Raw genomic sequence first — 72,089 nt, 5'->3', positions numbered from 1 at the left:
AACCACAGACATTTCTACGCTGGATTCTCTATCCTTTCCCCTCCCCAGTTCCCCCTCTATTTCTCTGAACTATATTCCTTTCTGAAGCTGGATTGAAATTGATGCATTCACTACAGAAACTATGCCAACACCATGAGAAAACTACCAGTAACTTCCTAGGTTTGACCCATATCCTAATTTGATATTCTGAATGCAAATGCTCTCTCTTGTTTACTAGATTGCCCTCTCACTCAAAATCCGCAATGTCAACTTCTACTCAATTTGCAAGAACAGAAACAACCAGTTTCTACCTGATGAGTAAATGTTCTTTAGATCTCCTCCAAGATTATAATTAGATCAATGATAAGATCAGGTCTGAAGGAATAAAAGTTGGTTTCAAGCTGATAGGTCCTAAGATTCATATGTTCCAGAAATAACATCCTTGTTAGCACCTCCACTAGATGATTTAAAGATCGTGAATAAACACACTATGATATCATGGAATTTTATGATTTCACACAGAAAACTACAAATTCAAATCACATTCTTAATCATCTCCATACTGCAGGTCCACTAGACTAAATCAAGCTCTCTTGGTTCATTATCTAGCTACTCCAGTAATTAAGAATGTAAACCGTACACATGAATTTCACCCATTTTTTGCAACATAAAGAAGAAGTCAGGCATAAACACATACCTGAAAACAACCTGAAAGAATTAGGCAATACCCGCTTCTGAGTAACATAAAATATCTCATCCTTTTCCAAAAGGTAATGCCCCGTATCAACAATTATCGGTTTCAATCTCTTGGACCTATAATAAGTAACACCCCACGCATAGGACTAATATTAGTCAGAATTCACCAACTTAAATCGCCCTACTTACTAACCAGGGGAAAAAAAGTTTAAAAGAACATAATGTGATGGGAAGTACATTACACATCTTCTTAAAGTAAATTTTGTCTGGTTTTGTAGTTGTTTTTGCTATAAACTTTCTGTGTAAAAGCAAAATCACAATTTGATTAATTTGAAGAAATGACAGAATTGTAACATCAATTCCTACGAAGACACTACATTACACATATTCTTAAAGTAAATTTTGTCTGGTTTTGTAGTTGTTTTTGCTATAAACTTTCTGTGTAAAAGTAAAATCACAATTTGATTAATTTGAAGGAATGACAGAATTGTAACATCAATTCCTACGGAGACACTACTTTGATTTTGTATCCATGTGTGCAGTTTGCAAAAGAAGCGTGAATTAGAGATGAAGTTAACATACTCTTTCCAGCCAATGTAACTGCTGTGATTCACAAAATTGAGATTTTTCGGAAGGTATGACAGAATATGAAGAAGATCTGCAACGTCATAAATACCCAGAAATAAAATCCAGCAAAAGGAAAACAGAACACTAAAATCCAAAAGAAATCCCAAAACAAAAGTTCAGGATTACCATCTTGAGTAACAAGCGGGTAATCACCAGCACTGAGAGAGATAAACCAATCCCATTTGGAAGACAAGCGTAGCAAAATGGAGGCACTGTGAAGCGTAGAAGTCACGGTGGAAGACCCTCTTTGATAAGCATAATTTGCTTTACCTATAACGTCCACATTTTGGGCAGCTCTAAAAATGGGGACCGAGTGGATTGTGACGGCCAATCGATCACGTTCAGTCTGCGGGGCAGAGAGGTCAAGGTGAAGAAGGTAATGGTTTCTCGGGTGATATGTAGCGAGGAGGAGGCGGATGATCCGAGCGGAGTCGCCGGCGGATCCTGAAATGAGGTAAGCAATGGAGGGAGGGGTGGGGCCATAAGGGATCTTGGTTAGGGAGACGGGGCGGTTTGGGAAGAGAGACGGGTCGCGTCGGATTGTGAGTAAGGATTGGGAGGCGGAAGTGGAAGTGGAAAGAAGAGAGAGGATAAAGAGGAGGGAAAAGAAGAAGCTTGCTAAGATTATGTACGGAGTGCATTTCGAGTTATCTTTAGATAGGGTGATTGTCGCGGTGGTGGAAGGTGTAAATGGCGGCGATTTTGGGTGGTGGTGCATTCTGGCGGCAAATGTCTGGATTTGGAAGTACTGTCACTTTGTATTTTGTTTGGGTGGGCAACCACCCCTATAATTCTTAAACAAATAACCCAAACTTAACTGTGATTAGAGAAACTCTTCCCATCTTTTCAGGAAAAAAAAAAAAGAGACAATAACAATGAGATCGATTTAGAAAATTATTATTTACGGTCTAGTGAGGAGCTTATGTAAGCTTCCCCTTTTTTCTCAACATCCAGCTTTCATATATGAATGTAAAAATCACATGTTAGTTTAATATAATAAATAAAGAAAGGTACAACTTAAAATTAATTCAAACATATAAAAAAATTATTATATTAAAATGAAAATTTACGTATTTAGAACACATATTAGCTTAAAATAGTATACAATAAATAATAAAATATATGATTTGAGACTAATAAATACTAATACATGAAATATGTACAATATTAAAATAAAAAATGAATTAAATTATGAGTAAAATAAAATTTAAACATGTAAATACATTAATAATATTAAATACACTATAATTATTTATCATAGTATGATAACAACTCAATAATTACATTATCAATATACACAATTGTTGGAAGTAATAATACAATTTAAATGTAAATATTGTTTTAAAATAAAGTTTTGGTTCAGTAGTAAAGTTAATATTTTATTTAGCTAAATAGCAAGGGGTCAAATCCAATCACATGTAAACTTTTGTTTGAGGGTTTTTTAAAAATAAAAAGACTAAAATATCATAAAGTTTATACGAGCCTTTCTGAATTTCATCGGGCAATACTGATAATATGAAATAAGATATGAAAATGATGCAAAATGTAAGTGATGTTCAAATATGGTATTAGTGAATGGTTTGAATATATGTAGCTTTGATATACAAGTATGATTACCGAAATGATATGTATTGGTATGTTATAAAGTTGATACATTATATGATTGATTATGTATTAAAGCTCACCTTATTGTTGTGATTTGTTATATTAGGCAAACTTTATCGAGTTAAATAACTTAATATGGTTAATTGTAAATTGAGTTAAGTTTTTCGTCTAAATACCTATGGACTTACTAAGCATTCGTTATGCTTACCCCTGTTGTTTTCTCTAATAATTCTGCATGGACATGTCATTTCTCGAATTCCTTGTAGAGGCGAAAGATTGACTTCTGAAAAATCTGGTTCACTTGGACAAGGGAGTCGGGAAGGATCTAGTCATGCTACATTTCACAGTATCCTTATTTTTAGATTTGGCCTGTTTCTTTTCATTTCTCATTTCCTCCATTTTCTGAGCTTGTTCTGATAACACAAAAATTTCTTTTAATTCTAAAGCTCAAACAAGAATCTAAATGTCTTCATGTAAACCCCATCCAAACCGGGTGCACATCTCGGTTTAAGTGGATATGAATTCTTGAGCATACTTACTGAGTCGAAAAAATTCACGTTCATATTTAGCAACAGTCATATCTGTAACACCCCTCACCCATATTCATTGCCAGAATAGGGTTACGAAGCATTACTGGACTTATTGAACTTATTACACAAATAAACATACAATTCACATACAATTTTTCCGTTCCAAATATAAACCATTCACAATCATTCATATCGTCCCTAATACGAGCTTACGAGACCCAAATCATGCATTAGGAGTGGTTCGAGACTAAACCGATAACTCAAGAAATTTTTAGAAAACTTAGAAAATTTTTCAAAATACAAGGGACACACGCCCGTGTAGCCCAACCGCGTGTCTAACACGGCTAAAGTCACGCCCATGTCACAGGCCGTGTAGGCATTCGAAATGGGATCACATGCCCGTGTCCCATTCCAAGTCCGACCCCATGTAACTTCTTGACTTGAGTCACACGGCTAACCACACGCCCATGTGACCAGCCCGTGTGCCCTTCATACTAGCCTCACACACCCGTGTGCTAGGCCATGTGCTAGGCGTGCCAAAACTGTAGGTATATTGACTTATGCCACATGGTCAAGTCACGCGCCCGTGTGCTGGGCCGTGTGGAGCATACTGACTTGATTTCTAATTAAACACCAAGGGACACACAGCCATGTCACCTGACCATGTGTCACAAATGGCTGAGACACATGCCCTTGTCTCTGCCCGTGTGGACAAAAATAGGCTATTTACTAAGCCATCTTTCTCACTCAAATTTGTATTCACCTATAGAATCCAAATGGCACATAACATGGCATAAATAGGCATTCCAACCAATCTTAATCAAGTCTAATTCATGCTATTTTCATACCAAGAACTATAATGCTCATAACATCATAACTCGCCTATACAAGACATGCCAATTTCACATTCACAATTTTACCTAAATGATTAACTTCATATATGCACTTTCTTACCTCAAATCACATGCATACCAAATCTCCAAATTTCAACCATATGGTAGTCAAATTACCAATTCATAATAAACATCACATAGCCATTACCTGTGACACCCTTCACCCGTACCCGACATCGGGATAAGATTCGAGGTATCACCGAAACTTTACATTTTGAATCGTACCAATTTGGGTCACTGATTTTACTTCAAATTTAAAACTTTTCACCTACAAACAACTCATCCCTTATATAGGTCTATGAGGCCCTAGACACACCCTAAGGCAGTTCGGACAAAACCAGGAATGTCAGACAAACCCTGGATATCTTAGGAATACTTCCCTAATTTGAAGTATCACATGCCCACGTGAGTGGGCTGTGTGGTCACACACGCCCGTGTGACTTGGGACATGCCCATGCCCTTCGGCCGTGTGCAACATTGACTTATCAACACAGCCATAGCATACGCCCGTGCTGTCTGCCAGTGGGCAACACTGTCTTTTAGACACGGCAGGGACACACGCCCGTGTGGCCTACTCGTGTGCACTATTGATTTAAAATTTTAAGTGTAGGGGACACACGGCCATAGCCCACGCCCATGGGAAGGAACCGTGTGTCACGCAAGCCCACGCCCATAGGAAGGAACCATGTGTCACACACGGCCTAGACACACGCCCGCGTGTCTAACCATGTAGACCCTAATAGGCTATTTTAAAAGCCTTTGGCCACCCTTTCTACCATCTATACTTAATGGTCATCAAATTTCGAAATAAAACATGACTATGCATTTGTAAATCTTTGATGAATCTTATTGTATGGAAACCTCATATCATTGGTTTCATACATGAAAGGTTATTTCCCATTTAGTGTTTATGGGTTTCCATCTCACTTTAATTCGTCCGAAATTGGCTCGTTCATGCCACTCATTGCCAATTGGTAACAACCCATCACATGTAAATAAAATCATGCATAGATTCGTAGGTCATAGCCTACTTCAACTAAGCCAATTTTCATGGCCATATACAAAGAAATAAACACATTTTTACATGCCTTCAATTGGCAAAGCAAATGACACATATAACAAAATATTCAAAAATCCTATACATGCCATAGAACAAAATAGAAATGTCTTTATACCAAAGCTTGTCTAGTTGATAGTGCGTTGACTCTCTAATTGTCTTCTAGTCCTTATGAGTCCTCGAGCTCTGTGAGACAGGGAAAAAGAGAGGGGTAAGCATTTATATGCTTAATAAGCTTGAATAACAGGAAAGTAAACTTACCAAGTGTTTAATATGCATCCATGATAGATAAGGAAACCAACAATTATTAAATGGTTCCCTATTACGAGAAACACCCTTAATGAGCTCGGATTTGAATTACCAATCTAGGCTAAATTCAAACCCTAACCGGATTACCCATCCAAGCTAAATCCACAATGCACACATATACTTCGAGAAGCTTGATCATTCAAAGGAACACCCGTCCAGGCTAGATCCTTCTTATACTTGAGATCACGGATTACCCGTCCGAGCTAAATCCTTGCTGCAACACATGTAGGACCCCATTACACATTTCAATCAAGGTTTATCCATTGAATTCTCTTTTTAACCTCAACCAAGACTTTTATCACAACTTACCAACAAATATGCATCTATATGATATTTCATGCCAATAATAAATGAAATCATCATGCATTAATAAATCATACAAATATGCATATTAGGGGTTTACTTTAAGTTATGCAAACTTACTTGGTATTTGTTTTGGAGTTGTGTTTCGGTTATTTCGAAACCTTTCGTTTACCTCGATCGACCTCCGAAATTTGTTCCTTGAGGTCTATAACAACAGAGGTCTATAACAACAAAATTATATAATTAATACCCCACATTATACATTATAAGTCTAATTCTCACCCCCGGTCCAAATGACCGTTTTGCCCCTAGCCTTTAACATTTTTACGATTTAGTCCCTAGGCTCGTATAATGAAACACATGCACTTTCTATCTTACCCAAGCCTAGCCGAACACTTTTCTCTCTTATAGTAACCTACATTTTCCATTATTTTCTCATTTCTACCACACAATTTATAACTTTTGCAAAATGGTCTCTACAATGGTTTTTCATGAAAATTACCTAGGAAAATATGTTTAGCACATATTCATCTTTCTATTCCTTCATAATCCATCAAAATACAAATAAATCATGCATGGGTAAATTTTTAAACATGAACCCTAGCATGAAATATGGGTAGAAATGGAGAGAACGAGCTACTAGGATTCTAAAAATACAAAGAACATTAAAAACGGGCCTTGGGAGCACTTACTATTGAGCTTGAAATGTTTGAAAACCCTAGCTATGGTGACAAGGGAATTTCGGCATTATGGAGAAGAAGAATGGCTGATTTTGGCTTGATTTTTCCCATTTTATTTCATTAAAAAGTCAAATGACCAAAATGCCCTCATGCCCTTTCTTTGAAATTTCATCCATGCAAGCCCATTTTTGTCCAAAAATTTAGAAGTTGGGAAAATTGCTCCCCAAGACCTTCTATTTTATAATCTAAAGCAATTTCATGCAAATTGCTTCTAGAATCCAAAATTTGCAATTTATTCAATTTAGTCCCTAATTTTCCAATTGGGCACTTACTCAGAGAATTTCTTCATGAAATTTTAACACATGTATATTCTCATATTCTAGGCCTCATAATAATCATAAAATAAATATTTTGATGTCGGATTTGTGGTCCTGAAACCACTATTCTGACTAGGCCCTATTTCGGGATGTTACATTTCTTCCCCCCTTAAGGACTTTCGTCCTCGAACGTCTTACCAGTAAACAGGTTCGGATATTGGCTTCTCATGGTTTCTTCCGGCTCCCAAGTAGCCTCTTCCACTCCATGTCGATGCCATAAAACTTTTGCTAAAGCCACGTTTTTGTTCCTCAACTGTTTAACTTCACGAGCCAAAATCTTGACCGGTTCCTCTCCATACATCATGTCTGGTCGAATCTCAATCTCAGTCGGTGAAATCACATGAGAGGGGTCTGAACAGTATCGCCTTAACATAGATACATAGAACACATCGTGAATCTTTTCCAGTTCAGGTGGTAACGCCAAACGATAAGCTAACGGTCTAATTCTTTAGGTGATCTCGTACGGTCTGATAAATCGTGGACTCAGTTTACCTTTCCGACCAAATCTTAATACCTTTTTCCATGAAGATACCTTCAAGAATACTCTATCTCCAACTTGAAACTCAATTTCCTTTCTTTTCAGATCTCCATAAGACTTTTACCGATCTGATGTCACTTTTAGACAATCTCGTATCACTTTAACTTTTTCTTCAGTTTTTTTAATCAAATCAATTCCATGAATCTGAATTTCCTTAAGTTCAATCCAGTATAATAGAGTTTGGCACTTCCTACCATACAAGGCATCATAAGATGCCATCTTCAAACTTGTTTGCAAACTATTGGTGTAGGTAAATTCTACCAAAGGCAAGTATTTTACCCAGCTACCCTAAAATTCGAGGATGCAACATCGCAACATTTCCTCGAGAACCTGAATCATTCACTCAGACTGACCATCAGTCTGAGGATGAAAAGCTACGCTAAAACTTAACTTCGTACCCAAGGCTTCTTGTAACTTCTTCTAGAATCTTGAAGTGAACCTCGGGTCTCTGCTTGAAATAATCGACAGTGGTACTCTATGTAATCTTACTATCTCAGAAATGTACAAGTCGGCCAACCTATCAAGAGAATAATCTGTCCTTACCGAAATAAAATGAGCCGACTTTGTCAATTTGTCCACAATAACCCATATGGCATCTTTCTTTTTCAGAGTCAAAGGTAATCCTGTCACGAAGTCTATGGTAACTTTGTCCCACTTCCATTCAGGGACAATTACAGGCTGTAACAAACCTAAAGGCACTTGATGTTCAACTTTAACTTACTGACATACAAGGCATTTCGATACAAATTCAGAAACATCTCTTTTCATGCCGTTCCACCAATACATTTTCTTCAAATTGTTGTACATCTTGGTACTTCCCAGGTGAATAGACAAACGATTGTTTTGAGCTTCTTGCAAAATTTTCTGAATAAGTTCATTATCTTTGGGTACACAAACCTTATTTCTGAACATCAAACATCCATCGGGACCAATTCAAAAGTCTGATTCAACACCTGACTCACAATGAGCCCTTTTAGCTTGGAAGTCATCATCATTAAGCTGAGTATCATGAATTTCCTGCAAAAATGTCAGCCTAGTCTCTAGCTCGACCAAGACTGAACCATCCTCAAGCAATATCAAACGAATATCCATGGCTTTCAAAGCAGATAGGGATTTTCTGCTCAACGCATCGGCAACCACATTCGCCTTTCCCAGGTGATAGTCGATAATCAGATCATAATCCTTAATTAATTTCTAACCATCTCCTTTGTCTTAAATTTAATTCTTTCTGAGTCATCAAGTATTTTAAACTCTTGTGGTCCATGAAAATGTGGCAAGTTTCACTATACAAATAATGTCTCCAAATCTTTAAGGCTAAAACAATGACGGTAAGCTCTTGGTCGTGTGTCAGATAGTTCTTCTCGTGCGGTTTCAACTATCGTGAAGCGTAGGCTATCACTTTACGATCTTGCATAAGTACACAACCCAGTCCGTTCAAAGATACATCACTGTAAACCACAAATTCTTTTCCCAGTTTAGGTAGTACTAAAATAGAAGCTTCGGTCAGCAATGTCTTTAACTTCTCAAAACTTTGCTGACACTTTTCCGTCCATTCAAACTTAACGTCTTTCTGTAGCAATCTCGTCATCGAAGTTGCTATCATGGAAAATCCTTTTACAAACCTTCGATACTAACTAGCTAAGCCCAAAAAGATTCTAACCTCAGTTACATTCTTAGGCAGTTTCCATTCGAAAATTGCAGAAATCTTACTTGGATCAACTTGGATACCTTCACTTGAAACAATATGACCCAAAAATCTGACTTCCTAGAGCCAAAACTCACTCTTGCTAAACTTGGCATATAGTTGCTTTTCCCGCAAGATCTATAGCACGATTCTCAGGTGTTTCAAATGTTCTGTCTCATCTTTCGAATAAATCAAGATGCCGTCAATAAACACAATGGCAAACTTATCTAAGTATGGTCGAAAGATCCTATTCATTAGGTCCATAAAAACGGCCAGTGCATTCGTCAGCTCAAACGGCAGAACAAGAAATTCATACTGATCGTACCTCATCCTGAAAGCTATCTTAGGTACATCCAAGTTTTTAACTCGCAGCTGATAATAGCCAGATCTCAAGTCTATCTTAGAGAACATAGTGGCTCCTCTCAACTGGTCAAACAAGTCATCTATTCTTGGTAAAAGATACTTATTCTTGATGGTTACCTTATTTAGTTGTCGATAATCAATACATAATCTTATTGAACCATCTTTCTTCTTTACAAACAATATGGGGGCAGCCCAAAGTGAAAAACTTGGCCTTGCAAATCCTTTATCTGTCAGCTCTTGCAACTGTGGTTTTAACTCTTTCAGCTCAGTTGGTGTCATTCTGTATGGAGCAATAGAAATAGGAGCTGTCTCTGGCACCAGCTCAATACCAAATTCTATTTCCCTTTCAGGAGGTAATCCAGGTAATTCTTCTGGAAATACATCTGGGTACTCACATACTATAGGCACAGACTCAATCTTCAACTCTATTTCCTTAGTGTTCAATACAAATGAAAGGTAAGCTTCGTATCCTTTCCTCATATATCTCCAGGCAACTATTTTCATAATTATCATCAGCAGCGAACTAATTCTCTTGATTCGACCGCAGAATTTCACCATCCTAGCATTTCAATTTAATATATTTACTACCACAATTTACAATTACATCATGCAGGGCTAACCAATCCATACCAAGTATTACATCAAATTCATCAAATGGTAACAACATAAGGTTAGCCGGGAAACAATGACCTCGAATCATTAAAGGACAATTCTTACAGATTTTATCAACTAGGACTGACTTGCCTAGTGGGTTGGACGCTCTAATAATATCTTCCATACTTTCAACAGGTATGTTCATACTAGACACCAATCTCAAGTAGATATATGAATGCGTCGACCCCAGGTCAATTAAAGCAACAACACTTGTATCAAAAAGAAAGAAAGTACCCGTAATAATATCAGAAGCAGCGGCTTCCTCTCGAGCACGTATCGCATACATTCTTGCCAGGGCTCGAACCTCTAATTTTGCAGCATCTTTAGTCACAACTCGACTGCCACTAGCACTCCCAGGGTATTTCGGAGGTCTACCTCGTGGGATAGGAGTACTCGATTTCTGGGTTACATCCACTTTTCTTTCCGCTCGCTCTGGGCAGTCTCTGAGAAAGTGATCAAAAGAACCACATCTGAAACATGCGCCCATCTTCATTCGGCACTCTCCAAAATGAAATTTATTGTAGCTCTTACACTTTAGTTTTTGGCCATCTAGACTCTCCACACTAGTCACCATCGGGGAGAAAGACTTTTGACCTTGTCATTTAGAGCTTCTCGCTCTACCTAAATATCCTACTGACGAAGTGGAGCGTTCATGCTGGCTCCTGGCTTTCTTCGTAGAGAACGAGAATGTTTTACTGCTAGACCTCTTGCTCGTAATTTGAGCCTCTATTTTAGCTTGTTTTCTTTCACTATTAAGTTTCTTAGCCTTCTTGGCTCGATCGGCTAATGCGGCAAATTCCCGTATTTCCAAGATCCAATCAACAACGTGATGTCCTCATTCAGACCTTACTCGAAGCGTTTACATATTTTTTATTCCGTTTGGACCCATTCAGTTGCACACTGACTTAGTCGTACGAACTCTCTCTCATATTCTGCTACAGTCTTATTCCCCTGTTTGAGTTCCAAGAACTCCTTTCGCTTCGAGTCCAAAAACTGTTGACTAATGTATTTTTTCCTAAACTCTGCTTAGAAGAAATCTCAAGTAATATTTTCCTTCGGCACTATCGAGGATACGGTCTTCCACCAATGGTATGCAGTGTTCTTCAAAAGGGACACAGCGCACTTCAAAAATTCCTAGGGTGTGCACGAAAAATCATCTAACACTCGCATAGTATTTTCGAGCCAAAACTCAGCTCTTTCAGCATCATCATCAACTTTCGCTCTAAATTCCTCAGCCCTATACTTTCGAAGCTTATCTACCGAGGCTTTACCAATTCTCACCGGTGCCATACCTCGTGGCACATCCTCATCAGGGTCTTGGTATATTGAGGCGATTTCTTAGATAATCCAAAAACAATCCGTCCATCATATCAAAGAAGACAGCTTGGGCCTCTTCTTGGCCTTCTGACATTAGCCTTCTACTATTACTAGATACAGCTCGTTGTACGGAAGCTGGAGCATAGCTCTCGGCTCCCTCGAACTCATCTTGCGCTTGATTGGAAGACATTTACTATATTCAAAACAATTTAAACAATTAGGAGATGTCACACTATCAACATTCAAATAATGGCATGCATAGCGAACTTTATCATCCTCTATGGTAGTCCTAGAAACAACTAAACTGTAGCTCTGATACCACTAAATGTGACACCCTTCATGCGTACTCGACACCGGGATAGGATTCGAGGCATCACAGGAACTTTACACTTTGAATCGTACCAATTTGGGTCACCGGTTTTACTTCAAATTTAAAACATTTCACCTACGAACAACTCGTCCTTTATATAGGTCTATGAGGCCTTAGACACACCCTAAGGCAGTTTGGGACAAAACAAGGAGTGTTCGACAGACCCTGGATATCTTAGGAATACTTCCCTAATTTGAAGTATCACACGCCCATGTAAATGGGCCGTGTGGTCACACACGTCAATGTGACTTGGGACACTCCCATGCCCTTCGGCCGTGTGTAACACTGACTTATCAACACGGCCATAGCACACACCCGTGCTGCCTACCTGTGGGCAACACTATCTTTTAGACACAGCAGGGACACATGCCCATGTGCCTTACTCGTGTGCACTATTGATTTAAAATTTTAAGTGTAGGGGACACACGGCCATAGCGCACACCCATGGGAATGAACCATGTGTCACACACGGTCTAGACACACGCTCGTGTGTCTAACCATGTGGACCCTAATAGGCTATTTTACAAGCCTTTGGTCACCCTTTCTACTATCTATACTTAATGGTCATCAAATTTCGAAATAAAAACATGACTATGCATTTGTAAATCTTTGATGAATCTTATTGTATGGAAACCTCATATCATTGGTTTCATACATGAAAGGTTATTTCCCATTTAGTGTTTATGGGTTTCCATGTCACTTTAATTCGTCCAAAATTGGCTCATTCATGCTACTCATTGCCAATTGGTAACAACCCATCACATGTAAATAAAATCATGCATAGATTTGTAGGTCATAGCCTACTTCAATTAAACCAATTTTCATGGCCATATACAAAGAAATAAACACATTTTTACATGCCTTCAATTGGCAAAGCAAATGACACATATAACAAAATACTCAAAAATCCTATACATGCCATAGAACAAAATAGAAATGTCTTTATACCAAAGCTTGTCTAGTTGATAGTGTGTTAACTCTCTAATCGTCTTCCAGTCCTTATGAGTCCTCGAGCTCTGTGAGACAGGGAAAAAGAGAGGGGTAAGCATTTACATGCTTAGTAAGCTTAAATAATAGGAAAGTAAACTTAACAAGTGTTTAACATGCATCCATGATAGATAAGGAAACCAACAATTATTAAATGGTTCCCTATTACGTACACTCAATCAATAAGTTAGTAACATAATCAGGCATCATATAATTTAACTAGATGAGCTCATCATTCAACATCTCATTTACACAAACATCTCATGCTAATCTTGTTGAGTTTCTAAGAAATCTTGATGGAATACCCATTATCCGTCAATTCATGCGAATGATCATTCCATATACGTACTCCCGCAAACCTCACATTTCATGGTGGGATTACCATTTCAGGCTAAATCCCCCATTTTATGAACTCATAAGGTGATGTCGGGATTTCCAGTCCAGGCTAAATCCCTTAATACGACAAACACCCTTAATGAGCTCAGATCTGAATTACCAATCCAGGCTAAATTCAAACCCTAACTAGATTACCCGTCCAAGCTAAATCCACAATGCACACATATACTTCGGGAAGCTTGATCATTCAAAGGAACACCTGTCCAGGCTAGATCCTTCTTAGACTTGAGATCACGGATTACCCGTCTGAGCTAAATCCTTGCTGCAGCACATGTAGGACCCCATTACACATGTCAATCAAGGTTTATCCATTGAATTCTCTTTTTAACCTCAACCGAGACTTTTATCACAACTTACCAACAAATATGCATCTATATGATATTTCATGCCAATAATAAATGAAATCATCATGCATTAATAAATCATACAAATATGCATATTAGGGGTTTACTTTAAGTTATGCAAACTTACTTGGTATTTGTTTCGGAGTTGTGTTTCGGTTATTTCGAAACCTTTTGTTTACCTCGATCGACCTCCGAAATTTGTTCCTCGAGGTCTATAACAACAAAATTATATCATTAATCCCCCACATTATACATTACAAGTCTAATTCTCACCCCCAGTCCAAATGACCGTTTTGCCCTTAGCCTTTAACATTTTTACGATTTAGTCCCTAGGCTCGTATAATGAAACACATGCACTTTCTATCTTATCCAAGCCTAGCCGAAAACTTTTCTCTCTTATGGTAACCCACATTTCCCATTATTTTCTCATTTCTACCACACAATTTATAACCTTTGCAAAGTGGTCCCTACAAGGGTTTTTCATGAAAATTACCTAGGAAAAGATGTTTAGCACATATTCATCTTTCATATTCCTCCATATTCCATCAAAATACAAATAAATAATGCATGATTAAATTTTTAAACATGAACCCTAGCATGAAATATGGGTAGAAATATATAGAACGAGCTATCGGGATTCCAAAAATACAAAGAACATTGAAAACGGGCCTTGGGAGCACTTACTATTGAGCTTGAAATGTTTAAAAACCCTAGCTATGGTGAGAAGAAATTTCGGCAGCATGGAGAAGAGGAATGGATGATTTTGGCTTGATATTTTCCATTTTATTTCATTAAAAAGCCAAATGACCAAAATGCCCTCATGCCCTTTCTTTGAAATTTCATCCATGCAAGCCCATTTTTGTCCAAAAATTTAGAAATTGGGAAATTTTCTCCCCAAGACCTTCTATTTGATAATCTAAAGCAATTTCATGCAAATTGCTTCTAGAATCCAAATTTTGCAATTTATTCAATTTAGTCCCTAATTTTCCAATTGGGCACTCACTTAGAGAATTTCTTCATGAAATTTTAACACATGTATATTCTCATATTCTAGGCCTCATAATAATCATAAAATAAATATTTTAATGTCGGATTTGTGGTCCCCAAACCACTATTCGGACTAGGCCCTATTTCGAGATGTTACATTACCAACCACATAACATAAGGTCATTTGCACATATATATATATCATCAAGCATGCCAAAATAAGCCAATTTACGTGGCTATAAACATAATTAACCATTCATCATTTACAAGCCAAATCAAATGGCTAAATCCATTACTAACATATATACCAAAATGACCATAACTCCTACACATTCCATATAACCAAATACATAAGTTCAAATATCAAAGTGAAAGCTTGATAGTTTGATGAGATCTCCAACGACTTCCAATCTGAGCTAGCTTCAATATTTACTATAAAATACGGAATAGTAAACAGAGTAAGCTATAACACTTAGTAAGCTCGTATAGTAATAAACTCAACTTACCATACATACACAAATTAAGCAATTAAACATATCTTAATATAACTCATAATGATCAACAAATCTATCACACATTCATTCACAAGGTTAGATATGAAATTCACAAGTTTCTTCGATTCAATGCTTGTACGGTTCATGTACATACCTATATCAACTCATATCAATCTCTTACTCATCCATATCTTTGATATACCCGTTGAACCATTTGGAATAATATCGGATACTCGGGAATCTCATACCCTAAGTGTCAATTACATAACCGAAGCTATCTCAATCTCATGTCTTATATAATGCTCACTCTCGAGCTATCAACGAGTCTGCTCACACAAGCTGACGGTCATGACGTAGCTACACGGTGCTACTCATACAAGTTGACGATAATCCGCAACACATGCTGGATAACTCAGCCATCGGTAGGACGTACAGACCAGCACCTAAATCACATAACCCCTAATGACATGTCATTCGTATCCTAATCTATTCCTAAGGTTCAACCGGGATTTCACATTGTTGAATCTTCGTCGAACATATCCGTAAGGTCGTGTTCACAATTAATTCAATAATAAAGCATTTAAAAAACAATTATATTAATGCTTATTAACATACGAACTTACCTCGATTTCAAGAAAGACAAAATGGATCGACTAGTCCAAAACTTTATTTTTCCCTCAATCTAAATTCGAACTTCATTTTTCTTGATATGCACTTCCACAAGCTAGCCGAAATTAAGAACCTTAAAAATGGATTTTCTTCATTCAAAATTTGGTTGATGTTGAAGGTGAGTGAAAAGAATTTGCTTTTGTTTTATAATTTTTAACTTTGAATTAACCTTAGCTATTAACATAAAAATCACTTAGTCATGTGTCCATCTTTCTCCACTAACATTAACAATGATCTAATTACCACATAAGCACCTCCACATTAAATTTCTATAGTTATTAGACACCTTTAACTAATAGAACTCAAGTTTTACACTTAACGCGATTTAGTCCTTTTTATTAAATTAAACATTCAAACGATAAAATTTCTTAACGAAATTTTCACACAATCATACTATCATGCTGTAGGCATTAAAATAATAATAAAATATTTATTTTGACCTTTAATTTATGGTCCCGAAACCACTGTTCCAATTTGACTAAAAACAAGCTGTTACAACTCTCCTCCCTTAGGAATTTTTGTCCCCGAAAATTTTACCAGAAAATAAGTTAGGGTACTATTTTCTCGTAGCTTCTTCGGGTTCCCACGTAGCTTCTTCGATACTGTGACGTTTCCATAGAACCTTCACTAAAGTTGTGCTTTTATTTCTCAACGCTTTAATCTCTCAAGCTAGAATCCTGATAGGTTCTTTGTTATACGTCATATCAGACTGAATTTCAATCTCTGTCAGAAAAATTACGTGTGACGGATCTGATCTATATCGGCGTAACATCGACACATGAAACACATTATGGATCTTTTCTAATTCTGACGATAAAGCTAGTCAATATGCCACTGGCCCTATTCTTTTGATAATCTCATATGGCTCGATAAATCGCAGACTCAATTTTCCTTTGCGACCAAAACAAAGAATCTTCTTCCACGGAGACACTTTCAAAAATACACTGTCTCTGATTTGAAGCTGCTTTCAAATCCGCATATGATTTCTGTCGATCTGAAGCTGCTTTCAAACTATCGTGAATTACTTTCACTTTATCTTTGGTCTCTCTAACCAAATCAACCTCGTGAATCTTTTTCTCACTAAGCTCGATTAGTACATGATAATACTCTAAAATGACGTGTTTTTATATATTAATCATGTGTTTATTTTGATCTTGAGCCTACTAATTTGAGCTATTTATGTCTTTTTATCTTTTAGGGACTAAATTAGAGGTGAAAAGTAAATTCAATGGAAAAAGCGTCAATTTGGAGATTAAATGGGCCAATATGCAACGTGGGACAAATATGGTGCCAAAAGTGCAAACATGGAAGGCACAAGGACTTAAAAGCAAATAGAAGAGATTTTATTTTGGAAGACTCTATTTTCTTTTATTCTATTAGGATAATTAATATTAAGATAATTATTAGGATTATTTAAATTTAGGATTTTATTTTAATTATCTTTGTTTATCTTTAATTAAATGTATTTATCTTTTTAGAATTTAAGTTCAATTAGACTATCTCCCTAGCACTATAAATAGGGGGTGAAGTGACTCTATTTGGAGGATCTTTTTCTGTAAACACTCTCCCCCAAAAGTCTTTTGTTCTTTCATATTTCTTTTCAATAAAATTTCTTTTTCCATATTTTTATTTATTTTCTTTCCCACAATTATCATGAGCCACTAAAACCCTTCTAGCCAAAAGTTGTCAATATTTCCCCAAAAAAGGTTCTTGAGGCCTAGAATTCGTACTTAGCCTTCTCGCCAAGTATTCATCGTTTCTCCGCACTACGGGCTGACACTTCCGTCCATGGCCCTTAAGAAGTAAGCTTTTCAGCATATGCAAAGGCGGCCGCTTTGTATGTTTTGGAAGGATTGCATAGTCGGTTCGTTAACTTACTGCGTCAGAGGTTGGCGAGCCAAAGAGACAAAATGGCGTGGGATTCGCCATTGAGAAGCGTTGATCTAGCATAGATTACTGGCTAGAGTCAGGTTCCCTAAAATTCGTAAGTCTAATCTTTGGAGCTGGTGGTCGTAGGCGTCCTCTTCCACTATAACTGGCTTACTCGAGTCGAGAAGGATCATCCGAAAGCCAAGGATTGAGCCCAAGGCGGAATGAGAATCGGAGGCTGGAACTTTCCCATAAGAATTTCTTTTCACTTAAAACTCTTTTTATTATTTTTATTATTTTCGTAATCTTAATTTCAGTAAACTTTAAAATCTGTTTTAATTTTATTTTCGCTTCCAAAATCAATTCTTAAAATCAATTTTTTTTATTTTTTCCAGGAACGCAGGTTTTCTTGGGCACAATTCTGCCCAGGATTTCGAGAAACAAGCATTCGTATAATCCGGTCCCTGAGGATTCGACCCTACTTTCCCTTTACTATTCTTTTTCTATTTTTATTATTTTACAGGGAATAGGTTATTTTTGGTGCTCTCAACGACCGCATCAGTACAATAGAGTTCGGCATTTGCGACTATACAATGTTTCATATGGTGCCATCTTTATGCTCGATTCAAAACTGTTGTTATACGCGAATTCAACCAACGGTAAATATTTTTCCCAGTTGCCTTCAAACTCTAAAACACATCAACGAAGCATATCTTTGAGAATTTGAATTACTCTCTTAGACTGACCGTCGGTTTGAGGATGGAAAGTAGTACTAAAGTGTAATTGTATACCTAAAGCTTCTTGCAATTTCTTCTAAAATCACAATGTAAACCTCGGATCTCTATTTGAAATAATAGAAACTGGCACCCGTGCAATCTAGCGATCTCAGAGATGTATAATTCAGCTAATCTCTCGAGTGAAAAATTTGTACGTACTAGAATGAAATGTACAGACTTCGTCAGTCAATCAACAACAACCCCAATAACATTTTTCTTTTTCGGAGACAGGGGTAATCCCAATACAAAATCCATCATAACTCTATTCTATTTCCACTGTGGTATCATCATTGGCTGTAGTAATCCCAAAGGCACTTGATGTTTGGCTTTAACTTGTTAACAAACTAAGCATCTCGACACAAACTCTAAAATGTCTCGTTTAATGCCTGACCACCAATACAACTGTTTCAAATCATTGTACATTTTAGTACTCCCCGGATGAATAGATAAACAACCACTATGTGCTTCGTGTAGAATTTTCTAAATAAACTCAGTACACAAATTCTACCTCGGAACATTAAACAATCATCAAATCCAATCTGATACTCTAAATCAGTATTTGATTCGCACTGTACTCTTTTAGGTTGCAATTCAAAATCACACTTCTGAGGTTTATGAATTTGCTGAAGAAATAATGGTTTAGCCTTTAACTCGGCTAAAATTGATCCATCATCAGACAAGATTAATTGCTTGTTTATCACTCGCAAAACAAATAAAGATTTTCTACTCAGAGCATTCGTGACTACATTCGCTTTCCCCGGATGATAATCAATTATTAACTCATAATCTTTTAGGAAATCGAGCCATCTTCGTTGTCATAAATTCAAATCTTTCTGAGTCATTATATACTTCAAACTCTTGTGGTCGGTAAAGATATGACACTTTTCATTGAATAAATGATGTCGTCAAATTTTCAAAGCAAAAACAGTAGTTGCCAATTCTAAATCATGTGTCAGATAATTCTTTTCATGTGACTTTAACTGTTTGGAAGTATAAGTTATCACTTTGCCTTCTTGCATCAAAACACATCCCAAACCATTTAATATTGCATCACTGAAAATCACAAACTCTTTACCCGACTCAGGCTGAACTAAAACTGGTGCTTCAGTTAACAATGCTTTCAACTGTTCAAAACTCTATCGGCATTTCAGAGACCATTCAAATTTCACATCTTTTTGTAGCAATCGAGTCATCGGTGTAGCAATCATTGAGAACCCTTTTACAAAATGACAATAGTAGCCAGCCAATCCTAGAAAACTTCTGACTTTTGATACGTTTCTTGGTGGTTTTCAATCAACAACTACTGAAATCTTACTCGGATCAACTCGTATTCCTTCCGCTGGAACAATATATCCTAAAAATCCAACCTCTCAAAGCCAAAACTCGTATTTGCTGAATTTAGCAAACAGTTGCTTTTCTCTCAAGGTTCGTAATACAATCCTCAAATGTTCAAATATTCAGATTCATTTCGAGAATACATCATAATGTCATCGATAAATAAAACAAAAAATTGGTCTAAATACGATCTAAAGATTCGATTCACTAAATCCATAAAAATTGCAAAAGCATTAGTTAATCCAAATGGCATAACAAGAAATTAATAATGCCCGTACCTTGTTCTGAACGCAGTTTTCGGCACATCCAAAACTTTAACTTACAACTGATAACAGCCAGATCTAAGATCAATCTTCAAAAATATGGTTGCTCCTTTCAACTAATCAAACAAATCATCAATTCTAGGCAAAGGATACTTATTCTTAATTGTAACCTTGTTGAGCTGACAATAGTCAATACAAAATCTTATCGATCCATCTTTCTTCTTTACGAACAGAACTGGTGCACCCTAGGGCGAAAAACTAAGTTGCGTAAAACCTCTATCTATTAACTCTTACAACTGAGATTTCAACTCTTTCAATTCTGTTAGAGCCATTCTGTACGGAGCTATCAATATCGGTGATGTTTCCGGTACTAATTCAATAGCAAATTCAACTTCTCTGATCGGTGGCAACCTAGGAAACTCTTCTAGAAACACATTCGAATATTCACAAACTACTGGCACTGATTCAATCTTCGATTCAAACACTTTTGTGTCCAGCACATACGTAAGGTAAGCATCACAACCTTTTCTCAGATATTTTTTAGCTAACATCGACGATATCACAACAAGCAACTCACTCGAGTCATCAGATTCAATTCAAAGAGTTTCATTATTCTGACATTTCAATTCAATAGTCTTTCGTCTACAACTCACAATATCATCTTACATAGTCAACCAATTCATACACAAAATCACAACGAATTCATCAAACGGTAAAAGCATCAAATCAGTCGAAAAAACAGTAACCCCGAGTCATCAAAGGACAATTCTTGTAAACTTTATCAACTAGAACATACTTTCCTAAGGGGTTCGATACTTTAATCACAAATTCAGTTGAATCAACAGACAGACTTTTACTAGACACTAGATTCATACAAACATAGAATGAGTCGATCCAGGATCAATCAAGGTAATTACATTAGTGTCATGAGAGAAAATGTATCGGTGATAACATCTGGTCATGATACATCTTTGCGAGCGCGAATAGCATAAGCTCTGGTTAGTGCTCGAACCTCAGATCTCACAGCAAAGTCCTTTGTCTCACCTTTGCTACTAGTCACATTTCCTGTATTTCTAGGTGGTCTCCCTTTAGCAGTTGTATTGCTCGGTCATGAATTCTAAAATTTATCTTTCTCGAGTAATTCAAGGTAGTTCCGAATAAAATGATTTTGCGAACCACATTTAAAAACAACCTTTATTATTCATCCAGCAGTCTCCAAAATGTCGTCTTCCATACTATTGACACTCGGGTTTTTTAGTCTAACACTACCAACACTCGATACTGAAGTGGCTTGGGCTTTAGGACTTGTGTATTGCTTACCACGATTTCTATTAGAATACCCCATTGAAACTATTGAACGATTATATGAATCTCATGATTTCTTTGACGAGGAGTGATAGGGTTTACTTATCGACCTCTTTCTCGAATCTCTAGCCTCAAAATCAACTTTTCTCTTTTCTTTACCAAGTTCATCGGCTTTGCATGCTCATCGACTAACACCACAAATTCTTTTAATTCTAGAATCTCGATTAGAAGTCTAATGTCTTTGTTCAACCTGTCTTCAAATCTCTTACACATAATTGCTTTAGTTGAGACACATTCTCAAGCATATTTACTAAGTCTCACAAATTCTCTCTCGTACTCGGTCACAGACATTTGACCATGTTTCAGTTCCAGAAATTCCTTGCACTTTTGATCAATAAATCGCTGGCTTATATATTTTTTTCTGAACTCAGTTTGAAAGAATTCTCATGTGACCCGTTCTCTCGGCACCACAAATATCAAAGAATTCCACCATTGATATGCAGTGTCTCTCAGAAGTGATATGGTGCATTTTACACATTCAGCTGGCATGCAAGATAGTTCATCAAATACTATTGTATTCTCAAGTGAAAACTCAGCTCTCTCAGGATCATCATCAACAGTAACTCTAAACTCTTCAGCCCCATACTTTCAAATTTTATCCACAGGCACCTTACTCAACCGTATAGGTCCCAAACCTTAATGAACTATGGGGACAGGCTGGGGAATAGGTGGGGGTGGAGGTTGCTGAGCAACCGGATTAGTTCGGACAGACTCAATGAACCACTCATTCATCATTAGGAAGAAAGCTTCTTTGGCTTCTCCTCTCTGACTATCAGATACAAGTCTCGACTCAGATTGCACTACTCCGTGAACGGAGGCTTACGTATTACTCTCAACATCATCAGCCACTACTCGATTAGGATCCATTACTACATAAAAACACGATTTAAAACTGTTAGGAGATATCACATTATCACAGGTTATATATGGCATGTATAGCTAGACTCACATACGCTACGTTAGTCCTAGAATCAAAAAAATCGTAGCTCTGATACCAATAAATATAACACTCCTCACCTATATTCATTGTCGAAATAGGGTTACACAGTATTACCGAACTTATTGGACTTATTACACAAATAAACATACAATTTACATCTAATTTTTCCATTCCAAATATAAATCATTCACAATCATTCATATCATCCCTAATAAGAGCCTATGAGGCCCAAATCATGCATTAGGAGTGGTTCGGAACTAAGCCGATAACTCAAGAAATTTTTGAAAAACTTAGAAATTTTTCAAAATACTAGGGACACATGCCCGTGTGTCTCACACGGCCAAAGACACGCCCATGTCATAGGTCATATGGACATTCAAAATGAGATCAAATGGCCGTGTCCCAGTCTGTGTCTGACCCCGTGTAACTCCTTGACTTGGGTCACACGGCCAACCACACGCCCCTGTGCCCAACCCATGTGCCCTTCGAACTGGCCTCACATACCCATGTGCCAGGCTGTAACACCCTTTACCTATATTCGACGTCAGAACCGAGTACGAGGCATTACCAGAGTTAAACTCAAATAAATATTCAAAACCAGGACATGAATTTCCACTCAAATTTAAAACTTTTCGAAAACATTCATATCGTCTCTTAAACGACCCTACGAGGCCCAAAACATGCATTAAGAGTGGTTCAGGACTAAACTGAGAACTTTAGAAAACTTCCCAACACCTAGAAAATTTTTCACCAAAACAGGGGTCACATGCCCATGTAGCTTTGGGACACACCCGTGTGGGTAAGCCGTATGGACACACATGCTCGTGTCCCTAACCCGTGTAACTCTCTGTTTATGATGACATCAACAAATTGAAGTCACACGGCCAAGTCACATGCCCATGTTCTTAGGTCGTGTGGATGATTTAATTTTCATAATTTTTCATAAAATAGGTGCAGACTTCACATGCCCTGGGCACACGCCTATGTCCCTAGGCCGTGACCTTCATACGGCTGAGACACATGGCCGTGTCTCTGCCCGTATGGACAAAATAAGGCTATTTACCAAGCCATTTTGCCACCCTTACTTGCACGAACCCACACAACAACAAGAAACACCAATCCAAGCATATACATACAACCAAATCAGCCACAAACAAGATATCAATACATCATTTGCATATACTAACATCTATCATGCATAAACATCACATACTTTCTTTTCCATTCATGCTAAATTCATTTTCATGATAAGCATCATCACATAAATATACCAATGACCATTAAAAATAATATTAGCCAACTTCCAATGGCCATATACAAAATGAATCATTAACCATTACAATGCCAACACATTTGGCTAAACCAATATGACACGTAACAAAATGACCAAGTCCCTATACATGCCATACTCAAAATATTGAAACCAAGTATACCCAAATCAATCGTTTGATAGTGTGAATCAAGCTCCGACATTCCTCGATTTCCAAGCTAGCTTAGCGACACTATAAGGAATGGAAGGAAAAAGGGGGAGTAAGCTTTTAAAGCTTAGTAAGTTTGCATGCAAATAATAAGCAACATAAATCATACATTAATCATATAACTACTCAACATAAGTTAACGTAATTATCATCATGTATCTTAGGCTTACCTTACTCATTAGCATTCTTACCAAGAGTTATCTCATACTAAAATCTATACTCATGAGTTTTACATACATACTTGTACCAACTCATAATATAGTTGCATAATTTGTTGACTTTGACATACTCTTCGGATTACTTGTTGAACACTTGGAATATTATTGGATACACGGAAAGTCTTGCACATTAGTGCCACATATGTAGCCAATGCTATCTCATTTCTCATAATACGTAGGGCTCGCACATGAGCTAATCACAGGCCTGCTCACACTAGCTGTCAGTCAAATTAAATTTTTCTACGTCATATTTGTGGTCCCGAAACCACTGTTCTGACTAGCCCAAAATCGAGCTGTTACACAGGCTGTGTGCTAGGCCGTGCCAAAATTGTAGGGTATACTGACTTATGCCACACGATCAAGTCACACGCTCGTGTGCTGGGTTGTGTGAAGCATACTGACATGATTTTTAATTAAACACCAGGGGACACACGGCCGTATCACCTGACCGTGTGTCACACACAGCTGAGACACACGCTCGTGTCTTTGCTCGTGTGGACAAAAATAGGCTATTTACCACATCATCTTTCTCACCCAAATTTGTATTCACCTATAGAATGCAAATGAAACATAACATGGCATAAATAGGCATTCCAACCAATCTCAATCAAGTCTAATTCATGTTATTTTCATACCAAGAACTATAATGCTCATAACATCATAACTTGCCTATACAAGACATGCCAATTTCACATTCACAATTTTACCTAAATGATTAACTTCATATATGCACTTTCTTACCTCAAATCACATACATAACAAATCTCATAATTTCAACCATATGGTAGTCAAATTACCAATTTATCATAAACATCACATAGCCATTACCAACCACATAACATAAGGTCATTTGCACCTATATATATAAATCGTCAAACATGCCAAAATAAGCCAATTTACATGGCTATAAACATAACAAACCATTCATCATTTACAAGCCAAATCAAATGGCTAAATCCATTACTAACATATATACCAAAATGACCATAACTCATATACGTGCCATATAACCAAATACATAAGTTCAAAAGTACCAAAGTGAAAGCTTGATAGTGTAATGAGATCTCCGAAAACTCTCAATCCGAGCAAGCTTCGATATTCACTATAAGACATGGAAAAGTAAACCAAGTAAGCTATAACACTTAGTAAGCTCGTACAATAATAAACTCAACTTACCATACATATATAATTTAAGCAATTAAACATATCTTAATATAACTCATAATGACCCACAAACCTATCACATATTCATTCACAAGGTTAGATATGAAATTCACAAGTTTTTTCGATTCAATGCTTGTACGATTCATGTACATACCTGTATCAACTCATATCAATCTCTTACTTATCCATATCTTTGATATACCCGTTAAACCATTTGGAATAATATCAGATACTCGGGAATCTCACACCCTAAGTTCCAATTACATAACCAAAGCTGTCTCAATCTCATATCTCATATAATGCTCACTTTCGAGCTATCAATGAGCCTGCTCACACAAGCTGACGGTCATGACGTAGCTACACGGTGCTGCTCACACAAGCTGACGATAATCCGCAACACATGCCGCATAACTTAGCCACCGATAGGACGTACGGACCAACACCCAAATCACATAACCCCTAATGACATGTCATTCGTATCATAATCTATTCCTAAGGTTCAATCAGGATTTCACATTGCCGAATCTTCTTCGAACATATCCGTAAGGTCGTGTTCACAATTAATTCAATAATAAAGCATTTAAAACACAATTATATTAATGCTTATTAACATACGAACTTACCTCGATCGCAAAAACGATGAAATGGATCGACTAGTCCAAAACTTTATTTTTCCCCCGATCTAAATCTAAACTTCGCTTTTCTTGATATGTACTTCCTCAAGCTAGCCAAAATTAAAAACCCTAAAAATGGGTTTTATTCATTCAAAATTCGGTGTATTTTGAAGATGAATGAAAAGAATTTGCTTTTGGTTTATTAATTTTAACTTTAAATTACTAAATTACAAAATTAACCTTGGCTATTAACATAAAAGTCACTTAGTCATGTGTCCATCTTTGTCCACTAACATTAACAATGGTCTAATTACCACATAAGGACCTCCACATTAAAGTTCTATAGCTATTAGACACCTTTAGCTAATAGAACTCAAGTTTTGCACTTTACGTGATTTAGTCTTTTTTATCAAATTGAATATTCAAACGATAAAATTTCTTAACAAAATTTTCACACAATCATACTATCATGCTGTAGACATTAAAATAATAATAAAATAATTATTTTGACCTCAAATTTTTGGTCCCAAAACTACTATTCCGATTTGACTAAAAAAAGGCTATTATAATATCAACCATTTTCAATGCTATGAATTATCTATTCTTCTTTTTGAGATATAGCCAACTCACATATTTCTTCTTGAACTTGGTTTGGAAAAATTCCTGATTCACTCGGTCTCTTGGAACAACAGATGTCAGTGTTATCCACCATTGGTATACCTTATCTTTCAGCAATGATACAACGCATCTCAAACTATCATCCGGTGTACAAATAATTTCATCAAACATTCTTAAAGTATTTTCTAGCCAACATTCAACTTTAGTCAGATTGTAGTTTATTTTACCTCGAAATTCCTCAACTCTATTTTTTTATTTTATTTATCGGAGGTCGGTGGACATTTACTATAGCAGGGATTTGAAGAAAAAGAGTGTCGCTTAAGGCACGATATGGGGTGGAGGTTGTATTTGAAACTATGGAGCTAAAGGGGTAGCTCTAATAAATTGGTTGAACTATCAGTTTATCATTTGGAAAAGACATCTCACACCTCACTTCCGGGCCTTGGCAGAACATGCATACTCTAAGTAACTTCCTAATTGGAAGCAAATATATTATTTTCGACCTTATTAAATTCGGTCGACATGGTTATCCATATGAAAAATAGTCAAATCAGATCAGAAGGCATCATATTACCACAAGTTATTGTGGCATGTATTTTTAGAATCGTGCTTGCTACGTGTCAATCTTAGAATTGACTAAACCGTAGTTTTGATACCACTAAATGTAACACCCCTCGCTTGATCTGATCTCCGGGTCCAAGCTACGAATGCTATAGTTCACATTAAGATATAAATCATGCAAACACAACCATTGCATATCACAAAATCATCGTACAATCTTTCTCGAGTCTTATACGAGCCTGCAAATGTCTGATGTTAACCTAGAATCATATTAGAACCAAATTGCAATATTTTCAAAATTTTAGAACGACGTCGAGAAGTGACTGTCTAACTTGCCTCATTGAGATGATAGGGTTCCTTGTCACGCCGTGGCCCAAAATCCAGATCTCGTCGCAATGACCATCACTGGACCTTACAATGTGGAGGCTACTTTTGGCATAAATTAAGCCTTTTGGTGCCTATTTCAACCAACCGAACTATTCTATACAATTAGTTCATTTAGCACACATTTACCTATATAAAAATCTACTAAACACGTGTCAAATTCATGCCAAACATTACATTTAACCATTTTCCTAATAAATTAAACCAGTATGCCATAATTTGGCACCAATTCATTTCAATTCATCTTATACCAATTCAACCGTACATCTAGCCATTCCACACTACCATTTAAACACAAATGTACCATATCAAGTGTCACACATATAGTTCAAAATGTTACCAAAACAAACATAGTCAGATAGACTTTACCTTACAAAATATTCACATTAGAAAGTGTTCAATAATGCTAACATTTATGTTACCAAAAGCATAACTCCTATATACGTGCCACGTAATTGAGATTTAAAATGATTGAAAATCTACCAAATAATAACAGGAAAGCGTGAGCTTCTCGTAGATTTGATCGACACATTCTGTAAGATGGTAATATGCAAGAAAAGGGAAAACAACGGGGTAAGCATAACGAATGCTTAGTAAGTCCATAGGTATTTAGAAGTTAACAATTAATCATATTAAGCTATTTAACTCGATAAAGTTTGCCTAGTATAGCAAATTACAACAATAAGGTGAGCTTTAATACATAATCAATCATATAATGTATCAACTTTATAACATATCAACACATATCATTCCAGTAGTTATACTTGTATATCAAAGCTACATATATTCAAATCATTTACTAATACCATATTTGAACATCACTTACATTTTCTATCATTTTCATATCTTATTTCATATTATTAGTATTGCTTGATGAAACTCAATAAATAAACTCGAAAACACTAGTACTAATCACTGTCATTGCTCATTCGAGTTGAACATATAATCATGTCAGGTTACCCGTCTAGGCTAAACCTTTGAAATGACATCAAGTTACTTGTCCGAGCTAAAACTATGTCACATGTATCTTCGGGTTCGTAACAAATGCTAGATCTCAATAATCATTGGTAATTAACCACATCTGTAATCATGTGTACAAGACATTTACAAAGTTTCATCAAGGTAATTTCAACATATAAGTTCATTTTCATTTCTTTGTAATAGTCTAGATATCACCTTTTGTACTAAATCGTAAAGAATCCAAATTTCAATTAACAAACATATATTTACAATTTAAATACACAATAATTAAAAAAATTATATCGTATGAACTTACTTGACAAAATTAGCAGACAAGTTGAATCACAATGATGGATCAATGATTTTGTCTTTTCCCTGGTTATCTTCGGTTTGGTTCAAATATTGATCTATATAATAATTTAATTCAATTTAAAATTTTAAAAAAATTATAATAGCCTACTAGATGCATAAGTCAATACAATTTTTTAGTTTTTGAATGTCCTTAAATTTTTGTATTTTATTCAATTTAGTCCCTAAAATTAAAATTGCTATAACTTTCGAATTTGAGCTTTGATTTCGAAATCAATTTCAATTACATCCTTCTAAGGCCCTTTGCTATCCATAATTATAGAAATTTCATACCAATTTTTGAATGATTTACACTTTAGTCCCTATGCTCAAAATTAACAAATTTCACTTTACAAATTAGTTCTTTTTCATATCTAAGCTTAAAATCTAACCATTTAACACCAAAAAAATTCAAAAACTCATTAATGGAATTGATACATGAGTTAGCTAAATCAAGCTCCCGGGACCTTAAAAACATAAAAATTACAAGAAAAAGACTAAATCGAACTCACCAAATTAAGAGGCGAAATTTGAAAGCTTCTAAACCATTTTCTCTTCTTTTTTCTACTACTAGGTGAAGAAGATGATAGAAAATGGCCTTCTTTTCTTTTCAATTTTTTCTTATATATTTTAATTAAATAAATTAACTTAATTAACCTAAGTTTAATTAAATTTAAGCTTAATTAACAATTTTAGTGGGTTACAACTATTCTCCACCACTATTTAACATAATTGGTAAGGTCCAATTGCTCAATTGGTCATTCAATTAATTAAAATACCATAGCAATTAAATTTTATCATTTTTATAATTTAGTCATTATACCTTGATTAATTATCCAAACGATAAAATTAATGGACCAAACTTTAGCTAAACTTTATAGTAACCTCATAAATGTTAAATATTAATATTTACAGACTCGATCATTGGAAATAGGGTTCTAAAACCATTGTTTCCTACACCACTGACTATCCGATAGTTAATGAGACGATGATGAGATTGTGAGAAACGAAGATGGTCTCTTCACTTCAATTGACATAGGAGTAAGAGTAGAGCTAGATGTATAGGAAGAGTTAAACCTACAATTAAGTGAAAGTATAGAGGAGCCGACACACTTTCTAACTATCGTTTTGAAAGAGCTGATTGACGTACTTGACGATCACATGTATTTTTCTTTCGACTTGGGAACTACATTTTGAGACAATATGAATTTATATAACATTGAATTCATATTGCCTAAAGGTATAGTACCTCGGAATGAGTTTTAGAGTTGGTTAGACTTTGAAGAGAAGTGGATCGTGACAAGGCTGTCTCGACAATCAAAGATAAGAAGGAAGCAATGTTTTTAATAGAATATAGAGGTCGTAGTCTTGAAAATAAAGAACAAACACTGATTCAAAGTTTTGAGAACCTCATTGAAGTTCTTTTACCGTGGTGATATGGGTCTCCCTGATTATGGAGGATTTCAATCATTTTTATGTGTGTTTTTTATTTCTTTTTATTGTATATTTTGATTATTTTGTGTTTTTTGTTTGGGTTACACACATTGGGGGTAATGTGTAATTTAAATATAGAAGGACATTCATAGAAAATGGGCATTCATAGAAAATTGCATCCTTAGTCAATTTTTTTATGGTTGTGTGATTATCTTATCTTTTTGTTTTAAGTACTGTATGCTGCTTGAACATGATTTGATTGACAATTGGTGAATTGTGGTATGTTTTTGTGCAATTGATTTTTTGAATGTACATAATCGATTTAAAACAACAAACAATCTATTCAAATAAGTAAAGAATCAATTTAAAACAATAAACATACCTAACTTATAGTGAAAGCCCATCTTACGTCTATTAGAGTTGATTTTTTGGTGGTAGCTAATAGTGTAATTCAGTATTGATAAGGAACAAATAAGGTGCAAGTATTAATAAGGAACCAAATGAATATTAATAGTGAATTTATGTTGGAGTCTGAATCGAGTTAAACAACAATGAATCAATTCAAACAATAATGAATCTATTAAATAAGCAAAGAATCGATTTAAAACAACAAACAATTTATAAAAAAATTGAATTGATCAATTTCAACAACCTCAATACCAGCAGTCATATAAGTTGGTTTTCCATTTCAACAACAACAATACCAGCTATCACATAAGTTAGATTTTTCATTTAGACAACAACAACAATATTACAAATAACAACACCAAACATCATGTTTTTCTCTCCCTCCTCCTTATATCCTTCAATGTGCTAACTTTTTTTCAGAAGATCGAATAACACATTTCATGAATGGGATATCAATGGTGGATCAAATCAAGTAAAAAAATGACAATGATTTCGAAACCCATCTCGTACTTCATACAGTTTAAATTGGTTGGGTTTCCACAATAGTACATCGAAATCACGATCAACATCTCAATTTCTTTTTTTATTCTTCTTCTATTGCCCAACAAGGGCTCTTAAATGGGTCTGTTTAAATGATAGCTAACCCTCCAACTGGCTAGTTAATGATAGCAAGGAGTTGGTTAAGGGTCATGTTACTTTTCAGTAATGTTTCTAATAAAAAATTATTAGGAAGACTGATTTGTTATTTTTTTAAAGGTTATGAATGAATGTTTTGTTATTAAGATTAAAGTTAGAGTTATAATATCCAATTTAGAAAATGGAAATAAGTGAGAAATCGGCTGAACTAAAGAATCAAGCGAGTCTTTTATAGATAGAAAAACAATAAATTTCTCCATCACAGAAGACAGAAATGGAAGACGGCGAACAGAGAGAGTGGGGTGCAAAGGCGTGGACCTACCTCAGCTCAGTCCGCTCTCTATCACCGTTAATCCAGTGCATCACTAACTTTGTCTCCATGGATCTAACGGCCAACACTCTCTTATCCGCAGGTGCCTCTCCTGCCATGCTCCATTCTCCCAACGAATCCCCAGATTTCACCCCTCAAGTCAACGCTCTCTACATCAACGTAGGAACTCTCTCCGACAACTGGTTACCGGCTATGGAACTCGCCGCCCAGTTGGCTTCCAAGTTGAATAAACCCTGGGTCCTCGACCCTGTCGCTGCCGGTGCCTCCCGTTTTCGGTTGAAGGCGTGTTTGGATCTTATCTCGCTTAAGCCTACCGTTATCAGAGGCAACGCCTCCGAAATCATTGCCTTGGCTAAAGCTTCCTTTGCTTCCACCAAAGGCGTAGATAGTTCTCACGATTCAACAGACGCCGTCGAAGCCGCCAAATCCTTGGCTAATTCCAGCGGTGCCGTGGTGGCGGTGTTGGGGGCAGTCGATTTTGTCACCGATGGGAATCGAATCGTCGGAGCTCGAAACGGCGTGCCGATGATGCAAAAGATCACTGCCACGGGATGCGCTTTCACCGCCTTGATCGCCGCTTTTGTCGCGATTGATCCGTCGCATGCTATGGAAACAACAGCTTCTGCGTTGGCCGTTTTTGGCGTCGCCGGAGAGCTGGGGATGGAGACGGCGAGAGGCCCGGCTTCGTTGCGGACGTACTTGATTGATTCTCTTCACGGACTTGATCAAACTGCTGTAATTTCTGGTGTTAAAATCACTGCCATATAAAGTAAGTCTACTATTGATGCCTTTTCTTTTGTAGAGCTTAGAGTGGCAAAATTCAGATTATTCTAATAGTCAAATTCAATACAATAATATTAATTAACGAAATTTATGTTACTATTTTATTTAAATAAATTAAAACTTAATTGCTTCAATCCAATGTAAAAAATTTAAAATATGTTGCATGATTTTTCATAATTACCATCGCCATATCTAAGTACGTGAATGGAAGGGGTATTATGTATGAATTTGTTAAGATTCTCCTTTTTGTTGGTAGAGTTGTCAAAAAGTTTAATTTAAATTAGTTATTCAATGTTGTACTATTATAACTAGTGGTTCTGATCGTAAATTTTCGTACGGTTGTAAATTGAAGTTTAAGGAGAAATCTTTAAAATTGTTAAATTGAAGATGCATGACCATGTTGATTTTCACACAACCAAGCACAGAAATAATTTGGAAGACAAGTTTTAGTATTTAAGATGGACAGTGATCCTGAGCAATGTCTCAGCGCCATCAGTGACATGTTGGCCAGGTGGTATAAGTGGTCGAACCTCAGCAATTCCACAAGCATTCTTAAACTTGCCGGTTCCACCAGTGACTGATACATGTGACATGGCGCTTCCGATCTTGTAAACTCCGTAGAAGTTGAGGTTGTCGTTGTATTCTCCGCCTTCGATCATAGCTGTGAATGCCATCATTTGGGTTGTTCCATCTGCTGAACTGGCTACATAAACTCCTTGAGCTTTCCCTATTGGCTGTGACCCTAAGTCGGGGCTGGCAGTGAGTATGTCATCGATGACGGTGATTGTTCCAAAGCCAAGTCCCAAGCCATCTGGTCCTAGAGGGATCTGAGGGTTGCCATTTTGGTTTGGATTGCCGGAAAAAGCTGTACCAGCTAAGCCAGTTCCTAAAGGGAGGCCAGTGATGCCATTGACAGTAGGAATAGCACCGTTGGCATTGGGGATTGCAAGTCCACCATCTGGGGGCAGGAATCCCACTGGTTTAGCAAAAGGTACCTGACCACTGTAGATGTTTCCAAGTAAGCCAGTTATTGGTCGAGCTGTGGGGCTACTTCCTCCTAGGATATCATGCATGTAGAACTCAAGGATGAGCTCTTCTGCGGGGTTAACTGCTGCAAAACATGTTACCACGTAGACAGCAGCAATCAGCATTGTAATGCAACCTGAGGCTAGTCGCTTGGACATTTCGTGATGTTTTCTGAATGTCTTTGGTTTTCTAATGAATAGCTGATCTGTAGCCTTTTGAGATTAGCATGCTAGACATCATGAAGCTTCCTCTTTAAATAGAGACTCAGAGTCAAGAGAGGATAGCATCAGCTATGGAGTCGTTGGAAGGATTTTGAGGTGGTGAAGTTGGTGGTGTTACATTAGTCATGGGGAGAGTGTTTTCTTTTATTTATTATTATGGATGAAGGAGATAGATGAATTACGATTCGAATCTCAAAACTCATTCAACATAGAGAATACTATAGTATTTCCAGTTAAGAATGGGTAACTATAAGAAGGAAGTTGTAGCCTTGTAGCTTCTATTGGTAGGCAAGTTTTGATTTTTAACTTCAGGTTAAAATTGACATCCCAAACTTCAAATTTTGGAAAGAGTCAAGTGCATATAAATTAGTAGTGGAATGCATCGTCTATCATCTCATGGATTTGGTGGAAAATAGGAGGTCGTACAGGGTGGAGTGGTTGGATGGTACTTGACTTGCTTGTTGCAGCCAATGCTTAGACTAATCATTGGCTGTTAATGAGATTTGAAGTTTTCCGTTGTAGATACACATGTGCCCGCGGCAAGGCCTGAGCGGTGCCACTGGTGGTCGGCTTAAAACCCCATTATCACGACAACTAACCTTCTTATTAACATAAAACATTCTGATTTCTGCAGTAAAATCATTGTTTGATAAATCAAACCAAAAGCAATCTTTGTACTTTTGGCTTTTAAAATGTGGCCTTTCTGAACGAAATAATTTTAGTATTATCCCCTCAAAACTCTTTATTATTCTCACATGTTTAATATTTTATTATTTTAAACATATATTGTTGATAAAATAAACAATTATTTTTAATATTCAAATTTTTACCCCACTTATTTATAGTAACGCAAAACACTTATTAACCTTTAGTACGTTACATGTGAAGGAAAATACAATTTTTTTTTGATAATCAACTTAGTAAATATTGAAAAATAATGTATTTAATATTAGAAATATTTAATAGCATAAAATATTTTATAAAATTTTGAACCATTTCTTATTTAAAGAAATTATCTTTAATTAAAAAATAAAAAATTATCATTTCAATGATTAAAAAAAATTCATAAAAAAGATATCATATATTCAAATAATTAATTAATCATAATTTTAATAAAAAAATTGAGATGATAATAATATATAAATATATAAGATTCATCCGGGTGAGCTGCTACAGTGATGATAGCTGTTGACCTGAATTAAGTAATGGTATGATGTTGCTAAAAGAAATGAGGTTTAAGAGTTTTGATTAATTAGTTAGTCAAACAAAGCGCTTAAGAAACAAAGTGCCAAAATACTTGACATTTTGATGTGGATTTTAGGTGAAAATGAGTCCAATTCCATATCTTGATTGGGCTTTGAAGGCTACGAAATATTATCAATTTAATTTTTGACCGAATTCCATCCACAAAGTTTAAGGGTTTTAAATTGAATTAAATTAAAATTTTATTTTTTTCATTTAATTTTAAATTATTTCTAAATTTCTTTGATTTAATTCTTTGAGAATTTGGCATGAGGGGTGGATATTTGGATATCCAAAAAAAATCAAATTTATTTTATTTAAATAAAATCGCTATTTTGGTTTTTTTTAAATTTTATAAAAATAAAATTATTTTCTTTTAAAAATGTTTTATTTTCCATAGAGCAGGCCTATTTATTCTCCAAATCATACATGGTTTAAGATATTTGGGTTAAAGCCCAAATTAATTTTAAATTCAGTTTTAGGCCCAAATTGTTTTAAGTCCAATTCAAGTCTAAATTATTCTTAAATTCATTTGAAAGCTCAAATCATGTTTAGGCCCATTTTATTTTTGAGGCCCAAAAGGTCCATTTTATTAATGAGTTTTCAGATTAGGGTTCTGATCTTCACTTCTGCCGCTAGAGTGAACAGAAGGGAAAACAATGGTTTTTGCAACCAATTATATTCCAGCCAAAAAAAAAAAAAACAGTGTAATAGATTGCACAAACAAAGTTTTAAAACGATTTTTGAGAAAAAAACAAATCAATCAACATGATTAAGTAATATTTTAAAAGATATATATCTCATAAATTAAATACAATGGAGAATGATTAAATTAAAAATTATCAAAATTAATTTATTTTATCAATGTAAATATAATAAATTAATAAAAAAATATTATTCAATATTTAATTTCATAAAAATAACTAATTAAGAAATTTTAGACTTTAATTTTAATGTTAAGAAAAATAATTACTATTTCTTTCACTAAAAACAATGACTAAATAACTGGTTAAAAAAGTTTATAGGAAAAATATGTGGTTAACTCTATTAATATTTTATTTTAATAAATAATTTAATTTAATTTAAATATAAAAAAGGGAAAAATTAGTCAAAAGATTAATTCAATAAAAACAATCACTTAAGAAATTCCACATTAATAAGGACTCTGATTTTAATTATAATAAAAATAATTAATATTTTACTTTAAAAAATAATTGAATAATTAATTTTAAAAATATTAAAGCACAAATATGTTGTCCATTATTTATTAATAATTTGTTAGGATCAATAACCACCAAGAAGGGAGGCAAATTGGTTAATCATTATTAAGATTAATCTTTCATATATGAATAAAAATACCATTTAAATTCTATACAATATCAAGTTTAAAAAGATTACGTTTCAAATATCTTTTTTGACCCATTTCTAAATACTTGAATCTTAATTCACGATTTCCACTCTTTAGAAAATCCCCACTAAACTATCCCTAAATCAAACAGTCTATGGATAGTAGAGAGAAAATTTATCATTGGTTTCCGTAGGCATTATTTGGCAAATGGCTCGCCAAAGATGAAACTCAGTTTCTAAGACAACCAGCTAAGCCGAGGGATGAGGCTAGTTTGTGTCATTAATCACAATTCAAAGCCACCCATTCTCGATATACTAATGGTATAGATTTCTGGATATTTGCTTGTATTTTACGTAGTTTAAAGGCACAAGTTGGACAACTAAAACCAGCCAAAAAAAGAAGTGGGGGAAAGAATAAAGAAATAAACAATAAAGATGTGATAAAATTTCATCAGCAAAACAAAATCATGGCGAGTTTGAGTTATTTATCTGCTGCACCGACTCCTCATTGTTCATCACTTTAGGTTGTTGCTTCACAACTGGGGCAATCAACTTCCACACTGCATATTAAAAGAAAAGAAGATATTAAAGCAAATTCCAAAAGAATTGCATAACAGGGATTCACTTACTGTAGATGCTGGCTGCAAACCACTCGTTGATGATTTTCACCCAAGTGCTTGTCCACCCAACATCCATGCTCCATCTGATTGTTGCAAAGTGAGTAGAAGCATATATACACTAGAAAAATACTCTTACAAAAACTGTGAAAATTAATATATATTACTCACTCGCTTGCAGAGTTTTCCAGGTTCCAACTGATGAATAACATGGCAAAGTACGTGGCTCCCAAGGAGAATATGATGTGGAAAAACCCGTAGTTATAACGGATATCATCCTCGGCTTTCACCTCATCTTTGCGAAACTGGAAAACCGTAAGAGTTGTTAAGTATTTCTTATCAGAACACGACTACCAAAATTATATGGAAATTGGAAACACCAATCTTCAGAAAGTTAATGGAGTAATTATTTACCTGAAATGATTTTGAATCAATCCCCGTTGAAAAGGTTGCCATGACAATAGCACCTATAGCAATCAGGAACCCCTGAAAATGATGCACCTATTCCATCAATTTGGAGAGACAAAAGTTGCTTGCAAGTTCGACTAGAAGATTAAAATTGCAGAAACCATGAATTGGCAACTCTTACAAGTATGGTGGTCCAATCACCATGTCCATTTTTTGGCTTTTGTACATTGCATTTCTCATCAGCTGGTTCACTGAAAACACATGAGGTGAAACATTATGATACAAGTAATTGACCCTCAAGCTCAAACAATGAAACTGAGTGATTTGCTCCTTTAATATTCAGCAATAACATAAATTGGATACTAAATGGGAAAAGAAAAAAAAAACAAAGCATCATAATGTAGTAAAACATATAGAGAACACTTCAGAAGATGCATTAAATTTGCAGGATACTACTACATTTAAACCAAATTCAAAAATTGCAGGTAAAGTTTAGCCTTCACATGACATTTTAATCAAGCATATACTATGCAATTACTCTTCTTCTTGTTACCTTTTGAGTGCTTGATCTTAAATGTCAACACAAATCTAACAATTAAAAGTTAAAACAAAAGTAGGGCCCACAATCAATATATGGATTTCATCGGAGTTATATTAATGCACCATGTAAAACTTTGAAGTGAGAAATGCATGGAATTGCCGCTGGTGAGAAATTCCTAACCTTCTAATAGCAGACCAGCAGAGGAAAACAACATAAGCAGCCATAATTCCTGAAGATAAAAGACCTCGATTAACCTGCATTACGCACATGCAATGGCGGTACTCATTTTAGATGAATTGAATCTTTAGCACAGGAAAATAATGCAAAAGTCCATAGCAATCATATTTAGTAGGTTTGAATGTTTCATGTCAGTATAGGTAGTGGATGATGATTCATGCTATAATGAAGGTGAATAAAAGCCAAAACATCATGGTAATGATGTTTCAGAGTCATATTTGTTTCATGATAAAGATCATCATCTTGATGACTGCAAATATGTGATGCTAGTCATTTCTTCCCCTGTCTCAACAGAGGTTATATTGCCTGTATCATCAGAAAGAAGTGCAGAAAAAATACTCATGTAGCAATGAATGGTATTTCAAAGAAACTCATTTCTTGAGAATCATACCTTTGAATGCAAGGACATAGCCATCATCACTATGAGCAGAATAGCAGTCCATGTAATGAAGAATATGTTGAGAGAACATGATGGTCTTGGGGCATAAAAATAGTACATGGACACAATTCCACAGGTGGAAGCAACGTAAAAAACTGTTGAGGTAAATAATGCAATGGTGCAGCTGCGAATGAAAAGAAGACAGTGATTCGTCAGAAAATACTTACTCAACTTTATGGAAATCAGAAAGGCCAAAAAGGCTTTCAAATCCACAAATTATGTAATATAATTCTAATAACTTGATAGGATAAAGCTTTTAATGTCTCTTGACCTCCATCCATAGCTCACTTCAGATCTAAGGGTACCATCTCCAAAATACACATACACTTTTGCAGCAAGTCATGAAGGTTCATGTAGGATGTTTTATCCGGATAGGCATTCAGAAAAAGCAATATCATTCTGTAAAAACTCTTTTCTACTTTGATATTCAGCGGACCATCTGAAAAGAGGATAAATGGTATAATCATTGTATCGACTGCGCACTTCCATCCCTCATCACCAAACTAACAGATGCGCAATTAAATGACTTTTTGAACAACTCCATGGGAAGTGTTTGAAATCATCATGAAAATTTGTCTTTCCTCTTTCATTCCTTCTCTTATTCTCTAGAAAAAGTATACTATAGACAGACATTTCCCTGTTTCTTTTGGAGGCAGAAATACTTACCATTCTTCGAAGGACACAACTGATGTGTATAATATAACACACCTATATACTTCTGTTTTACCTATCATACACTAGTCTTGGGAAACAGATGATATTAAGGATATGAAGAATTTGTGATAAGAGAGAAACTTCCTAATCTGAATGATATATAACCTCAAGAATGGGGAAAATACCTTTGTTTACTTTGCTCATCAGATGCCCAATATTTATTCCACCATCTGATAAACTCGATCACGCTTACAAGTTGCAGAAGGAGAAAAATCCTGAATCATATGAGCGGAAAACAACATATTTAATCTGATTGGCATATTATTTTGCAGCAAAAAATGAATGATACACTACATGATATGTGGCATTCTTTAATTGATTAAGAGAAGCAAGCATGAAACTATAACAAGTATATTGAAACTTAAACTGTAATATAGGATGCAAAGAAGAATAAAGTTGGGGGTAATTTCAGAAAATTATAAGCACTTAAACTAAAGTTGAAAGTACAAAGAGAATACCCTGCACCAATACGAGCAACTTCTCCTGCAAGAAGAGAAAATAAGCTCCTTAATTCATGGTATCATGGTAGTCATATTAGCATGCTTACAGTTTCAAGTTCTTAGATTTGGCATACAAAGCAAACATACCATATATCTGAATAAAACCTGGAGGAAGGAAGAATGGAACCACCATTGACACAACCAATAGGAAAAACTTTAGTGCCCACCATCCTGAGTGCCATTTACTGCAAGCTTCATACAGTTTTCTTGTGCTAAATGTAGTAAGAAACATGAGAAGGAAAAATATCTGACTTCTTTGTCAAGGAACTCAGGTTTCAAAGATTGTAAAGTAAAGAATCGAAGGAATGAATAATAATAAAAGGATAAAGAAGTGTTTATAAAAAGATACAAAACACCCTAAACTCACACGGAGAACTCCTAATGTTTGAAAACAATCACTTCCACGGACTCCACAAGCTTTTTTATCTGTATAAAAGTAATGTTTGCCACATAAAATTATGGAGAAGTAACATTGAACATGTAATTATATTAATATTTTCCAACCGTACTCATAACAAGTTTCTTCTTCAGCAATAGCACATACAAATACAGAGACAATAATTTGAGACCAAAAAGTTGAATCTAAGTGAGATGATGAGCTGCTATAATCAAGATCTAGCTAATAGAGCAATGAATCAACAGAGGGTAGAGTTAGAAACAAAAAGTTAAAGTTGTGAACAAAATCCTAGAAAGTTTTTGGAGGACAGAAAGGACTATTTGACTCACAGTACAGTGGAGGGAAAATAGTGTGGCCATAATCACGAATGAACCAGGCGGTAAGATTAGTAATCAAGAAGATGATGCCATAAAGGTATCTGGCTCGGAGTGATTTCTTCTTTTCTTCAGAACAATCTACATTGTTCATTGCGTCAAATGATGCCTCCACTCGCTGAACAAGCTCAGAGTTGCTTAAACTTACTTGTATCACAGTAGCTTCAACTGCTGCACCAGACCCACTCATTCTGCCAATTCCAGCATTACATTGCTGTTAATAACTTCATTATATATGGTCTTCAATAATTCACATACAGAACTAGAATACCAGTATTTTCAGAGAAAGAAAAAACAAATTTCGAACACAAAAAAAACACCATGAAATGCAGGAAAAATAAGAAGGAAATATACGGTAAAAGTACACAAAAAAGAGGGTTCAACTTGAAACCTTTTGCTTCTGGTCCAGATAGCTGGAATGCAATTCGAGGCTTCACATTGAATCTTGATAAATATATAGGTACAATGAATTTCCTTGGTTTGAAAAGAAAAAAGAAAATCCGACCAAAAAAAATCTCCTTGGTCACACGTTAAAGTAAACTATTAAGAACATTCTTTTGAAGAAAAAAAAAAAACTATTAAGAAGACCACCAAGCACCCAAGAAAATTGTCTTCTTTTTTAAAGGAAAAATAATATTATCATTTTTAGAAAAAGGAAAACCCTACTGCTACAAACTATATAGCCGTTGCTTCTTTTCAGCCTAAATTTCATGTTCACTTTATAGTGTAATGATTATATATTATCCTAAACAGAAATATTTTAAGCTATATTTAATGGTTTTTGAAACTTTTAAATATTTAAAGAATTATTGCTTACATTTTATTTAGATTAATGCATTATTTGGAATAAATTTAGTGTTTTAAACTTTTTTTTTCTAAATTAATCTCAAATTTTTATAGTTTTTTTATATTATGGGCTGAATTTATTTTAGTTTAAATTAGTCTCTGAATTTAACAATTATTCTCATATTGAGGTTTGGATTTTTTTAGTTCAAGTTAGTCCTTAATATTTCATTAAAAAAATTAGATAAAAAATTTTTACCCCAATGTAAGAATAATTACAAAATTTAGGGACTAATTTGAAAAAAATTAACCTCGATGTAAAAATAATTGCCTAATTCAAACCTTAATATAAGAACAGTTGTTAAATTGGACAAAAAAAATTCAAGCTCCAATATGAGAACTATTGCTAATAGAATTCATGTGATTTAATGTTGAGCTTGAATAACTGATAAGAAGTTTGGTGTGTCTTAAGAAAGATTTTGAATTTAAATTATTTTAGATAGAAAAATAATTTGGAAGAGTTTTACTCCCTATTCAACTCAACTCAATTTAATTTCAAATTTAATTGAGATTCAGTATAATTACTAGATACTAAAAAATACGAAACAAATAAAAATAAATAAAAACTTCAAAATTATTAAATATAAAATATTTCATTGTACAAATTACCTCAACTAAACCTTGCAAAATCTTCCTTTCTACGTTTTTCCTTAACATGCGATGCTTTAGTTTTTCTTTTCGTTAAAGTATTTGGGATTTCTTTATATTATAGGGACTAGATTAAACTAGTCCTATTATTAAATGGATCAATTTAGTCTTTGTACTATTAAAAGAATAAATTAAGTTCAAATTGTAACACAGTTAACATTTACTAGAAAAAATATCTTGAAATTTATTTGTTTCAATCGTAATTTAGTTTCAAACAAAGGATTTAATTTAAAGAACTACAAAAACTTTAAAAATATTAACTCCATTGAACAACAAATGATATTTTTTAAATAGCAAGTGTTAACTCTATTCAAAATTAGTCTTAATTGATTCTTTTTTAATAATACAAACACTAAATTGATCAATTTAATTGTAGAGGGACTAATTTAATCAGGTCCTTAAAATAAAGTGACCTTTCAAGTATATTTACCTTTTTCTTTCTTTGTCCAATTCCTCTGCACCGATTTTGACTTCAAGCCCCTTTGGATGGGCATTTACCTCTAGTGTGGTGCATTTAACTTTCTTTTTATCTCATGCTGTAGTATCTAATCTTACCACCACCGTTATTCTTACATTAACTGCAGGTAAATACACCGCCCATCCAAAGGGGCCCTTCAACTATACGAGGGAGTATCACTTATTATTATTAATCATAATTCATATTGGATTATTCTATTAATAAAAAATTGTGTAACATTTAATTTTACGTTGAGAAAACATGAATATTTTCTATGATGCGTAAAATTTTAAATTTATACTTATCGAATGCTTTTTTTAGGATAAAACTATAATTCTCTTTTAAAAAAATAAAAATAAGTAATATCTCGTATGAATTCTCATGAGAGGCTAAATTAGCCAAAAAGATTGATTTTTTTTTAAAAAGTTAATGGATAGGCCGATTTATGGTGTATTTATTGGAATAGGTTGATTTTAAAGAGAGAAGGTGAAAACGATTAACGCATTTTCACCCCTCTCTTTAATCAAGTTTAGGGTTTTAAAGGTTTCATTAGGGTTTATTAGAGTTTTTAGGGTTTAGAGTTTTAAGGTAGCAAATGGATTTTAGGGTTTTGTTAGGGTTTAAGGGTTTATTTGGGTTGTAGGTTTTAGGGTGGAAATAATGGGAGGCCGATTTATTTGTGTTTGTGTTTGAGGTAGAAATTGTGAAAGCTCAAAGGTATATTTCAGTTGACGGTGATGCGATAGTGATGGAAGATTTATACATTACTTTTCTTGTGTCGGGATGGAACCATTGCCTTAAAAGACCATTACATTGCAAATTAAGCTCTGAGTTCACAGATATTAATATGGGGTCATGGTTTGGAGTATAACTTGGGAGCCCACCTGGTAATGATTATGAGGTCATGAGTTTAAGTTCCACCTCACTAGAAGAGGATGATTTGCAAACCTGATACAAAAGTTTGAAATGATAATCGTATGGAAAAATTTAGGGATTTTCCAGTATAACCAAGTTACAATTTTTCTCCGTCACCACCAAAAGCAAGCTCCATAACCTCCCTATTGTCTAAAATAGTAACAAAGTTGGATACAAGAGCACTGCCAAGGGGGGAGCGATGGTGGTTGTGGAGAGAAGTTGGAGGTCGAGTTAGGACAACAGTAGTTGAGTTATTAATGACTGATTTAATCATAGCAATCGTTCTCGACCCGAAATAACCTCTAGCTTTTTTCTAATGTAACAGTCGCTTACCCCTCACAGTGCACTTGCCCCCTCTAGCTTTTTTCTAATGTAACAGTCGCTTACCCCTCACAGTGCACTTGCCCCCAACTTTGTCACTAGTTTCGGGCAAGAGGGAGGTTGACGATACCAACTTTAATGATGACGGAGAAAAAATAATTAGCGGATTATACAGGAAAGCCCCTGAATTTATCCTTACAATTATGATCTCAAACTTATTTATCAGTCTTACAAAGCATCCACTTCTGATGAGGCAGAACTTGAACCCATGACTGCTCAACCACCTTCAAGTGGGCTCCTGAGTCGTACTCCAAGCCATGATCACACACTAATGTCCGTCAACTATCACTTGTAGTTAGACTACAACCCGTGACTGTATAAGCACCCCGAACTTGGAGCCTGAGTTGCAATGTTATAAGCTTCTAATGTAATGGTTCCCCCTGACACAGTAGATGAAATCGTGAACTCAAACACATCTTAAAACTAGCATATTGTCTCCTTTAAACAAAAATAAATTTGTTCGTCGAAAAAGTTAAACACTTGAAAGTAAAATATAAACAATAGAGTAGAAAAGATTTTAAGGGGGAGGGGAGGTGGTCGAGGGAGTTGATGGAGTAGGGTAAGCAAAAACCCCCATTTATATAGGCAACCGGGTGGGCAACGAGTGAGAAAGAAAATAACATTGTACCTCTGTTAATTTGAAAATATCTTGAGATTCTCAGGATTTCTGAAAAATGAGGACCGAGATTCTCGAGTTCTAGAAACTTTTCAAAGGGGGTTGAAAATGGGAGAGGGAAAATAATTTTTCTAAGACGTGTCTTTAGTGATGTGGCAAAAAGATACATTGAAAGCACACACCTAGCAAGGTGTTTTCCCCTCCTAATTTCACCACCTAAAAATTTTCCAGAACCTGAAAATCTCGGTCCTTATTTTTTAGATATTTCGAGAATTTCGGGGTATTATTTTCAAACTAACCTGGCCTACATCTATAGTTTTTATTTTTAAAACTTTTCTAACAACATGCATTTAAAAAAAATCTCTTAGAATTGTAATGTCCAAATTGTTCTACCCATGTCAAGTTATGTTCTATATTTAGGATAATATTTGCTATAAAGCGAGTGGCTATTCTGCTAAAGATGTTACAACCTAAAATTTTCAGTAGGCTGTCACTAGAAGGAGAGTTATGTAAGGATAAGGTTGTTTACGTGAAAGAATTGAATTTCACAAATCGACGCAAAACACGTAATTATATCAAGTAAGTTTCGTTGTTGTTGTTAATGGATGATTAGTACTCAACAATTTTGCATAATGTTTTGGTTTTCAACATGTGAAACAAGTTATTTGGTTGAAAATGAGTGGACCAGTTAATGATGTTTATTATGACGATGAAATTCATGACACGAATATAGGGGTCTTGTTTTCATCTACCTACACAATGTAATTGAATTTCAACCCAAACATTCAAATTTTTAAGCTCCAGGGAAGAATTAGATGGAAAGTGGGCAATCCAAGCAATAGAAAATCATCATTGAAGTATAGATATTTAACATCAGTAGACTCCATCAAATATGAAATCTTTAATGTTAGAGGCCCAATGGCGATCGAGGCGATGGTCTAGACGCATAATGCTACTAGATCACTTATACTTGAGTTATATGACGAGTTTATCGACATTGATGAATGTGGTCAGAGGTCAAAAACTATTCTAATTAATGCTTGAACGAATAGGAAAATGAAAGTCCAACTACAATGTTGTGTAGTGGGTTCACTGCTTTGTTACAAAGCTCTCATTATGAAATTCTGAAATTATCAATGGGGAAGAGGTTCATCGATTTCAGTTTAATATTTTAACTTTGACACACAACACATCCACCAGTCGAGGTTCGTTAGTAACCGAAACTACCCTGATATGATATTCTATTAGTGTTTTTTATTTCAACTTCTAGACATTGATGTTCTATGTCGGAAACATTTATATGGGTATGCCATCAAGTTCTAGGGCTGGGCAATCCACAAGTGATTTTTATTGTAATGATAGGTATACAAGAGGGGATGATGTACTCCCTACAATCTGCACTGACGAAGGGACATCAACCCTAGACAGGTAATTAGGGTTAAGATCGAATAGGGCATTAAATCTGATAATGATCTAATTCGGGGGTTCAAGTCTGATCGTTCAAAAATTGTATTATTTTCTAAACCAAAGCCAGTTTTAACTGAACCAAAAGATGGTGGTTCCAATGGTGAAGGTCCGAACAATGATGGAGAAACCAGTACATGTTTTAGGGCATATTCACCTCTGACCCATATGCATAACGTGGACCTCTTAGTTGAAGGTGGGTTAGAGTTCCTAGAACCCCCTCACAGAAGACCGAGCCATGTGAGTTCATTATTAGATGTAGGCGATTTACAAGTGGGGATGAAGTTTTCCTCAAAAGATGTTTTTCTCGTTGTAGTAAAGTGATACAACATAAAACACGGGGTAAAGTTCTACATTATTAAATCCCTATTAGAGAAATTCAAGGCCAAGTGTGCAATGCGTGATAGTATATGTCCATAGAAAATCTTGGAATATGTGAGAAAGAAGACGGGGTTCTTGATAATCAAGAAATATAATGTTGCGCATACTTGTGTTGTCACAAATACGTGACAAGATTGTCCAATTTGAATGTATAGTGGCCTAATATATGATATTGAATTACTGATTTTGAAATACTCATGTTTTTGTAGGTATGACACATGATGATTTGAAGTTGGATTTGGACATAATCTCGAACATTATATTACCTATGGTAAAAGCGAGTCTTAGGATTTCTTTGTTGGTTATAATTATCAATATTTATAGTCAATTCGATTACACACTATCGTACCACAAGGCGTGGATCTCAAATTGAGCTGGCGTACTTTTACGGTCATTTGGTCCATGAGAAAAATATTTTACATCATTTCTTCTGGACTTTCGAGTAATGCATAGAAGCATTTCAATACTGTAAGCCATTAGTACCAATCCACAACACCTTCCTGTATGGGAGGTATGAGCATTGATTGTTGTTGGCTATTACACAGAATGGTAATAAAAAAAAACTTGCCAATAACCTTTACAGTAGCTCTTGGAGAGAAGGTAAATGATTAAGATTACTTCCTATCTAACTTGAGAAGACATGTTGTCTTGCAACCCGATATATATGCCATCTTTGACAAGAAACCCAAAATATTGACTGCAATTGAATGACATAGAAGCCTTTGGGACAACACAAACCATAAGTATTATACAAGAAATATAGTTGCTAACTACCACAGACAACACTATACAGATAATCAATGGACACAAGTCATTAACATGGGTATGTATTTGATCTGCAGTAATTTGATATGTTAAATTAGGCTTCCTCGTTATACTCAAGGAGCTTGTTTTTGGGTAAATTAACGTCTTTTTCATAGTTTAGTGTAGGTTATATATTTCAAATTTAATAAGTGTAAATGCATCTTTTTACTTGTTTTGATACCCAAATTGGCCAATTATGCCATTGAGGGCCCTGACGTTTGATTGAGTGTTGTAAGTACTTAACGGTGGCCCAAAATTGTGCAAAAACATTACCGAAGAAAAGGGTATCATAATATCAGAGCATGGGAATTGCGATAGCTCCAACAAACTTGGGATGAAGACCACTTACTTTGGTATCGCGATATCCACTTTGGGTATCGTGATATCTACCTTCCAAGGAGTACCTCATTTCAATATTGATTATGGTATCGCGATATCCTACCTTGGGTATCACGACATCCACATTCTAAATGGGACAAAAACTGACGTTAAGGATAGTCTTTGTCCAATTGAAGCACCAATCAGATAAAGGTCATTCAATGGCATTTTGGTCACAAAATGGGTCAAATCTTGCTACTAAAAACAACCAATTTTGGCTGAAGAGAGAAGATACACACTTGTAGGTTTAGTTTAGCTTAGTTTCTCTTAGATTTTTTTTCTTCATTTCTAGGGTTTCTTATTTTTAATCTTCCTTAGCTGTAGAGTTTATTTTTCTGCAATTTTTCTTCTTATTGTTGCTTCTCTTTAAGTTAGTTAAGATAGTTATCATTGTAGCTAATGTTTATTTCCACATTTAGTCAATTTCATTTGCTTGTAATGACATTTCAACTTTTAATTTAATGTATTTCAATTTCCTTTAGTTTCAGTTGTTAAAAACTTTACCTTTTTATGTTTCTTGTTCTTGATTTTACTGTTAAATACTCATCTTTATTTTGCTTTTAAGTTTTCTGGATTAAAAACCTAAACTTTCACAATTTTCTTGAGCTTCATGTTAATGACTACTATTTCCTTTTCTTATATTCATTAGCATAGTTTTTAGTAAAGGTAACTAAACTCTAAGGGGGTTCGTTAATGGAGATGTAGGTAAGTTGATTTTTAGATGAAGGACTAAGTTGTAATAAATTGGATTAAATTGAATAAACCTAAAAAATTTGGATTTATGCTCCTAAGGGAATATCTAGGCAAGTGAGGCCAAGAGGTAATCTTGTTGAACATCAATTCGTTAGTCTTGGGTTAGCCAATGAGATTGAGAGATCAACCGAATGAGTTTGTCTAATTTGGTAAAGTTGAGACCAAGAGGTAAAACATAACCACTTTAAGAGTTTTAAGCAATTTATATCCTAATTCAAATATTAATGAACCACATCAAAATCAATCAACTATCACTTGTCATTAATTGGTTAATTTAATAACTTTGCATATTTTACAATTTAGTCATTACGTTAATTAGTTGGTAAATTAGCATAATTAATCTTGATTTTATGACCTACCGTACTATAGTGTTTAGCAATTAGTTAGTTAAAATCTTTATTTTGCATGCTTATAGCTAGAATTTGCTCAGTTGTTGACTATCTTAGGTTCGTTCCTAGGAGTACTCCGTACCCCGTTGTACAATTATATTACAATTGACCTTTCACACTTATAGACACCACACGTTAGTGTATATATTTGTTGTTTTATTGTTGATTCCTCTCCCCCGTTCACGAGAGGGTAAGGGAGAAGACAATCAGTATTCCCCAATATTTCAACTATCATATTTTAATCGCTTGGCAATGTTAGTTTATTCATGGATAAACTTTTTATTTTCTTTGACAGGGTACAAGTTCTTGCAACATTGTTTTCATGAAATGTTAGAGAACTTGTGAGCCATTAACGACTGAGGTGCGACGTACCTCGCTAACATACCCTTGACTAGTGGACTCAATCATACTATGGGGTTTATGATATGAGCACATGACAATGAACCTAACGGATTACATCAATTTCGTATTGAAGAGGAAATGTCATTTTTCAGTAATCTCGATCGTGAAAGAAACATATTTCCGCTTGGTGGTATTATTTTCAAAGTGAATGGAAAAATATGATGGATAGATAAAGGGCGATCACGTTTGGTACAAGGATTGATGAAAGAAATTAGAGACAATGCAGAACAAGAAAACTTTATGTCTGTAGTATGTCACTCGCATCCAAACCTATCATTTCAGGTTGCGGAGTTTGATAGACTCGATCAAGGTATTTCTGGGTAAGCGAACCATGTAAACCAAATACGATGAACCTGCGACTGTGGGAGATTCGACATACTTCGTTATCCATGCGCACACGCAATTGCTATATATACCTCAGTTTAGACGGAGTTACAAACTAGAACACATGTATAATGTGTAAAAATCTGAATTCTTACTGGTCCCAGATGAACGTATGTGATCGTCTGTATCGAGTGCACTATTCTAGTTATTACCAAATATTTTGTTGCATTGCAACTGAAAAGGCCTATCGAATTCTACTCGGATACGCAATAATATGGATATCTGGGAGAGATAGACCAACCGAAGTTATGTAGTTATTGTAGGAACCTAGACATGCTAGGCCAACATGTCCACACTTGGAGGATACATTGGGGACAATACCTCGTTAACAAATTTATTCATTTTTTATAGACAATTTATTAATTTTTATAGACAATTTATTCATTTTGTATAGACAATTTATTCATTTATTCATTTTTATAGACAATTTTCTAAGTGCTTGGAAGATAGATTTAAAAGCTTATCTCTTACAACTATTTCAAACAAATTGTCACTTAAAATTTATCAATTTTGATTCAAAAACAATATTTATTTAAGAACATTACATTTTTAATATCAGTTAAAATTTATCAAATAAAACTTAGCTTAACAATTATGATTTACATGAAAAGGCTGGAAAAAAATCATCGGCATTGTCGGGCCGAATGTGTGCCACAACCCGATGGATGTTGGTTGCAAGACATATTTCTTCTTCGTACAAGTTGGGGTTACGAATCCTCTTCTTATTCTTCGTTTTCACCTCAACCATCATGTTCATGTTGATCCCCTTCATCTGTGGTTGAGTGTGGTGTCGTCTTAGGTTTCTATAGTGTGTCCTCCATTCTACGAACATGTGGTTGCAAAGATGAGTCACCTTGGTAGAACAATGATGTTGGGGGTGTTTCCGACACTATTGGTATATAAATGTATGGTGTCGCATACATCAGTTGAGGATAATATGGTGGATTTGTCGGAGGTGGTGGATATATTGGTGTTGCCATCGACATTAGGTGTAATATACTAGAGACGGTGGTGGTGCAAAAAACATACTTGTAGAAGGTGTTGAAGCAAGGTATGGTGGTGTATAGTGTGGTGTTTGTGTAAAAAAAATGAGGTTAGTCAAAACACTAGAATAAGTCGAGCCATACTGATCGAGGGGTGGTGCAACCATTGGTGCCTCTTGTTGGGTTGGAGTCGATGATAAACCCGTCTCGACACTTGCTTTAGAACTTAGATTCCGATGTGGTTGTCGTGGCCTCCTCTTGTGACTTTGCCTACCCTTTTCCTCCTTCAGTAGTAGATATGGCTTGTCGTGGTGTTTAGAGCATGACATGTACTTCAAAGTGGTGGCCAATTCTCGAGCAATAATTGGCTCGTGAATAGGTATGAAATTATACCTATGCTCCCAAATGTTGATACATTCATTGTGAAATTTAGGCCAATCTTTGTTGGTTCTCCACCGCAAGTTGACCATTGTACAGTGTTCTGATGTTTTGGGGTGGCGGCGAAATAGTTTGCATAAACCTGAACTGTCGCATCACTCAATTGGATTCGTGCATCTCCACTGTGGCGTAAACTATCAATGGCACCTTTACATGCCAAATATTAGGATTGACCAAGAATTCAGACGAGATGCATTTTTGAATTCTTGGATCAGAATATAACGTTCATTCAAACTATAGTACAAAATATAAATTTTATTATCTACTGAATATTAATTTTGAAATCCTTACATAAATATTATATAATTAATAATTTTAAAAAACTAACCTTGGCTTCCTATCGTTGATCAAACAATAGCTGGATATCTTTGAGCTCCTCGGGTAGTCCCATATAACTTGCTCTATGGTTCCACCTATTCAAATAATATTTTTTTTCAAAAATATAATAAAAAATAATGTTATGATAACTATATTATCGAATTAATTTTACCTTATTATGAGTGAGAAAGTATAAGGGTAGTTGACTCGATGATATAAAAATGGTAGTTGGAACCATGCCTATGACTACAGAAGGAGTACGCAACCACGAATTTTAATTTTTGTGGTTGTATCATCCGACACATCTTTCGCTACATATCTCCGACACAATTGATCCCCAACTAAGTCAACATGCTTCTTTCAAGTCGATGACTTGTAGCAGCCACCTTAAATGTACAAGAGTTCGAGATTTATTGGGAATTAGAACACCTTCAATTAATCTCAGGATGTATGCTCGGGAATGTTGTTCTCTTTCAATGGGAGTCGAAATTTCTTAGAGATATTGAAAATTTTCTTGCAACCATTTCATTTTTATCTGGCTACCGAAAAACTTGTCTGACACCTTGCCTAATAGTTGCTCGCAAATGCTTCTCCAATCGCCAATGACCACTGATCCTGTAACGGTTGACCCATCCACTGGTAAATCGAGTTGCAAATGAATGTCCTTGAGTGTGATTGTACACTCACAACATGAAAGATGAAATGTGTGTGCCTCGGGTCTCCATCTTTTGACCAACGTGCTGATAAGTTTGGGGTCCAATTTACACCCCCAATCATACGAGACACGTGTAATAATCCTGCATATTTCAAATAGGGTTTAATCATAAGTGATGACCTGAAAGATAGATTGTTTATACATGTCTCCAAAATTCGATCTTAGGCCTGATTATAAAAAAAACAAAAAAAATTAATCTTTTTAACAACTTAATAATAAACCTAAATAAAATTATAAAAATTAGAAATATGTTCTTACCATTTGCAATTGAATCTTGAAAATGTGATTGTCATCCAAACAAAGAAGAGTATTTTCCATTACAAAATTCAATTAAAACGAATAAAAATCGAAATATAGAATTAAATCAAGGCGGACTTAAGAGAATTTTAATTAAAATTTTAAAACTAAAATTTTGAAAGAATTGATCGAAATGGACATGAATTAAAAAAAAAGAAAATATTTGGGTTTATATAGAAATAAAACTAGCTATTTTTATGGTTGTTAGAAAATTCGACCGTTGGAAAAAAAAGACGCATTTTTACATTTTTTTAAATCGGTCTATTCTAATAAATATACCAAGAATCGGCCTATTTAGTTATTTTTAAAACAAAATTAGCATTTTTAGCTAATTTAGCCCCATAAAATCTTTTAAATCATGAATAATAATTGAATTTTCACTAAAACATCATAAACATTTGATTAGACGTAAACGTAGATGGAATTTACTGCTCATCATCGAGAAGCTTGTAAATTTGTTTGTTTCATTTTTAAAGTTATCCTACACAACAAATATTAGTAAAATAGTGAAGACTAACAGAAGAAAAGGAAACAATACTAAACGTGTTTTTCATACTTTCAAGAAAAGGAAACAATACTAAACGTGTCTTTCATACTTTCAAGCAATAACGTCTTAAACGGGAAGAGGACAGGAAGAGTCTTCCATCCACAAATCTGAGAAGTACATGCTTTTAGTTTTCGCTGTATAAACAGGAGATGTCTATGGCTTAGATCCACTAAAATTTAAACTGGATTAATATAATTTAGGGCTAAAATTTAAAACTAAACATGTAATGTGGGGTGTTATATAAAAATTTTAATTTTGTGTAATTTTATATATAAGATTTTAATTTAATTTAAATTTTTAAAGAATTAATAACAATTTTTGATATAAAAATCATTTTATATTCACATATTACATACACAAATAATATACTTATCCAACATAAAAATAAATCAATGTATTCATTTTCTTAAATGTGTAGAATTAATACAAAATTAAAGTTTTATGTACACATTTGAACCAAAATAAAAGTTTACTGTGTATAATTATACAAAATCAAAGTTCATGTATTAAATTATATGTTGAATCAAAATTAATGTATATTTTTTAAATTTATCCCTATAATTTATGATGGATTAAATATGAGTCACATTATTATTTAAATTTGTTCATATCAATAAATAACTAAACCAAGGTTGCTTTTCTAATAAATCACTGGTTTTAGAATAATTTTAAAATTTAAAATTTAAAATTTAAAATTTAAAATATTAATAACTTAATTTTTTTAAAAATTTTTATGGTAGTATTATTTATTATTACAAATTTAAGAATTTTTATAATTTTTAAATAATTTTATTCATTAAAATAATTTTTATCATTTTCTCCATATGTCACAACCGCAATGTGACACATGTCAAAAAAACTTTTTGATTTATTTTAACGGTTTAAAAATACTTAATTAAATACAAAAAAAATAAAAACTTAATTTAAAATATTTAAAGATTTTTTACGCCCTTAAACTTGAAAATAATTCAAATTTCAAAATAAATTATCATTTAAAAAAATCTAATCAATTAACATGTTTTCAAGTTAAATATATATATATAAAAAAACCTTATTGATTTCAAATTATATTCAACAGGTTTTTATCTTAAACTTAAATTTAATATTAAAAAATTCATTAAAAATTTATCTTAAAATAAAAATATAAAAAATCAATAAAAATATAACAAAAAACTCATAAAATCCTAAATATTGCTATGCATCAAGAAATGGTACAAAAACAAATGGATAAATCGGTTTTCTTTCTCCAAATAATTAAGCTATTAAGAAATTAGGAGAACAATTTTCAACATATTAATAACAATTTTGTAAGATTTAAAAGTTTAGTCATCGAAGCATAATTTAAAATAAAGTTTAAGAATCATTGTTGTAATTTACTTATTTATTGACTGAAACAATTTTAAATGGAAAAATAATTAAAGTAAGATTGAAAACATAAATATTTCAAAAGCGACAACTCATGTGCATGACGCATGTGACGAACAACAAATTAGGTATTTATAATGGCATGAATGTTACTTGTTTAAGTGATGTGAGCCCATTCATTTGTGATTTTATATTTACATTAGTTTTTTAAATTTATTAATAAATAGTTCTTTGCAATACTTAATTTTGCTCCGTTACAAAAGCTAGCCAATGAGTTTGTCTTGCTTTTCCTTTCAACTTCTTTTTGGAGAGCAAGTTTTTGTCTCGCCTTGATGCATGTGTCAATATTGCCTGTAACAGTTCGATTTTGGGACTAGTCAGAAAATTAGTTTCGGGACCACGAATCTAACATAGAAAAATCTATTTTTATTATATTTTTATGGTCTACAGTTTTATGGAACTATTCTGTGAAAATCTCGTTCGAAAATTTTGATGTTTGGGCACTCAATTTAGTCAAAGGACTAAATCGTGAAAAGTGAAAAAGTTGAGTTCTACTTGTTAAAGGTGTCCAATTGCTATGAGATTTTAAATTAGAGGTATTTAGTTGGTAATTAGACCATTAGATAAGTTAGTGGACAAAAATGGATATGAATAGGTATAATTTCAAAGTTATGCATTAAGGACATTTTAGTCATTTGATAAATAAAAGAATAAAAAGGAAAAATAAAGTCAAAATTTGTGGCCATCTTCTTCTCCTTGGCCGAAATTCTCATGCTCACCATAGCTAGGGTTTCTTCAACTTTCAAGCTTGATTGTAAGTACATCTTAGCCCCGTTTTTAATGCTCTTTACATTTTCCAAGTCATCGTAACTCGATTTACCTATTTCTACCATTATTTTGAAGTAGAGTTCATGTTTAAAAATTTAACCATGTGTTACATGCATGTATTTTGATGTTTGATGGAAGATATTGCAAGTTTAAGGTGTGATAAACAACTTTTACTAAGTGATTTTTAGTGAAAATGTATAAAAAGGACTTATTTGTAAAAGTTGTGAAAACGGGTAGTAGAAATATGATTTGATGAAAAATGTGGGCTGTTATGAGCATGATTTAGGTTCAGCTAGGCTTGGGTAACAAAGAAAATGGATACATTTCATTTTATGAGCCTAAGGACAAAAATGTAAATATGTCAAAGTCTAGGGGAAAAAATATAATTTTTTCCATAAGTTGATTTTTGGACAACATTGAGTAATGTGATAATTAAATAAGTTAAATTTGCTATTATAGATCAAGAAAAATAAAGTTTGGACCTTGATCGGGGAAAGAACAAGGTTATTCACGATTAGGTCCATTTTCTACTATTTTGTACCGAGGTAACTTTGTGTGTAAATAATGCAATGTTATATTATGTATTTAATGTTGAATATTGCGTAAAATGTACGATTGCTTCTATGGAAATATTCAACGAAGTTTCGACAATGAGAAAATCCTAGTTGAACCTTAGGAATAGTTTAGGATACAAGTGACATGTCACTAGGATACCATGAGTTATGTGATTTATGTGAATCCGAGTGCTGGTCATGTATGTCCTACTAGTGGTTGGATAGTCCGGCATGTGTTACGGATACCTGACAGCTTGTGTGAACAGCCCGTATAGCTATGTCTTGACTGACAGCTTGTGTGAGTGGGCCCGTGATTAGCTCGTGTGCAAGCCCTATGTATTATGAGATATGAGGTAGCATTAGCTACATATGTGGCACTAATGTGCAAGACTTTCCGTGTATCCGAGAATATTCAAAGTGTTCAAAGGGTAATCTGAAGAGTATGTCAAAGATGACAAAGTGTGCAACTATGTTATGAGTTGGTACAGGTATGTATGTAAAACTCAAGAGTATGGACTTTAGTATTAGATGAACTCTTGGTAAGAATGCTAACGAGTAAGCTAAGCCTAAGATACTTGATGATAATTATGCTAACTTATATTGAGTAGTTATATGATTTATGTATGATTTATGTTGCTTATTATTTGCATGCAAACTTATTAAGCTCTAAAAGCTTACTCCCCTTTTCTTTCCATTCCTTATAGTGTCTCCAAGCAAGCTTGAAGATCGAGGAACATCGGAGCTCGATTCACACTATCAAACAATTGTTTTGGATATACTTGATTTCAATATTTTGAGTATGGCATGTATAGGGACTTGGTCATTTTGTTACGTGTCATATTGGTTTAGCCAAATGTGTTGGCATTGTAATGGTTAATGATTCATTTTGTATATGGCCATTAGAAGTTGGCTAATATTATTCTTATTGGTCATTGGTATATTTATGTGATGATGCTTATCATGAAGATGAAATTGGCATGAATGGAAAAGAAAGTATGTGATGTTTATGCATGATAGATGTTAGTATGTGTAAATGATGTATTGATATCTTGTTTATGGTTGATTTGGTTGTATGTATATGCTTGGATTGGTGCTACTTGTTGTGTTGTAGGTTGGTGCAAGTAAGAATGGCAAAATGGCTTCGTAAATAGCTTTATTTTGTCCACACGGGTAGAGACACAACCATTTGTCTTAGTCGTGTGAAGGACATGGCCCAGGGACATGGGCGTTTACCTAGGGCGTGTGAAGTCTGCACCTATTTTATGAAAAATTATGAAAATTAAATCATCCACATGGCTAAGTACACGGGTGTGTGCTTGGCCGTGTGACTTCATTTTATTGATGACATCATAAAAAGAGAGTTGCATGGGTTAAGGGCATGGACGTTTGTGACCATACAGCCTAACCACACAGGCGTGTCCTAAAGCCACGCGGGCGTGTCCCAAAGCCACATGGGCGTGTGACCCCTATTTTGGGGAAAAATTTTCTAAGTGTTGGGAAGTTTTCTAAAGTTCTTGGTTTAGTCCCGAACTACTCTTAATGCATGTTTTGCACCTCGTAGGCTCGTTTAAGGGACGATATGAATGTTTTCAAAAAGTTTTAAATTTGAGTGGAAATTTATGTGTCGATTTTGAATGTTTATTTGAGTTTAAGTTCGATAATGCCTCGTACCCTGTTTTGCCGTCGAATACGGGCAAAGAGTGTTACATTTAGTGGCATCAGAGCTACAGTTTAGTTGATTCTCAGACTAACGTAGCTTGTGTATGAGTCTAGCTATACATGCCATATATAAATTATGATAGTGTGACGACTCTTGACAATTTTAAACTGTGTTTTCATATAGTAATGGATCCCGATCGAGCTGTGGCAGATGATGTAGAAAGTAATATGCCAGCTTTTGCCCAAGGACGGTGCCAGATGAGAGTAGACCCGTAATTGTGAGTTAGGGAGGAGAGGCTCGTGAAGCGTTCTTCCAAATGATGAATGACTGGTTCTTAGGGTTCATTCGAACAAACCCAACCACTCAACAACAACCTGCTCCACCCCCTCCTAATCCTCAACCTATCCCCATAGATGATGATCCCGAAAAAGTAGAATTTTGGCTTGAGAATTCTATTAGAGTATTCGATGAGTTATCTTGTACACTTGATGAATGCTTGAAATGTGATATATCTTTATTAAGGGACACAACATATCATTGGTGGAAAACATTAGTATTTGTGGTTCCGGAAGAGAGGGTTACATGGGAATTCTTTCAAGAGGAGTTTCAAAAGAAGTATATCAGTGAGCGATTGATCAATCAGAAGCGTAAAGAATTTCTTGAACTGAAACAGGGTGTAATATCCTGAATTAGGGCTTAATCGGAATAGTGGTTTCGTGACCACAAATCCGAGATAGAAATAATTATTTTACAATGATTTTGATGTTTATGATATGATTGCATGATTGTGTGAAAATTTCGTGATGAAATTCTATGCCTAAAGTGCTTAAATTGAAAGTAGGGACTAAATCGAATAAGTTGCAAAACTTGCATTCTAGAAGTTTTTAGTATGAAATTATTTTGGAATATTAATGAGGAGGTCTTAAATAGCAATTTGACCAGTTTTAAGTTCATGGACAAAATTAGGACATGGAAGGAATTTTTGGAAAGTTTAGTAGTAAGGGTATTTTGGTCATTTAGTTATTAAAATGAATTAAAAACAAAATTAAAAGCCAATTTTTGTCCATCTTCTTCATTAGGCCGAAATTTCAAGGGTTCTCCATAGCTAGGGTTTGTTTCAAGCTTCCAAGCTCCATAGTAAGTGATTCCAAGCCCCGTTTTTAATGTTCTTTACGTTTTTGGAATCCCGGAAGCTCGATTAAGCTTATGCTAGCAATAATTCAACCTAGGGTTTATATTTGGAAAAATACCCATAGGTGAAATTTGTGTATTTTGATGTTTTATGATAGAATATGGGGTTTAAATTATGTTAGAAACTTGTGCTACTCGGTTTTTAGTGAAAACGAGTAAAAGGGCTTAATCGGCAAAAATACCTAATAGTCACAAGTATATGTTAGAGAGAGAATTTGATGTTGCCATAGAAGGGAAAAGTGATCAGCATGTTATAAAACATAAGAATAAGGAATAAAGTTTAATTCCCGAGCCTAGGGGCAAAAGTGTAATTATGCAAAAGTTTAGGGGCAAAAGTGTAATTTTTTAAAGTTCGTATTAAATGCTGTTTTGATAAATGTATATATTAAATAAGATTAATTTGGTATTATAGATCAAGAAAAACGAGATTCAAGTCGTAATCGAGGAAAAGAAAAGATTGTGGACTAAATTGCAAAATCTTTATATTTTGGTACCAAGTTTTGAACAAGCTGGCTCAGGAATCGGGACAGGTTGAAAGTTTGATTACACTATCCAAAGGACTTTTATCTTGGTAAATGGCTTGTACAACTACTTAAGTATGGCATGTATAGCAATATACCTATTTTGTATAAATAATTTTATGATATGGCCATGTTTGGTTGAGAAAATGTTTGATATTGATAAGTCATGGTGATGGCTAATTTAGATCATGTTTGATATCATGGAAGTTTAACAGGTTATCTAGTTCATAAAAATTCATGGAAAGATGAAACTTGCCTTAAAACAGAATATGGCTGCAGCAATGACATGAATTTGAAAAATCACTAAAAATAGTATAAACAGAACTAAATGATGAGTAAGTTATGAAATTGAAGCTTAATGAGTCTATTTTCATATGGATTGAACAAAATAGGAACATAAATTATATTTTATGAGATATTTAAACTTTTGCAAAACAGGGCCAGAGTGATTTCTGGATCCCCTGTTCTGACTTTAAAAATTCATAATAAATTTTACTAAAATAGTTATAAGTTTGTATTTATATGTACAGATTACTTATTGAGTCTAGTTTTAATGAAAACAAACCTCATAGTCATTGAAATTTTGTATAGAGATATATCTGATTCGTAATACACAGAGGTCAGAGCAGTCGAACCCTGAAACAGGGGATACTTTAATTAATAAACTGTACTAATTGGCCCAATAAAAAATTCTAGAAAAAAATTAGTAAATATATATATGAGTCTAGATTCATGGAAAATTTACGGATCTTGATTTTGAGTTTCGTAACTCGAGATATGATTTTTCTTGTAACTGTGACGCGAGTAGCTAGAAAGCTGTGAATGTAGAAACAAATGATTTGAAGTTCTTAAATTGATAAATTATGTTCGGTAACCCCTCAAGCTCGACTCCGGTGATGGTCTCGGGCGTGGGGGCATTACATTTAATGGTATCAGAGCAGGTTTAGTCAGTTCTCGGACTACGTGTTGTATGTACAAATTTTGCTATACATGCCATATGTATGAATTGTGATAGTGTGACGACTTCTGACCTTTTTAAATGATTTTTATCTTGTAAATGGATCCCGATCCAGCTGTGGCAGATGAAGTAGAGAGTAATGTGCCAGCTTCGGCTGAAGGGGCAGCGCCGACTGAAAACCCACCTCCTACTGTTGGTCAGGGAGGAGGAGAAAGGGATTAGGAAACCTTTCTCCAAATGATGAGTGCATGGTACACTGAGTTCGTTCGTACGAACCCAAATGTACGACCTCCCCCACCTCCCCCAATTCCTCAACCTATGCCTCCAATGCCTCAATGAGTGGATATGATAAAATTTCACAGAACCCCCGTTGATAGAATTCGTAAACAAGGGGTTGAAGAATTTAGAGCAAATATTGATGATTATGCAGAGAAAGCAGAGTTCTGGCTTGAAAATTCTATCCGGGTATTTGATGAATTATCTTGTACACCTGAAGAATGTTTGAAATGTGCTACATCTTTGTTGAGAGATTCAGCCTATAATTGGTGGAAGACTTTGATTTTGGTGGTACCGAAAGAGAGGGTAACCTGGGAATTCTTTCAAGAAGAGTTTCGGAAGAAATATATTAGTGAAAGATTTATTGATCAGAAATGTAAAGAGTTTCTTGAGCTGAAGCAAGGTAATATGACAGTCTCAGAATATGAAAGAGAGTTTGTTCGATTGAGTAAGTATGCCAGGGAATATGTTCCTACAGAAGCCAAGATGTGCAGACGATTTGAAGACGGGCTCAACGAAGACATTAAAGTATTTGTCGGGATCCTTGAACTGAAAGAAATGGTAGTCCTAGTTGATCGAGCTTGTAAGGCTGAAGAACTACTTAAAGAGAAGAGGAAGGTAGAGGCTGAGACACGAAATTGGAAGAAAAGGCCAATGAGTAAGGCACCTTCACAGCAACCCGGAAAGTCAAGAAATATGAATCCTCATTCCCAAGTTTCAGCTGGGCAATCATATGGAAATTTTAAGAAGCAGAATGTGGGCCCTAAATCTCAGAATACTTCTGCAGCCAGTGTAGGGAACTCGAGATTTGTTAAACCCGAGTGCCAGCGGTGTGGTAGAAATCATTTTGGTCCGTGCAGAGCAAATGAATGTTTTCGATGTGGTTCTCCGGATCATTTTATTAGAGACTGCCCAGAGAGAGCTGAGAAAGAAAAATTTCAGAGTGTAAAAGCTAGTGGTGCAAACTCGAGGGGAAGGTATCTGAGAAAAGCTGGAAGTGAAACAAGCAGTAAGAATGTAGCCAGAGATGCAGCAGTTAGATCTGAGGGAAGAGCTCTGGCTAGAACTTATGCTATTAAAGCGCGTGAAGATGCTTCCTCACCCGATGTGATTACCGGTACATTTTCTCTTTATGATATTAATGTTATTGCTTTGATTGATCCTGGTTCTACTCATTCATACGTATGCATTAAACTGGTGTCTAGTATGAATATACCTGTTGAGAACACAGAATTTATGATTAGAGTGTCGAACCCGTTAGGCAAATGCGTGATAGTTGATAAAGTAAGCAAGAAATGCCCTTTAATGATTCGGGGTCATTACTTTCCAGCCGACTTGATGTTGTTTTTGTTTGATGAATTTGATGTTATTTTGGGTATGGATTGGTTGGCATTGCATGATGCTATAATAAATTGCAAAGAAAAGGCTATAGAATTAAAGTGTGAAAGTGGTGAAATTCTGCGGGTTGAGCCAGACAAATCAGAGGCATTATATAGTATGATTTCTTCGATGTCGGCTCAGAGATATTTGAGAAAGGGTTATGAAGCTTATTTGGCGTATGTAATTAATACAAAAGAAGTTGAAAAGAAAGTTGAATCAGTGCCGGTTGTGTGTGAATTTGCGGACGTATTTCCAGAAGAATTGCCGAGTTTGCCTCCAATCAGGGAAGTAGAATTTGGTATTGATTTAATACCGGGAACAACTCCGATCTCGATTGCTCCATATAGAATGGCACCAACAGAGTTGAAAGAATTAAAGTCGCAGTTGCAAGAGTTGATTGATAAAGGCTTTGTGAGACTAAGTTTTTCACCTTGGGGTGCTCCCGTGTTATTTGTGAAAAAGAAGGATGGTTCTATGAGATTATGTGTTGATTATTGGTAGTTAAACAAGGTGAAAATAAAAAACAAGTATCCGTTGCCGAGAATTGATGATTTGTTTGATCAGCTAAAAGGAGCGACATGGTTTTCAAAGATTGACTTGAGATCTAGGTATTATCAGCTGCGAGTAAAAGAGTCAGATGTGCCTAAAACTGCTTTTAGAACAAGGTACGGTCATTATGAATTTTTAGTTATGCCATTCGGGTTGACAAATGCTCCTGCTGTGTTTATGGATTTAATGAATCGCATATTTCGGCCATCTTGGACAGATTTGTTGTGGTGTTTATAGATGATATTTTAATTTATTCAAAAGATGAGACAGAGCATGCTGAGCATTTGAGGATAGTTTTGCAAACTTTGAGAGATAAGCAGCTGTATGCTAAGTTTAGTAAAAGTGAATTTTGGCTCCGTGAAGTTGGATTTTTGGGTCATATTGTTTCAGGTGATGGTATACGGGTTGATCCTAGTAAAATTTCAGCCATTGTTGATTGGAAACCACCGAAAAATGTAACTGAAGTTAGAAGTTTCTTCGGGCTAGCTGGGTATTATCGGCGGTTTGTAAATGGATTTTCTCTAATTGCTGCTCCTATGACTAGACTACTCCGAAAGGATGTTAAATTTGAATGGACGGAAGAATGTCAACAGAGTTTCGAAGAATTGAAAAGTTATTAACTGAAGCACCAGTGTTGATACAACCCGAATCAGGTAAAAAATTTGTGGTGTATAGTGATGCTTCTCTAAATGGTTTGGGGTGTGTACTCATGCAAGAAGGAAAAGTGGTGGCTTATGCTTCGAGACAGTTAAAACCTCATGAGAAGAATTATCCTACTCACGATTTGGAATTGGCTGTGGTGGTATTTGCTTTGAAGATTTGGCGACATTATTTGTATGGTGAAAAGTGCCGAGTATATACTGATCACAAAAGTCTTAAATACTTGATGTCACAAAAAGACTTGAATTTGAGACAGCGAAGATGGTTGGAGTTATTGAAAGATTACGAGCTTGTTATCGATTATCATCCAGGAAAAGCGAATGTGGTTGCCGATGCTTTAAGCAGAAAGTTGTTGTTTGCTTTGAGAGTTATGAACACTCAGTTGAAAATTTCAGATAACGGTTCGTTTCTAGCAGAGTTAAGAGCAAGACCGATGTTTTTACAAGAGATTTCTGAAGCTCAAAAAAATGATCAAGATTTGCTAGCCAAAAGAAAACAGTGTGAAGCTGATACGGGATCAGATTTCAGAATCGGTTCTGATGGTTGTTTGATGTTTAAAAATCAGATTTGTGTACCAAAAAATGATGAGTTGATTCAAAAGATTTTGCATGAAGCACATAATGGTTGTTTAGCGGTTCATCCGGGCAGTACGAAGATGTATAATGACTTGAAGAAAATGTACTGGTGGAGTGGAATGAAAAGAGATATTTCCAAGTTTGTATCAAAGTGCTTAGTTTGCCAACAAGTGAAAGCTGAACACCAAGTACCTTCGGGATTACTCCAGCCTATTATGGTTCCTGAATGGAAATGGGATCGAATTACTATGGATTTTATATCAGGGTTGCCGTTAACTCCAGGGAAAAAAAATTCCATCTGGGCAATAGTTGACAGACTGACTAAATCGGCTCATTTTATTCCAGTACGTACAGATTATTCTCTTAATAAGTTGGCTGAATTGTATATCCGATAGATTGTTAGACTTCATGGGATACCTTTGTCAATCATTTCGGATAGAGATCCGAGGTTTACCTCACGGTTTTGGCAAAATTTGCAAGAAGTATTAGGTACAAAGTTAAATTTCAGCACTGCCTTTCATCCACAAACTGATGGACAACCAGAGAGAGTAATTCAGATTCTTGAAGACATGCTCAGATGTTGTGTATTGGAATTTCAAGGTAGTTGGGAAAAGTATTTACCGTTGGTAAAATTTGCTTATAATAATAGTTATCAGACAAGTTTGAAGATGGCACCTTATGAAGCATTATATGGTCGTAAATGTCAGACGCCATTGTATTGGACTGAACTCAAGGAAAATCAGATTTATGGAGTTGATTTAATAAAAGAAACCGAAGAAAAGGTGAAAGTGATTCGAGATTGTTTGAAAGCTGATTCAGAGAGACAGAAATCTTATGCGGATTTGAAACGAAAGGAAATGAAGTTTCAAGTTGGTGATAAGGTATTTTTGAAAGTGTCTCCATGGAAGAAAGTCCATAGATTTGGACGAAAGGGAAAGTTAAGTCCGCGTTTTATTGGACCGTATGAAATAATTGAAAAAGTTGGACCGGTAGCATATCGGCTAGCGTTACCACCCGAATTAGAGAAGATTCATGATGTGTTTCACGTATCTATGTTACGTCGGTATCGTTCGGATCCTTCACATATAATTTCACCGACAGAAATTGAACTGCGACCAGATATGACTTATGAAGAAGAACTGATTAAGATTTTAGCTCGAGAAGTCAAACAACTAAGAAATAAAAGTGTTGCACTTGTAAAAGTGCTGTGGAAAAAGCATGGGGTAGAAGAGACTACATGGGAACCTGAAGAAACTATGAGAAACCAATACCCACACATGTTTACCAGTAAGATTTTCGAGGACGAAAATCCTTAAAAGGGGGGAGAGTTGTAATATCCTGAATTAGGGCTTAATCAGAATAGTGGTTTTGTGACCACAAATTCGAGATAGAAATAATTATTTTACAATGATTTTGATGTTTATGATATGATTGCATGATTGTGTGAAAATTTCGTGATGAAATTCTATGCCTAGAGTGCTTAAATTGAAAGTAGGGACTAAATCGAATAAGTTGCAAAACTTGCATTCGAGAATTTTTTAGTATGAAATTGTTTTGGAATATTAATGAGGAGGTCTTAAATAGCAATTTTACCAATTTTAAGTTCATGGACAAAATTAGGACATGGAAGGAATTTTTGGAAAGTTTAGTAGTAAGGGTATTTTGGTCATTTAGTTATTAAAATGAATTAAAAACAAAATTAAAAGCCAATTTTTGTCCATCTTCTTCATTAGGCCGAAATTTCAAGGGTTCTCCATATCTAGGGTTTGTTTCAAGCTTCCAAGCTCCATAGTAAGTGATTCCAAGCCCCGTTTTTAATGTTCTTTACGTTTTTGGAATCCCGGAAGCTCGATTAAGCTTATGCTAGCAATAATTCAACCTAGGGTTTATATTTGGAAAAATACCCATAGGTGAAATTTGTGTATTTTGATGTTTTATGATAGAATATGGGGTTTTAAATTATGTTAGACAACTTGTGCTACTCGGTTTTTAGTGAAAACGAGTAAAAGGACTTAATCGGCAAAAATACCTAATAGTCACAAGTATATGTTAGAGAGAGAATTTGATGTTGCCATAGAAGGGAAAAGTGATCAGCATGTTATAAAACATAAGAATAAGGAATAAAGTTTAATTCCCGAGCCTAGGGGCAAAAGTGTAATTATGTAAAAGTTTAGGGGCAAAAGTGTAATTTTTTTAAAGTTCGTATTAAATGCTGTTTTGATAAATGTATGTATTAAATAAGATTAATTTGGTATTATAGATCAAGAAAAACGAGATTCAAGTTGTGATCGAGGAAAAGAAAAGATTGTGGACTAAATTGCAAAATCTTTATATTTTGGTACCAAGTTTTGAACAAGCAGGCTCAGGAATCGGGACAGGTCGAAAGTTCGATCACAATATCCAAAGGACTTTTATCTTGGTAAATGGCTTGTACAACTACTTAAGTATGGCATGTATAGCAATATACCTATTTTGTGTAAATAATTTTATGATATGGCCATGTTTGGTTGAGAAAATGCTTGATATTGATAAGTCATGGTGATGGCTAATTTAGATCATGTTTGATATCATGGAAGTTTAACAGGTTATCTAGTTCATAAAAATTCATGGAAAGATGAGACTTGCATTAAAACAGAATATTGCTGCAGCAATGACATGAATTTGAAAAATCACTAAAAATAGTATAAATAGAACTAAATTATGAGTAAGTTATGAAATTGAAGCTTAATGAGTCTATTTTCATATGGATTGAACAAAACAGGAACATAAATTATATTTTATGAGATATTTAAACTTTTACGAAACAGGGCCAGTGTGATTTCTGGATCCCCTGTTCTGACTTTAAAAATTCATAATAAATTTTAATAAAATAATTAGAAGTTTTTATTTATATGTACAGATTGCTTATTGAGTCTAGTTTTAATAGAAACAAACCTCATAGTCATTGAAATTTTGTATAGATATATATCTGATTCGTAATACACAGAGGTCAGAGCAGTCGAACCCTGAAACAGGGGATACTTTAATTAATAAACTGTACTAATTGGCCTAATAAAAATTTCTAGAAAAAAATTAGTAAATATATATATGAGTCTAGATTCAGGGAAAATTTACGAATCTTGGTTTCGAGTTTTGTAACTCGAGATATGATTTTTCTTGTAACTATGATGCGAGTAGCTAGAAAGCTGTGAATGTAGAAACAAATGATTTGAAGTTCTTAAATTGATAAATTATGTTCGGTAACCCCTCAAGCTCGACTCCGGTGATGGTCTCAGGCGTGGGGGCATTACACAGGGCCACATGTCAGTCGCTGAATATGAAAGAAAGTTTGTTCGACTTAGCAAGTATGCTAGAGAGTGTGTCTCCTCCGAAGCTATTATGTGTAAAAGGTTTGAAGACGGGCTTAATAAAGACATCAGACTGTTAGTAGGTATTCTTGAGCTGAAAGAATTTATTGTACTCATCGATCGGGCTTATAAAGTAGAAGAACTAACCAAAGAAAAGAGAAAAGCCGAGTATGAGGCTAGAGATACAAGAAAGAGGCCGATGAGTAAGTCATTCCAATCTCAGCCTAAGAAATCTAGAGAAATGCATTCTCGTTCTCATACTTCAGTTGGGTTCTCAAATAGAAATCGTGGAAATTAGTATTCGGGTTACAAAGCTCAGACTACTTCTATTGTGAGCGTTGGTAATCGACCCAATAGATCTGGATACCCATATTACGGAAGGTGTCACCCCGGTAAGGGCCGAATGAATGACCAAGCTTGTTTCAAGTGTGGTTCCCAAGATCACTTCATTAAAAATTGCCTTGAGATGACTGAAAAAGAAAAGTTTCAGAGTACAAGGCCGAGTAATACTACTTCTAGAGGAAGACCTCTGAGAAATACTGGAAATGGAGCTAGCAGCAAAAATGTGTCAAAGGATTTAGCAAGGAGATATGACGCTAGAGCACCGGCTAGAGCTTATGCCATTCGTGTTCTTGAGGACGCATCTTCTCCCGATGTTATCACCGGTACTTTTTCTCTTTATGATACTACTGTTATTACTTTAATTGACTCGGGATCTTCCTATTCATATGTGTGCATGAATTTGGTAATTAGTAAGAATATGCTTGTTGTGTCTACGAAATTTATGATTAAGGTGTCAAACCCTTTAGGCAAGCATGTATTAGTTGGTAAAGTATGCAAGAAATGTCATTTGATGATTAGAGGTCACTGTTTTCTAGCTGACTTGATGTTGCTGCTGTTTGATGAATTTGATGTTATATTGGGTATGGATTGGTTGACTATGCATGATGCTATAGTAAATTGTAGATGGAAAGTCATTGAGTTGAAATGTGAAAATGGTAGAATCCTTCGAGTTGAAGCAGATGAGTCAGATAGATTGCCTGTGGTGATTTCTTCCATGTTAGGTCAGAAATGTATAAGAAAAGGCTGTGAAGCTTATCTAGCTTTTGTGCTGAATATAAAAGAGTTTGAATTGAAAATTGAATTAGTGCCGATAGTTTGTAAATATCCGGATGTGTTCCCGGAAGAGTTTCCTGGGTTACCTCCAGTTAGAGAAGTTGAGTTTAGCATTGAGTTAGTTCCTGGTACTTCACCGATATCTATTGCTCCGTATAGGATGGCTCCAAGTGAATTAGAAGAATTGAAAGCTTAGTTGCAAGAATTGATAGATAAGGGTTTTGCAAGACCAAGTTATTCTCCCTAGGGTGCTCCGGTATTGTTTGTAAAGAAGAAAGACGGATATATGAGACTTTGTATATATTACCGACAGTTCAATAAGGTAAGCATAAAGAATAAGTATCCTTTACCAAGGATTGATGACTTCTTTGACCAGTTGAGAGGAGTAACCATGTTTTCAAAGATCAATTTGAGACCGCTACTACCAATTGCGAGTTAAAGAGTTAGATGTGTCAAAAACTGCTATCAGAACAAGGTACGGGCACTATGAATTTCTTGTTATGTCATTTGGATTAACTAATGACCCTACTGTTTTCATGGACTTGATGAATTGAATTTTCCGACCATATTTGGATAAGTTTGTAGTTGTTTTTATTGATGACATACTGATTTATTCTCGTGATGAAACTGAGCATGCCGAGCATTTGAGAACTGTTTTATAAACTTTGAGAGACAAACAGTTGTTGTATGCTAAGTTTAGTAAAAGTGAGTTTTGGTTCAGAGAAGTTGGATTTTTTGGCCATATTGTCTTAGGTGATGGTATTCGGGTTGGTCCTAGTAAAATTTCGATGATTGTTGATTGGAAACCACTAAGAAATGTGTCTGAAGTTAGAAGTTTTCTGGGCTTAGCCGGTTATTACCGATGATTTGTTAAAGGATTTTTGATGATTGCTACTCTTATGACAAGATTGTTGCAAAAAGAAGTCAAGTTTGAATGGCCCAAAAAATGTTAGCAAAGTTTTGAGAAGCTGAAGGCATTATTGACTGAGGCAACTATTTTAGTGCAACATGAACCAGGAAAGGAATTTGTGACTTATAGCAACGCATCACTGAATGGACTAGGATGTGTATTGATGCAAAAAAGGCAAGGTGATAGCTTATGCCTCGAGACAATTGAAGCCGCATAAGAAGAATTACCCGACGCATGATTTGGAATTAGCCACTATTGTGTTTGCTTTGAAGATATGGCGAAACCATTTGTACGATGAGAAATGTCATGTTTTTATTAACCCTAAGAGTTTAAAGTATTTGATGACCCAGAAGGACTTGAACTTACAGAAATGAAGATGACTCGAGTTGTTGAAAGATTATGAGTTGGTGATTGACTATCACCCGGGTAAAGCGAATGTAGTCCTAGACGCCTTGAGTAGGAAGACTTTGTTTTCTTTGATAGCATTGAACACAAGATTAACCTTATCCGATGACAGTTCTATTCTAGCCAAGTTGAGAGCTAGGCCGACGTTTATTCAGCAGATTTGTGAAGCCTAGAAATGTGACGGTGATTTACAAGCCAAAAGAGCTCATTGTGAGTCGGTTAGTGATTCAGATTTTCATGTCGGGCCCGATGATTGTTTGATGTTCCGAGATAGGATTTGTGTACCGAAAAATGATGAACTTATTCAAAAAATTCTTCATAAGGCACATAATGGTTGTTTATTTGTACATCCAGGTAGTATGAAAATGTATAATGACTTAAAGAAATTGTATTAGTGGTCAGGAGTAAAAAGAGATATCTTTGAGTTTGTTTCGGGATGTTTGTTATGCCAACAAGTAAAAGTCAAACACCAAGTACCTTTGGGTTTACTTCAGCCAGTGATGGTGCCCGAGTGGAAATGGGGTAGGATTATGATGGATTTTATAACTGGTTTACCTTTGACTCCGAAAAAGAAAGATGTCATCTGGGTTGTTGTTGATAGATTGACGAAATCGACTCATTTTATACCAGTACGTACTGATTACTCACTTGATAAGCTTACTGATTTGTACATTGCTGAAATTGTTAGACTTCATGGAGTACCTATTTCTATTATACCAGACAGAGATTCGAGGTTCACTTTGCGGTTTTGGAAAAGGTTGCAAGAAGCTTTGGGTACAAAATTGAATTTTAGTATTGCTTTCCATCCATAAACCAACGATCAATCTGAGAGAGTAATTCAGATTTCAGAAGATATGCTCCGATGTTGTGTTCCAGAATTCCAAGGTAGTGGGAAAAATATCTACCGTTGGTTGAAAAATATCTACCGTTGGTTGAATTTTCCTACAATAATAGTTTTCAGTTGAGCATAAAAATGGCACTTATGAGGCATTGTATGGTAAAAAATGCCGAACTCCATTGTACTGGACAAAGCTCAGAGAAAATTAGATTCACGGGGTTGACTTAGTTAGAGAAATCGCAGAAAAAGTAAGGGTGATCCGTAATTATTTGAAAGCTACTTCAGATAGACAAAAGTCGTACGCGGATTTGAAAAGCAAAGAGATTGAATTTCAGATCGGTGATAAGGGATTTTTGAAAGTATCTCCATGGAAGAAAATTCTAAGATTTGGCCATAAAGACAAGTTAACTCCACGATTTATTGGGCCGTATGAGATTACCGAAAGAATAGGGTCGTCGGCATATCAGTTAGCTTTGCCATCTGAGTTGAAAAGAATCCACAATGTCTTTCATGTGTTTTTGTTACGCCATTACAGATCAGACCCTTCGCATGTGATTTCACCGACAGAAGTTGAGATTCGTTCGGATATGACTTACAGTGAGGAACCGATCAAGATATTAGCCCGGGAAGTAAAACAATTGAGAAATAAAAGTATAGCTCGAAGTTTCGATGATGAAAAAATCCTGGTTGAACCTTAAGAATAGTTTAGGATACAAGTGACATGTCACTAGAATACCATGAGTTATGTGATTTATGTGAATCTGAGTGCTGGTCATATACGTCTTATTGGTGGTTGGGTAGTCTGGCATGTGTTACGGATACCTGACAGCTTGTGTGAGCAGCCCGTGTAGCTACGTCTTGACTGACAGCTTGTGTGAGCAGGCTCGTGATTAGATCGTGTGCGAGCCCTATGTATTATGAGATATGAGGTAGCATTGGCTACATATGTGGAACTAATATGCAAGACTTTCCGTGTATCCGATAATATTTCAAGTGTATAACGGGTAATTTGAAAAGTATGTGAAAGATGACAAAGTGTGCAACTATGTTATGAGTTGGTAAAGGTATGTATGTAAAACTCAAGAGTATGGACTTTAGTATGAGACGAACTCTTGGTAAGAATGCTAATGAGTAAGCTAAGCCTAAGATACTTGATGATAATTATACTAGCTTATATTGAGTAGTTAAATGATTTATGTATGATTTATGTTGCTTATTATTTGCATGCAAACTTACTAAGCTCTAAAAGCTTACTCCCCTTTTCTTTCCATTCCTTATAGCGTCTCCAAGCTAGCTCAGAGATCGAGAAATGTCGGAGCTCGATTCACACTATCAAATGATTATTTTTGGTATACTTGATTTCAATATTTTGAGTATGGCATGTATAGGGACTTGGTCATTTTGTTACGTGTCATATTGGTTTAGCCAAATGTGTTGGCATTGTAATGGTGAATGATTCATTTTGTATATGGCCATTAGAAGTTGGCTAATATTATTCTCATTGGTCATTGGTATATTTATGTGATGATGCTTATCATGAAGATGAAATTGGCATGAATGGAAAAGAAAGTATGTGATGTTTATGCATGATAGATGTTAGTATGTGCAAATGATGTATTGATATCTTGTTTATGGTTGATTTGGTTGTATGTATATGCTTGGATTGGTGTTACTTGTTGTGATGTAGGTTGGTGCAAGTAAGGGTGGATGTAACATCCTAAAATAGGTCCTACTTAGAATAGTGGTTTCAGGACAGCAAATCCGACGTTAAAATATTTTTTTGTGATTATTATAAGTTCTAGGATATGAAAATAAGTATGTGTTAAAGTTTCATGAAGAAATTCTAAGTATAAGGTGTCCAATTGAAATTAGGGACCAAATTGAATAAATTGTAAAACTTGGGTTCTAGAAGCAATTTGCATGAAATTGCTGTGAATTATAAATTGGAAGGTCTTAAATAGCAATTTTCCCAATTTTTAAGTTTTTGGACAAAAATGGACATGCGTAGAAAAATTTGGAAGTTTTGTAAGGAAGGGCATTTTGGTCATTTGATAATAAACTTAATAAAAAGGGAAAAAGAAAGCCAAAATCAGCCATTTTCTTTCCCATAGCTGCCAAAATTCCTAGAGCTTCATAAGCTAGGGCTTTCAACGTTTCTAGATCAATAGTAAGTGCTCCCTAGCCCCGTTTTTAATGCTCTTTGTAAATTTGAGATCCTCGTAACATGCTCTATCCATTTCTACCCATATCTCAAGCTAGGGTTCATGTTTGGAAATTTACCCATGTTTGAGATGCTTGTGTTTTGAGGATTTATGAAGGAATATGTGAGTTTAAAGGATGGTAAACAACTTTTACTAGGTAGGTTTTCATGGAAATGGCCTAAAGGACCATTTTGTAAAAATGTATAAAATATGTGGTAGAAATGTGAAATAGTGG

At 35.0% G+C, this 72,089-nt stretch overlaps 4 protein-coding genes across 7 annotated transcripts in view; 1 reads left to right on the top strand and 3 right to left on the bottom strand.

Moving 5' to 3' along the window:
• The window catches only part of LOC121203142 (beta-glucuronosyltransferase GlcAT14A), a 3,964-nt gene extending 1,726 nt beyond the window's left edge, over positions 1–2,238 (bottom strand). For both annotated transcript variants that reach the window (XM_041079758.1, XM_041079757.1), the window contains exons 1-3: positions 1,429–2,238; positions 1,258–1,333; positions 677–792 (exon numbers count right to left, since the gene is read on the bottom strand). In XM_041079758.1, coding sequence (XP_040935692.1) covers positions 677–792; positions 1,258–1,333; positions 1,429–2,020 — 784 coding nt within the window. In that variant the 5' untranslated portion in view covers positions 2,021–2,238. The remainder of the gene's footprint in view (positions 1–676; positions 793–1,257; positions 1,334–1,428) is intronic.
• A 28,962-nt stretch (positions 2,239–31,200) lies between these two features.
• Positions 31,201–33,988, top strand: LOC121208368 (hydroxyethylthiazole kinase). Of its 3 annotated transcripts, none has more exons than XM_041078930.1 (2): positions 31,201–32,330; positions 32,856–33,988. In XM_041078930.1, exon 1 carries the CDS (start codon positions 31,505–31,507, stop codon positions 32,327–32,329), a length of 825 nt encoding a protein of 274 aa, XP_040934864.1. In that variant the 5' UTR covers positions 31,201–31,504; the 3' UTR covers position 32,330; positions 32,856–33,988. The 3 variants fall into 3 exon arrangements, with proteins under 3 accessions (XP_040934864.1, XP_040934866.1, XP_040934865.1); XM_041078932.1 differs by having other exon boundaries at positions 32,841–33,988; XM_041078931.1 differs by having other exon boundaries at positions 32,832–33,988.
• LOC107915072 (dirigent protein 16) lies at positions 32,663–33,528 on the bottom strand. Its single transcript, XM_016844187.2, has one exon. The coding sequence runs from the start codon at positions 33,526–33,528 to the stop codon at positions 32,791–32,793; it is 738 nt and encodes a 245-aa protein (XP_016699676.2). The 3' UTR covers positions 32,663–32,790.
• A 2,160-nt stretch (positions 33,989–36,148) lies between the features above and the next one.
• Positions 36,149–41,085, bottom strand: LOC107915073 (probable serine incorporator). Its single transcript, XM_016844188.2, has 13 exons — positions 40,799–41,085; positions 40,363–40,598; positions 39,986–40,062; positions 39,724–39,883; positions 39,595–39,619; positions 39,262–39,351; positions 38,375–38,546; positions 37,927–38,000; positions 37,387–37,456; positions 37,212–37,283; positions 36,969–37,102; positions 36,810–36,883; positions 36,149–36,740 (listed from the first exon to the last, which is right to left on the bottom strand). The coding sequence occupies exons 2-13, from the start codon at positions 40,595–40,597 to the stop codon at positions 36,646–36,648; spliced, it is 1,278 nt and encodes a 425-aa protein (XP_016699677.1). The 5' UTR covers position 40,598; positions 40,799–41,085; the 3' UTR covers positions 36,149–36,645.
• Positions 41,086–72,089: the final 31,004 nt, after the last annotated feature.

This window comes from Gossypium hirsutum, chromosome A10 (genome assembly GCF_007990345.1).
Source record: "Gossypium hirsutum isolate 1008001.06 chromosome A10, Gossypium_hirsutum_v2.1, whole genome shotgun sequence".
Lineage (NCBI taxonomy): Eukaryota > Viridiplantae > Streptophyta > Magnoliopsida > Malvales > Malvaceae > Gossypium > Gossypium hirsutum.
The sequence above is the reverse complement of the archived record's forward strand: the minus strand, read 5'-3'. Positions and strand labels throughout refer to the sequence as shown.

Coding starts and splice junctions, on each gene's coding strand:
- LOC107915072 (XM_016844187.2), bottom strand. CDS start 33,528: ATGTCCAAGCGACTAGCCTCAGGTTGCATTACAATGCTGATTGCTGCT.
- LOC121208368 (XM_041078930.1), top strand. CDS start 31,505: ATGGAAGACGGCGAACAGAGAGAGTGGGGTGCAAAGGCGTGGACCTAC.
- LOC107915073 (XM_016844188.2), bottom strand. CDS start 40,597: ATGAGTGGGTCTGGTGCAGCAGTTGAAGCTACTGTGATACAAGTAAGT. Junction 39,352..39,594: donor GTTGCTCGTATTGGTGCAGG/GTATTCTCTTTG, acceptor CATATGATTCAG/GATTTTTCTCCTTCTGCAAC. Junction 37,284..37,386: donor GTGATTGGACCACCATACTT/GTAAGAGTTGCC, acceptor CATCATTTTCAG/GGGTTCCTGATTGCTATAGG.